Genomic DNA, 72,089 nt, shown 5'->3' on the forward strand with positions numbered 1-72,089 from the left:
TTAAAATAAGTATAAGTAATATATTACAAATTGATATTCTGATGTTAATAATAAAAATTGAGATGATGAGAAATTAAAAGAGAGGTCTACATATATTAAGCATTATATATTATCCTAATGATCATTATATATAATTAAGAGAGGTCTATATATCTTAAGCCATATATTAGTTAGATTGAAGTTGAAACTGAGTATTTACCGATAGGCAGAGAAAAGGAGGAAGATGAAAAGGTGTTTCATTTTGGAGGCTAGATCTGTTAATTGGAAAACCCTACCACAATGTACGAAACACACACATATATATAGTCATGTGAAAAGGTGAAAAACCCTAATATCCAGAATCTTCTTTATTTTATATTTATATATTTTTTTTTTTACAAATTATATTTTATATCTAGTTACAAATTATACTTAGCAACTTAAGAATAAATGGTACTGCTTCTCTTTTTAGACTGTACATGGTATTATTAAATGTACAAATCTAAACATTTATAATTTCTGCATAAATTTTTAATAAAAAACTTGAATACAAAGTTTATTAAATTATAAATCTATTAAACTAAAATTATTATTAAAAATTCAGATCGGGCCAGGCTGGGCCTGCGTTTTGAGATAAATCCCAGGCCCAACCCACTATATGTCCGGGTCTAAGCGGGCTTGGGCCGGACTGAGCTTATTAAGAAATATATATGTCCAAGCCCAGTCTTTAACGTGCGGGCCTGGGCGGGTTGAGCGGGCTTTTGAACAGGTCTAATTTGAAGTAACAAAGGCATTTTTACAGATTTAATATAGCTCAAACTTCCAACGTTCTTGCAACTCAAAGCATCAGCTACAACATTAGCTTTACCAGGATGATATTCAATCGTCAGATCATAATCTTTCAGTAGCTCAATCCATCTTCTTTGCCTCAAATTTAATTCCTTCTGACTCATTATGCACTTCAAACTCTTGTGATTAGTGAAAATGCGACATTTCTCACCATAAAGATAGTGTCTCCAAATCTTCAAAGCGAACACAACAGCAGCTAATTCAAGATCATGTGTTGGGTAATTCAATTCAGTGGTCTTAACTGTCGTGATGCATAAGCAATTACTTTATCATTCTGCATCAACACAATTCCAAGACATTGCCTTGAAACATCACTATATATTGTATACCCTTCACCCACTACAGGTAGTGTCAACACTGGAGCACTAATCAGTCTTGACTTCAAAGTATCAAAACTGTTGTGACACTCGGGTGTCCACTTGAATTTTACTCCCTTTTTCAACAACTGCGTCATCGGAGAAGCTATAAGTGAGAATCCATTCACAAACCTTTTGTAATACCCTACTAACCCAAGAAAACTACACACTTCATGTACATTCGATGGTGATTTCCAGTTAGCTACAACCTCAACTTTCTTAGGATCCACCAGAATTCCCTTAGTTGATACAACATGCCCCAAGAACATAATTTCATCAAGCCAAAACTCACATTTACTAAATTTGGCATACAACCGCTTCTCTCTCAAAATCTGCATAATTGTCCTCAAATGCTTACTGTGGTCTTCCTTACTCTTAGAATACACAAGAATATCATCAATAAACACAATTACAAATGTATCTAAATAGGGTTTAAATATTCGGTTCATCAGATCCATACATGCAGCAGGTGCATTAGTTAACCCGAATGGCATTACCAAAAACTCATAATGCCCATATCGAGTTTTGAAAGCTGTTTTCTGAACATCTCCTTCTCTGATCTTCAACTGATGATATCCGGTTCTCAGATCAATTTTTGAAAATATTATTGCCCATTGCAGCTGATCAAACAAATCATCGATTCTAGGCAACAAATACTTGTTACGGATTGTAACCTTATTCAACTGACGGTAATCTATACACAACCGCATTGTTCCATCCTTTTTCTTCACAAACAACACTGGAGCTCCCCAGGGTGATAAACTAGGTCGTATATATCCCTTATCTAACAACTCTTGCAACTGTAATTTTGATTCTTTCATTTCCTTCGGTGCCATTCTGTATGGTGCTAGGGATATAGGAGCAGTACCTGGTTGTAAGTCAATTGCAAACTCTACTTCTCTTTCTGGTGGTAACCCTGGTATATCATATGGGAACACATCTGGATGTTCATTCACAATTGGCACATCTTCTAATTTAGGAGGTTTTCCCCTGCTGTCTATCACATATGCCAAGAAAGATTCACGCCCCTTCCTTAACATTTTTAAAGCTATCATAACAGAGACTATATTTCTATGTACACCTCTCTCGCCTTGAAACACATATTTTTCCCCATTAGCTAATAACAGATTAACTTTCTTTCTACAACAGTCTACCAAGGCTTGACACTTAGATAATGAATCCATGTCTAATATCACATCAAATGTTTGAACCATTAAAGGTACCAAATCAGCATGTATAAAGGACTTTCCTAACTTTACTTCACAATCAGGATATACATGTGTACATACTAAAGAGTCTCCTATAGGCATGCTAACAATTAAACATTCAGGCATCAATTTCGACTCCCACATTACATCAGACATAAATAAAGGCGACACAAAGGAATGCATAGCACCAGGATCAATAAGCACATAAACATCTTTTCCAAATAAAGAAATCGTACCAGTGATAACTTCTGCAGATGCAACAGCTTCTTGTGGAGTCATAGCAAAAACTCGAGGTTGAGTTGCAACTCTATCCGACTGAGTACCCTGATTTCTAGCTCCCTGAGAAGTATTACCAGCTCCTCTAGCCATATTGGTACCTCTACCATTACCACGACCATTTCCTCTTCCAACTGAATTACCTCCACTTGTTCTGTCACCTTGTGATCCTCGACCTCTCCCAACTGTGTTCAATTTATGACAATTAGTACGTACGTGCCCTTCTTCACCACACTCGTAACATGAAATTCTTCTTTTAGATTCTGTTATCCTCCCTGATGACGGGCAATCCTTTTTCAAATGACCCCTTCCTCCACACTGATAACATCCCAGAGATCTTTTCCTGCATTCTCCAGAATGAAATTTCTCACACTGAACACATTTTGGACCATTACCACTACGAACAATGGAAGGACTATACGAAGCTTGGCTAATAGTATCAGATGCTCGGAAATTAGTACGGCTCACAGGTGCTCCTCTTGTGTTCTGACTCTGAGTTTGACCACCTCGAAACTGAGATGATCCCCATTTCACAAACTTGGATCTCCCAATATACCCTGACTGCTTCTGACTATTCTTAGATTCTAACTTGCCTTTCAACTTTTCTTTCTGCAATGCTTTTTCCACCCAGTCTCGGTAATGTGTACCTTCATACAAACTCAGTTCATTCTGATAAAATGCACTCAGACCATCTTTGAACCTTTCACATTTAACTTCCTCAGTAGGAAACCACTGACTTGCATAATGGTATAAATCATCGAACTTGTCCACATACTCCCTCCCAGTCATAGTTACCCCTAACTCTAGTTAACCATGTATCTGCTGACACATGTAATAAACCAAACACGGTTTTTACTTTATATTCATTACTTAACTGCATAGTACCAAAGACTTTTTCTGTAGCCTTTAACCAATTATCAGCTTCCTCAGGTTCAATTGTACCCCTAAAATTAAATGCCCCACAATTTTTGGCATCCTCAATTAACTCACTAGGCCTTCGACGTGCCTCACATGTTTATTTTTTTAAAGAGATAAAGAAGATTTATTTGATTTTTATTTTTTATTTTAGAGTTTGTTTGTGATAATTAGATAATAAGAGAGTCAATTTATAAAAATAAATAAATATAAAGACCAAATTAACTCTTTTCCCTTTGACTTTTAACACGTCAATTTAGTATGTGTTTGCTAACGAAACGAAGCACATGGTACCACTTTGCAAACTTTTAAATCACATGAACGTTGTTCAAAAATGGGTGTAACCACAAGGATTATTTTTATACTTTTTTCTTATTTTAATTCTCTCTAAATATACTTTCATTCTGATTCAATTATAGACGATTATAAAAGTGTTATTTTTAGTATCAATGACATTTTATAGATCGTTCCGCGAATAAAGTATCTCATACTTTAACTAGATCTTCTTATTCCTTATAAGAACTGTGAAGTTAGGTACTGTTGTTCCAAATTTTATTTTATATTCCTTATATATGATTCCGTTTAATAAAACTTATTTTTTTTTAAAAATAAAATAAAATAGGACAATTTTTATATAATAGTAACTAGTCACAACCATTTTGTAGTACAACCACGAGACCTCCAGGGATGCTCTTACTTAGATTCAAAATTGTTAATCATTATCTAATAAGTTGAAATTGCACCAAATTAAAATCAATTTTTTTAACAAAATTTTATTATTTCTTATATTAAAAGTGTAGTTGTACTTCTCCATAAACATTAGGGGAAAATATGCTGATATAAATGATGTTATTCATTTTGGTAATTGGCGACGAACAATATCAAGGATAATCCAGACTATGGTAATCCAGCTAATACCAAATATGGAGTTTACTCACAAGGATGCGGACTAAACAATGTTATGCTCAACCCTAATTTGGACATGATGACTATATGAACACACTACCGCTTAATTTGCATGCTGAAAATCAAACATTAAAAAGAACCAAACACAATAATTATATTCCTTCAACAAGACATTAAAAAGAACCAAACACTAATTATATTCCTTCAACAAGGAAATGCAGCTTAATACATCCTGAATTTGTAAAAAAAAAAAAAAAAAATTTCATTGGCTCTCTAAACTTTCAAAGTGTCCCGATTGCCCCCTCAATTTACATAAAATGTTCATTTAACCCACTGAACTTGTACAAAATGTAATAAATTGATCACTCGGATGCAAAAAAATAAGTTAAACATGAAAGATATATTGCACGTGTCTTAAAAGAAATAAAACGACCAAAATCGGGGTATACAGTTTTAATATTAACGAAGACAAATTTTATAGTTAAACAAGTAATAACTTCATTTTTAATCTATTTTTGAATTATATAATAATATTCTAAGATGCGTAGAATGTCTTTGGCGTTTAATTTACTTTTTTAGAACAGAATGATCAATTGATTACATTTTATGCAAGTTCAAGAGGCATATTTTATACAAGTTGAGGGGGCTATTGAGACACTTTAAAAATTCAGAGGGCCAATGAAGTTTTTTGGACAAGTTCAAGGGGCAAATGATGTATTAAGCCAGGAAAGCAGAAGATATTCAAGAACAAATAAGCATTGAACATAGTAGTTTCACTTCAAAGTTCATAGCAAAGAGCAAACCGTTTATTCATTGAAAAAACCATAATAATAATAATACGATAAAAAAAACAATGCAATAATCGGATCTCAGCGTCTCACTGTTCATCTTCAATTTGTATAATTTGCAGATAGATAACGCAGAATACAAGTAACATCATTGATCCAAAATAGGGGATGGAAAATAATCAACTGAATGGAACACAAACTAAAGGTAGAATACTATGAAATAATTCCTTTAATGCACATACATAAAACATGAATCAGATATCAAGACATTTTTCCAACCTGTAGTCAAAAGTTTGAGATTACTGACCATATCAGCATGCAAAACTGAAAAGATCTAAATAGGCTGGATTTTTTTTTTGAGATACTTGAAATGAAATTGTTTAACTGATAGAATTTTCTTCATTATCCTCTCTCATGCAACATTAACCTGTTGGCATTTCTTCCCAAATTGGAATATTCATTTATAATTTGATATTGATAAAGGGGGAAATAATTCGAAGTTAATGAGGACACTGACAGGATCTCAGTATTTTCAGTTATCTTCAATTTGCACTTTGCAGATAGATAACGCAGATTACAAATAACATCATTGATCCAGAAGAAAATGGGTAGCACATATTAGGCAATAAAAGGAGCCAAAACAAGAATAAGACATGAATCAGAAATAAGAACATTTTTTCTTCTCAATTTAGCAAGGAGTTTGAGGTTGTTGACCCTTCCTTCAGGCAACATGAGAGCAAAGGCAAACATAAGAAAATGATGAAGGTAAGGATACTAGATGGCTGGATCTCAGCATCTTAGCTTACAGAGCATAATAGCTTATAGAGCATCTCAGAGTGATAAATCCCCATGTCTTTCTTCACTGATAATCAAAGTGCAAGGATAACAATATTTAGTGAACTCATCACTGATGCTCATAAGGAGAATGTAGAACCCTAGTTGGTCAAGTAGAACACTGAAACAAATGAATGCTCCCACAGTATTAACATTCTAGGAAACCAACAGTTTTTTCCTCGCATGCACAAAACCAAAGTGCTAATCTGTTAATTTAGAACCAATAACCAAACAAGGAAGACTCTGAGATTGAATCAGAATCCAAAGACTAAAATTTGACACAAACCCAACAAAATACCAAATTAAGATATCAGAACTAAAACGAAGATCAACATCAGAGATTAAAAATAAGAATTGAAACAAAAACAATAACAAAAAGGAAATCAAAATCATTGGAGATAAGATCCTCATCAATTCACACCCAATATGAATCAGTAAGGTCTAAATATTTAAAAGAAAATAAAATAATTAGGAATCACAATCACCAAAAGGAAAAAAGGAATGCAAATTAACCAGAAAAGATATCAAAATCAAGGATAATTTGAATCATCGGCAAAACTAAGTACACAGAAAATAAAGCAGGTGGATGCGGCGGCATTAATCATTAACGGAAGCAGAGGATATAACAATATATATAGTATAGTAACAGAGAGAGAGACCTGGTCGTTGCGGCTTATGAAGGAGAGATCAAAAAAAGCATTCGGTGCCCTACATTAAAACAACGTCGTTTTCATGGAATTAAAATCAGCATGATTCTACTATCTTCGTTTACGTTGAGGGCTTAGTCCGGGCCTGCACGTGGTCTGGGCTGGCTGGCTAACATAGCCCATACCTGAACAGACCAGCTCTAAAAAGGAGCAAATTATGTGAAAAAGTCACGGATGTTTGTTTCATTTTTAACAACAAATATTTTAGTGCTAAGTATAAATAGAAAAGAGCCGCCACTTTTTGTTTTAATAGAAACTAGTAAGTCTCTCCTGTTGTAGTGGTTCTAGTCTTCTCGGGTGAGAAGGAGTCTTCCTAGGGTTTATCCTTGTCGATCATCGACGCCGGCAATTTGGTGCAACTTGCGATAAAACAAAACCTAATCACCAGGCCAAGATCGAAGCGTAATAATGGACAGAAATAAGGGATTGCTCGACGCCTATGCAAAGATGAGACTGGAGGAAGATGGGGAGGATGGTATTATGATTCCGACAGAAGAAGTTCCAGTCCTCGATTCGCAACCGTCTTTGTTCATCGTCGGGCAGTTCCTGATAGCTAAATCTATCCACCTGGACAACATGAAGTGTACGTTAGCATCCATATGGAAACCGGTGAAGGGTGTCACGATCATGGAGACAGATCGAGAAGGGCAGTATTTATTTCAGTTCTATCATGAGCTGGATGTAGTTCGAGTGCTGAATGATGGACCATGGACATTCAACCAGAATGTTCTAATTATCAAAAGGCTGGATTTAATGGAACAAGCAATGCAGGTGGAGCTATACAGACTGGTCATATGGGTTCAGATTGCAGACCTACCCGTGGGATTCCAAACAGAGAATATATGCAAAATTCTAGGAGACTTCCTAGGTTCATTCATAGAAGTAGATGATAGGAATTTTACAGGGCTCAGACATAGTTACTTGCGCATCAAGGTAGCTATAGATGTCTGATTACCCTTTAAAATGGGGCAGAAGATATGACTACCCAGTTTTTGCTTCTACTGTGGTATTATAGGCCACTCAGACAAGTTCTGTGCAAATGTTTTTGATAATCCTGCTGCACCAGTAGAAAGGCAGTATGGAAGCTTTCTTAGAGCAACAATACGCTGAAACGGTAGCCATGCGGGGAGGGAGTGGCTACGAGAGTCAGGTGGGGAAGGAAGTAACAGCAACAACGAGGGTAATATCACTTAAGTTGGATCAATCATAAGATCCTTCGGTTCCTATATCCCTGGAATTGCATTACAGCCAAATATCAGCAATATCATTCAAGGCATTACGCATGATCCCAAGAGACCGAGATGGGAGGAGAGCGAAATGGATATGGATGAATCAGATAACTCAAAAAACGAAGAAACGACAAGACCTAGAGGACAGGCCCGCCAGTATCAATGAGTCTATTCAGCTGGAACTGTCGTGGGCTGGGCAACTCACGAACAGTTCAGGTTCTATTGGACTAAATCTGAGTCCATAAGCCCATTGTAATGTTTTTAATGGAGACAATGATCAATCAAGAGAGAGTCCAGGCTGTCAGTAGGAAGCTGGGTTTTGGGAAAGCTTTTGTGGTGGATAGTATTGGACATGGAGGAGGGCTGGCCCTTCTTTGGAAGGAAAATATTGTGGAAATTATCTCATCTTCTCTAAATTTTATTAATGCAATTATTTCTCTACCAAATATAATGCCATTTCGAGTTACTGGTTTCTATGGATACCCGAAGAGAAATAGAAGGCGAGGATCCTGGGACTTGCTGCGATCCCTCAAGGAACATGATGGCTTAGCCTGGTGCTATATTGGTGATTTTAATGACTTGATGCGTTCTAGTGAGAAGAGAGGAGGACGAACGCATCCGAATGGTTTAATTGAAGGTTTAAAAGAGCCATTGAAGATAGTGAATTATACGAGGTGGTAATGGAGGGATATAAGTTCACATGGGAGGCGGGGGGAGGGTCAGAAAGATGGGTGGAGGAGAAGCCCGATAGAGCGCTCGTTAATAAGCAATGGAACAAAATGTTTGCAGAATCAAGGCTTAAAAACCTGATTACGGTTGCATCAGACCACACGGCACTACTGTTAGAACTGCATGTCTGGATCCGTCGGCCACCGGGAAAGCATTTTCGCTTCAAGAACATGTGGTTCCAGGAGGAGCAGTGTGAAGTGATAGTAACTGCAGCATGGAGAGCGGAAGCAGATAAACCAATAAGCGCCAAAATAACTAGCTGTCGGGCGGCCTTAGAAGGGTGGAGTTTGAACCTTGATACCAATTTCAAGAGATCGTTGAATCGTCTATAGGTTCAGTTACAGTGATACAAGGGCAGAAAGGATAGATTTAGGGCGGATCAGTTCAGTACAGCTTCTCAAGCTTATTCTAAAACTTTGAGACGGCAAGAGGAATTTCAGAAACAAATGGCGAAGTTGTTCTGGCTTCGGGATGGCGATTCCAATACAAAATACTTTCATGCTTATGCTTCGGAGAGGAAACGCCACAACGGGTTCAGTGAGTTACAGAATGAGGTAGGGGACAGCTGCACATGGGGTCAGGGCTAGAGGAGCTACTGACCGACTATTTCAGGAACATTTTTTCCAGCGCAGGCATTGTGGATGCACCTGTTCTTGAATGTGTTAGAACTAAGCTATCACACCAACACAAAGTTGTTTTAGCTAGACCGTTCACAACCAGCGATGTGAAGAGAGCTTGCTTTGAAATGCATCCAGATAAAAGCCCGGGTCCTGATGGATTCAATCCTGCATTTTATCAGAGATTCTGGAAGATTGTGGGTTCAGACATTAGTACAACATGCTTATCATATCTCAGTCAGTTTCAACTCCCTCAACACCTGAATGATTCGCTGATTATCCTCATTTCGAAGAAGCAGAATGTGAAATTGGTCTCAGAATTACGGTCGATAGCGCTATGTAATGCCCTCCTTAAAATCCTAACAAAGATGTTGGCCAATCAGATCAAACAAGTTCTTAAAGAGGTAATTTCAGTCAATCAAAGTGCGTTTCTTTCTGATAGACTGATCTCTGACAACATTCTGGTAGCCTATGAAATCATACATAAGTTAAAAGGCTAAAGACACGGTAAGAGAGGCACAACGACATTAAAACTCGATATGAGTAAAGCATACGACCGTGTTGAATGGGGATTCATAGAACACATGCTCTAAAAGTTAGAGTTCCCAACCAACTGGATAAGATGGATTCTGATGTGTGTAACGACAGTGTCATATAAAATCTATCAAGATGTAAGAGAATTGGGACCCATCATTCCGTAGAGGGGGCTCCAGTAGGGTGATCCCCTATCACCCTTTCTTTTTCTTATATGCGCAGAAGGTTTGTCAGTGAGCCTAAAAGCTAGAGAAAGGGAAGACAGAATCCATGGAATCCATGGTGCTAGACAAGCTCCTCAGATATCACATCTATTCTTCGCAGATGACAACCTACTATTCTTTAGAGCTAACAGAGATGAAGCTCAGTGTATTCAACAATGCCGTTCTGATTATGCAAATGCCTCGGGGTAGTGTATCAATTTCCGAAAGTCATCCCTATTCTTCAGCGCTAATACTATTCCTGCATCAAGAGCAGATGTCACTGACGTGCTCCAAGTAGCAAAGGTCGAGACACTAGATTCGTATTTGGGAGCACCGATTGATATAGAAAGAAGCAAAATGAGTGTATTCAAACCCTTAAAAGACAGAATATGGAACATAATCAACAACTGGAAAGAGAAGTTTTTGACTAGAGCGGGAAAGGAGGTGTTGATAAAGTCGGTTTTGCAAGCTATACCAATATATTTGATGAGTTTATTTTTACTACCCAAAGAATTCTGTGAGGAAATCAACAAATTACTTAATCAATTTTGGTGGAAGTCTGCAGGTTCAAATGTGTCGGGTGTATATTGGAAGAGATGGGAGAAGATGAGTATACCAAAGGCTAAAGGAGGGATGGGGTTTCGTGATATCCATATGTTCAATACAACGCTTCTTGCTAAACAAGATTGGAGAATATTGCAGAACGCGAAATCTTTAGTGGCAAGAATTATGAAGGCACGCTACTATCCCCACATCGATTTTCTCCAAGCCCTCTTGGGCCACAACTCGTCCTATACTTGGAGAAGTATACTCGCTGGTCGAGAACTACTGCGTTCAGGGATTTGAAGGAAAATTGGAGATGGGTTATCGACTGATATCTGGAGAGGGCCTTGGCTTCCAGATGCTGCAAATCCATACATCAGCAGCGCACAGCCGAACGGAGAAGCAGTTGAGCTGGTGGGGGATTTAATGGACGACACGGGATGCTGGATCCGACAGCAGGTCTTGCGAGTATTCAATGCAAGAGACAACCGACTAATCTTGTTAATTTCGCGAGGCAGACCAGGAATTCAATACTCGTGGTTATGGCAACATAATCCGAATGGAATGTATTCAGTGAAGAGTGGATATCTACTGATGGTTAACTCATCAGGAGATGAGCCTGTGACGAAAGATGAGGATGCTTGGAAAAGAATGTGGAAATTAAACGTGGCTCCTAAGATAAAGAATTTCCTTTGGCGTGTATGTTCTCACTGTCTACCGTCTCTATCCAACCTCAATTTAAGACACAGTTCATTGGTTAATCAATGTACCATTTGTGGTGACACGGAAGAAGACGAAAGCCATATATTCTTGACATGTTTTTTCGCAAAGCAAGTCTGGGAGAAGTTCTTTTCGGATAATAGAATGGAGGGGTCTACGATTTTTTCAGTTGGTATACACAACTGTTGGAGGTAAATTATCCTTCTATAGAAATTATCTCAGTTATCCTATATATGGCAATTGTGGAAGAATCGGAACCGTAAGGTTTGGTAGAAGAAATTCAACATCGCGAAATCGGTATTAGCAGCATCACAAATTGAATCGCAAAATTGGAAGGCGGGTTCAAGGGCGGAAGCGGGAAAACCATCAACACCAGCAGCGGAGAGAGCGAGATGGAAAAAGCCGCAGCAAGGTTTCCTCACTTGCAACATAGATGCATGTATGAACAAGGAGGAGGCTTTCAGTTCCGCGGGGATGCTGATTCGGGATTACACATGCAGTTGCTTATATGAACGGAAAATGGGTTTTGCAGATTTCATCAACCCGACGATTGCTGAAGCAGTAGCTGTGAAGGAGGCGTTGAGTTGGATCAAGTCTCTGAACCTGTCTAACGTAGAAATCCAATTAGATTGCTACGAAGTTGTGAAGGCTATTCAACATCAAAATTTTAATCTCTCATATCTTTCTGATGTTGTAAAGGACTATTGTTTACTATTACGAGATTTGAACTTACTTTCGATCTCATTTATTAGAAGATCAGCGAACCTAACAGCTGGCGAAAGTTGTTAGTTCTAGTTCTGATTTTGGTGAGTGGGCATGTCCACCACCAATTATTTCCGATATTATCTTTTCCGATTTATATTAATTCATTCATTCTTTAAAAAAAAACTAGTAATATTTTACTAGTATTATTTAAAAATGGTAAAAATGATTTTATAGTTTAGTTACATATTCGAGAATTATATTTTACTATATTTAAAACAATATCGAAATGTTCTTTAAAAAATAATACCTAAATGCTAGTATTTTTTTTGAACCAACCTAAATGCTATTATTTAAAAAAAATAATCATATACCATAAAAAAATTCATATGAAATTTATGATACAGAGTAGTCATGGTATTGATGATTTCAATCTTAAATTTTAAAAAAAAAAATCTTAAATCAACAAAAAAAAAAAACTTCTTTCACTCCTAACTAGTAGGAGTTAATCTTAAAAGTTAGAAAACCTTGCTTCCAAAGAGGAAAAATATATTTATTCATAAAAGCTGTTCATATTTACAAAGATTTGAGCTTAAATACCTCATAAACTAGCTAGTCAAAAGACCCAAAGGCCCTTAGAAGGGTTATAACATTAACCTACAACATAGGAGTGAAATAGGAGACATAAGACTTAATGACACAACTAAGTAAATAAGGTGAAATGATTAAACAATAAATATGTTGAAGCTGGATGGTGGCCGAACTGTGGCAGGGTTGTCTTCCTTGGTCACTAAGTAGGGTCATACAACGTGTGGCCTATCCTACACGTCGTGTGGCTATTCCTTTCGGCGAGTTGCGCGAACCTCTGGCCACTCTTTTGGGCTGCCTTTTATGTGTCTCACACGATGTGTGGCTGATATCACACACCGTGTGAATTATGCTTGAATTACCCTCTGACACACCGTGTGGTGCTGTGTCAATGAATTCCTCTCTTCGCTAACTTGCTCACACATGTGACACGCCGTGTGAGCTCTCACTCATACTTGGCTAAGTGTGTTAAAGAAAATGCCCTCATCAATTTGGAATCAAAATATTTGGTTTTATTTCAATCTCATGTATCTATATTAATGTAAAGTCACTTTCTAATTTCCACGACCGTGAACTTTTATCTCAACTTCATTCATATTACCTGTCTCTACCTTCAAACTCTTTATATGTTAGCAATATTAACCCCAAAAGACAAAGAAACATAAATTAAGTTATAGAAAAAGGATAATAATGTTAATTTGAAATTACAAGAAACCAAATAAAATTATAAAATTTCTGTAACCTTTAGCCGAACTGAATATCAAACGGGGTAATTTAAGACTTGATAATATTAGTTTCTTTAAGATATGTTTAGTTGCAATTGACTATCGACTCCTAAAATACAATAGAAATATGGGCAAACTCGAACCGTGTGTAAAAGTTATCACCGAAATAAAGACATAAATTGAATAGAGAATTAAAAACCGAAAATTGTAAGGACTTTGTTAGAGCATCCCTAATGGGAGATAACAACTTGGGGGTGACACCTAAGTTACAAGCAAAAATTATAACCATTAGAATACTTGTTACTTTACAATTTTTGAAGGGTAAAAAAATTTGGAAAAATTAACAGGAAGGACTTGACATGAAATTAACCAACCAAAAATATATTTTTCTGATGATGCCTTTTGAGGAAAGTGGTGGCCACTCTCCCATTCTTTGTGACTTTATAGGAAAGTGATGGTCACTCTCCCATTATTTGTGTTTTTATGCTAAGGCAAAAACTTGTTACTTTTTTTTTTTAAGTAACAAACTAAATTAAGTTACAATCACTCTAATGGTTGTAAACAAATAACTCCCTACAAGTGACAATGAAGTAACATCCATTAAGGATGCTCTTATGAAGCCACTGCCCACAGGAATCTAAGGAAACCTGTAAATATTAAATTAAGGGACTTTGCAATAGCAGAGTACCTGTAATTTTTCTCCATTACGGTGGATTGTCCACCATAATGGTACTTTTCTTTACTTTGGGTTTAAAAACAGTCCATTGTAAAGAAATATTTTTTTAACTAATACTATATTAATAATATTTTTTTAAAAGCCCTAAATTGGTGTTTAACCCGAAAATACCCTAATATTTGTTAAAAATTTAATATTACCCATAATTTTTAAAATGTTGACCACATCACTTAATATATTATTTATTCCCTAAATTTGTTTTAAAAAAATACCTCTATATTTATTCAAAATTTAATTTTATCCTCATTTTTAAAATGTTACCACATCAGTTAATATATTATTTGCTCCCTAAATTTTTAAAATATCTTAATAGCCCATCAACTTACATAGCGTAAAATATAGTCAATTAATCATTCGGTTAAAAAAAGTAAGTTACATGCAGAAAATGTGTTGTGTGCATCTCAGAAAAGTAAAACGATCAAGATCAGAGTATGATATTCTAATATAAAAAATGACAAGTTTTAGAGATAAAAACTTCATTTTTAGTATGCTTTAATTTATTATATGAATTATGCAATAACATTTTAAGGTGCGTGCAACAAACCTTTTGCATGAAGATTACTTTTTTACAACCGAGTGATTCATTTATTATATTTTAAGTAAGTTGAAGAGGGTTATCAAAATATTTTAAGCAAGTTAAGAAGGTTATTGGAATATTTTAAATTTTTTTTTATTCATTTAAAAGTTCAAAAGTCAATTAATTTTTTTGGACAAGCTTAGATAAAAAAAATGATATATTAAACCTAATATATAATTACACATCTAAATTTATACTTTATACTTTAACCTATCATATACCAGATTCTACTTATTACATACCTATAAGATATGGCAATTTTAGACCCCTAATACTCTTATTTGCTTATAAAATAGGTCAATTTATAAAAGAGTAATCTATATATAATATAAAACAGTAACGATGGAACTGAGGTGTCACTTCCTCCTTTTTTAGTGATAAAAAATTTAATATATTAATTTTAATTTTATTATATATATTTATCTATAAAAAGATTTTTTATCCATACTATATCAAAGAGTTCTACAGAATTTAAATTAATCCCTAAAATCTCTCTAATTCTCTACACATCTATCTATATATAATATAAAACCGTAACGATGGAGCTGAGGTGTCACTTCCTCCTTTTTTACTGATAAAAAATATAATAAAAAATATAATATATTAATTAATCCCTAAAATCTCTCTAATTCTCTACACATCTATATCTAAAAGTTCTACATAATTTAAATTAATCCCTAAAATCTCTCTAATTCTCTACATATCTATATATCTATATATAATATAAAACAGTAACGATGGAGCTGAGGTGCCACTTCCTCCTTTTTTACTGATAAAAAATATAATATAAAATATAATATATTAACTTTAGTTATATTATTATATTTATTTAATTATAAAAAGAGTATTTTATCCGTATTATATCTAAGAGTTCAACAGAATTTAAATTAATCCCTAAAATCTCTCTAATTCTCTACATATCTATATCTAAAAGTTCTACAGAATTTAAATTAATCCCTAAAATCTCTCTAATTCTCTACATATCTATATATCTATATATAATATAAAACAGTAACGATGGAGCTGAGGTGTCACTTCCTCCTTTTTTACTGATAAAAAATATAATATAAAATATAATATATTAACTTTAGTTATATTATTATATTTATTTAATTATAAAAAGAGTATTTTATCCGTATTATATCTAAGAGTTCTACAGAATTTAAATTAATCCCTAAAATCTCTCTAATTCTCTACATATCTATATCTAAAAGTTCTACAGAATCTATAGATAATATAAAACAGTAACGATGGAACTGAGGTGTCACTTCCTCATTTTTTAGTGATAAAAAATTTAATATATTAATTTTAATTTTATTATGTATATTTATCTATAAAAAGATTATTTTATCCCATATATTTAAGAGTACTACAGAATTTAAATTAATCCCTAAAATCTCTCTAATTTTCTATATCTATATATAATATAAAACAGTAACGATGGAACTGAGGTGTCACTTCCTCCTTTTTTACTGATAAAAAATATAATATAATATATAATATATTAGTTTTTATTTTATTATTATATTTATCTATAAAAATATTATTTAAAGTAAATGTGAAAATCAAATAATAATATTTAATTTATATAACACATTTATGTCATTAATTGTAATTATTAGATTGTATTTTTATTAATATTTATATATTAAGATGAATCCGTGCATCGCACGGGCCAAAAACTAATATAAGAGTATTAGAGGTCTATAAAATAGGTCAATTTTAGACATCTAATACTCTTAACATGTAATATATATATATATATATATATATATATATATATATATATATATATATATATTTAAATGAGCTGCCAATTTATACGTTTAACTAATTTTGTCTTATTGGTTTAACAAGAGGATTAGTTAAGTATAATTAACGTATATAGACGTGAAAATTGAATAGGTTAGTAGTTGATGAGATACTTAACTGTAATTGATCAACAAAACTTGCTTAGTCAAACCTATATCCTAACTAAATAGTGCGGTCTCGTGGTTGAGCTAATGCTTAGCCTTAGTTTTTTTTTTTTTTTTTTTTTTTATAGAACTTCATATTTTGCGATTTATTTAGAGATGTCATCTAACCAAGTAATAATCGAGATAAATTGGAAATAGAAGCAACAACTCTTGGTTAGATTAGATTTATTTAATACGAAAAATCACAATCTCTTGTTACACAATATAAAACACAACGTTTTCTTATATTTATGAATTTATAAAAGTTAAATAAGGAATCTAAAGTCCTAGTTTACATTTATTCTTGTTTATCAAAGCATAATTCTTCTTAGTTTATCTTGTTTTATTACTTCTAGTTAAAAACCAACCTCAAAGTTATTAATTGCTTAGATAATAAAGAACTTAATTATAACGGGTACTCGAATTATCAGATTTTGTGGGGATCGAATTGTACTTACATACTTTATTACTTGTTTGTGATAGAGTACATTTTTCCTTGTTATCCATATCACATGTATCATAAGGCAAAAGTCACTAGCCGAGTAGGGAACTCAATACTAAAAGAACAATTAGGTAAAACCTTGTAGGAAGATCGAATTATCTAAACATAAGGTAAAAAAGCGCTAGCCAAAGCTTGTCATTATAAGAACGATTTGGTAGATCCTAAAGAAAGGTCAAATTGTCACAAAAAAACTTTGCACTACGACTAAAGAAAGTCCACCAGAACTAAAGATCATGTAAAGGCATAAGATCCAGAAATAAGCCTTAATAAAATAAGGTCAGATATAGAAAAGAAATGTCTAAAAACTACACGCCAATTATATCCATAGTATCTAAAATACGAAGTTTCTAGATAGAATTTAAAGGAACCACCCAAGATCCCTCTTTTACAAAATTTCGAGTTTCCACATAGAGTTCTTTGAAAGCAGCGAGGGTTATTAAGTGAAAAAATTGTAGGAATAGAACCCTATATATGGTTTGAACTAAGACTCTTGCATAATTACAAGTTTGTGTTATCACTATTTTATATAGTATCTTAAGTCATTATTTTATGTTGTTTTTGAGAGTTTTGTGAGTGTTTCTTCATAGTTTTAAATGTATTCTTCTTTGTTCTTGTCTTGAATGGAATTATGAGTAATTTCAAGTGTTTTGGAATTAAAATGAAGAAATGGGAGAAAGCTATCTAGAGTTGTGATTCAGAAGTCAACAAATACACTAAAAGTCAAAACATATGATGTCGACTTTAAGTGATAGCTCCGCCAGCTGGGCAGAGCTACATGTGATTCAAGAATTAAAAAGAAAGCACAAATCTATTTAAAAATACTCCAAAACCTTCCTTGCTCAATTCTAAATTAATTAGTTCAAGAAAAAGAAGCATTCCTGAAGATTAGGGAGATACATATTTTAAAAAGACTCCAAAACATTCCTTACTCAATTCCAAATCAACTATGGCAAGATAAGGCAACAATATTAAAGACTATAAAGATGTTTTAGGTATTTTTTTTTTTTTATAAATAGGAGTCTCAAAACTCCTATAAATATGGACTTTTCCTAGTTAGTTCCATACATCGTTTTACACATCGTGTTTAGATCGTTTTCATTATTGTTATATTTCAGTTTTAGTTTCGCTTTGAATTTAATTTTAGCATTTAATTTTTAGCTTTTTCTTAGTGTAACAAGGTCTAAACTAATCCATAGTTTAAACCTTGAAAAACTATACTTTGATTTGTATTCACCTTGTGTTCTCAAAAGTGGTGAATACAAGATTGGTTGGTTGGGGAGTCGGTTTTGCATGTACGTGCGTAATTTTTTTTTGTTAAATCAAACTTGCTCAATTTTTTTTGTATATATAATACGTGTTATAATCTGAGTGGTCAATAACCAATTTTTAAGTATCAATGTAAGACTTCTCAAAAATTAAGTTAGATTCTTAACATGTAAAAAAAATGTGTTCAATAAAAAATTTTGGGTTTAGAGAGGACCTAACAGGCAAAACAAATTTAAAAATTTGGATTTGAGAGAGCCTTAAGGCCAAAAAAAAAAATTAGAAATTTGGTTTTAAGGGGGGGGGGGGGGGGGCTAACCGGAAAAAAAATAGAAATTTGGATTTGAGAGAGTCTAACGGCACAAAAAAAAATAGAAATTTGGATTTAAACCAGCATGCCATTAATATTTCTTGGTGACAGGGGGTCGGAACTGCTCCTAGCCAGGCCGATTTATCAATACTCAATCAAAGTTCTACGTCAAATGCCTAGTTTATCAAATACTTAATCACAGTTTAATCAAATCACCAATTTAGCACCCTAATCCTTAAATTTTGTGGAGACATGAGGGGTCAAAACTACCCTGGTCATGGTGGTTCCGACGGCCGGAGGAGCCCGGGCCCCCTCGGGCCCCTGCCTATATATGCCCTTAGTTCTCAAGTATTATTATATGAAAGTTCTTAGTTTCTTTCATCTCCATATTCTTCCATTTCTAATCTTTCAATTTTAATATTATTTGGGCATGAGTCTCTTAATTCCATTTCCATAATGCTTACATGTTTTAGCTATCATGAGCTAAATCTACATGGACTAGGATGGAGGTGAACTTAGCCTAATTAAATATGAATCTGTAATGAGCTTTATATTGTGTTATAAGAAGTTAGCAAATGAATTAATTAAAACCATTGTTTTATCTCTATTTGAGAAACCTAATCAAGTAAACAATTCAATCAAGCATTTTAGTTAATTCTATTCCCTAACCGGATAGTGCGGTTTAGTGGTTTAGACTACGACTTAACCTTGATTTTCATAGTCTTTAAAGCCTTTAATTATAATTAGGGATGTTGAAACACCTTTCCACATAATTTTGATTTGACAAAATTATTTAAGTATAATTAAAAACATATTCTAAACACTATAAGTTTAAATGCTTTGATTTATTCTACTAATGTGTTTGTTCAATGTTGAGTTAAATTGTTTATAAGATACAAAGTTTAAAAGGCCCAAAGCCCAATACGGAAGTCAAAGCCCAAGTCAAACAGTTTATGGCAACTCGGTCCGCGTATGTCAAAACGCTGTCGTTATGTACAAAACGCAACTCAGCGGAAGAAGGATCTAGAAGACCTTCGTGGAACAACTTCGGGATGAAGCTGCTGAGTTGATTCGATAAAGAGTACAAGACAACAGCTGGCTAAGAACAACTTCCAGACAAAGTGTTTCCACTTTGGGTAAAGTTTAGACGACACAGTATGCTGTCTAGTTGACCTTACCATAAATGGAGAGACATTCTGCCGAGCTGACCAAAAGCTGACCGAGGACAGAAGATACTCTAATCTGATTGGCCGAGAGCTCTGAGCAAGACAGGATGACAACGACAAGAAGCTGTTTCCCTCCAACGGTTATTTCGAAATTCGAAATGACCGATGCCTCAGACGTCTCTATAAATAGAGCCCTTCAGTTACTTCATTCAATACAGAACTTGATCAAGCCATTACGCTGACCAAATCTCTAAGCAAAGTTATGCAAGAAAAAGCAAAGCAATCTTACACTAAATTTCATATCTTTTGTGTAAAAGTCTAGAGTGATTATTCAATCATCTAAGGTGTCTTAGCAATCATTGTTTAAGATAAACACTTATCATTTCTAGAGATTAGAAAGGAGAGGCTGAGTACTCGGTTATAGTACTCAGCGAGAGATTAGGATTGAGTAGAGGTATAAAGGAAGGTACTCTTGTTATACTCAGTTGCTAAGATTGTAAAAGGTTTGATGCTCTACCGTTAAAGAGCTCAGTAGAGAATTCGAAATCTCGGAACGTGTTCCGGGGACAGGACGTAGGCTTGGAGGCCGAACCTGGATAAATCTGCTGAGTAACATATTTCTAACCTTAAACTCCTTTATATATTTATTGCTTGCTTAAACAAAAAACTGACCAAGTAAAGAGGTCAAGCTGAGTTGTGCGCATTGAATATCTGAGCTCAGGAATAGACTCTAAGTGCTATCTCTTGACTCAAGTAAAGAAACTGACCTAGTCACTAGTTGACTAAGCCAGTATCTTGCTATTCACTCAGCGCCACCGTTAAAACCTTTTTCTCACGAAAAAGAAGTCTGCCCTAACTTAAAATTTTTAAATAGTTCCTAACCCCCCCCCCTTGGAACTATACTTGTAACGTTATAAGGGACCAACAAGTGGTATCAGAGCTTAAAAGCTCACTGTAAAAGGTTTAACAACCTTGAGCTGATCCCCACTATGGGCGAAAATAGTACTCGGTTTCTCCTAGGAAACCAAACAACTCAGATCTTACCTGAGGGGCTGTCCATTACTCGGCCTCCCCTATTCTTCGGGTCTAACTATACCTTCTGGAAGAATAGGATGAAAAATTTCATTCAGGCTACAAATATGAGTGTCTGGCTATCCATAGTCCAAGGTCCATTTGTACCTGTCGAAGTTGTGGCTGGCCTAACAGTTGTTAAAGCTGAGGCCAAATGGACAGAGGATGATCTCAAGAAGCTGCAAAATCATGCTTCGGCTATAAATATGCTTCACTGTGCGCTCGATGCTGCAGAATATAATAAAATCTCAGGTTGTGAGTCGGCGCAAGAGATCTGGAAGAAGCTGGAGGTCACCTACGAAGGAACCAATAAAGTAAAGGAGTCCAAGATGAACCAGCAGATGAGACTGTACGAGCTGTTCGAAATGAACAATGATGAGGGAATATCTGACATGAATGCAAGGTTTACCAACATCATCAATGAGCTCAAGAGACTTGGGAAGATCTTCACTAAGGAAGAACAAGTCAAAAAGATACTCAGGAGTCTTCCTAAAGACTGGCAAGCAAAGAAGACCGCTGTTGAGGAAGCTCAGGACTTAACCACCTACAAATATGACGAACTCACCGGCTCGCTGCTGACCCATGAGATATCAATGAAAAACTTCGAGGTGAAGGAAAAGTCTGAAGACAAGAAGCAGAAGTCTCTTGTCATGAAAGCTGAATCCACTGATGGGAGCTCAACAGATGATGAAGAGATGGCTATGTTCACAAGGAAGATGAAAAGGCTATTCAAAAAGAATGACAAATATTCTAAGAAGCCTTACAGAAAGTTTGATAAGTATAAAGCTGACTCCAGCGACAGCAAATACAAGAAGGACAACTCAAAGCCTATTACATGCTTTGAATGTCATCAAACTGGCCATATCAAGTCAATCTGCCCCACGCTGAGGAAAGATAAGAAGAACGGCAAAAAGGCAATGGTGGCAACATGGGGCGACAGTGATGAGTCTTCATCAACAGAAGCTGAGGCCACCGAGTCAGCAAAGATATGCTTCATGGCTGACGAACTTGCTGAGCCGTGCGTCTCTGAGCATGCTGACCCCTCCATTGTATCTGACGATGAGGAGCAATCAAATGAGGTAATATCACTTTCTCAGCTCAGAAACGAAATGGGTAATGCCCTGAGTGACCTCTATACACTTGTCAAAAAGTGTAATAAAAAAATTAGAGCACTCAGCAGGCGCTGTGACGAGGTTGAAGAGGTCAAGCTAAGTGACCTCAGATACCTTCTTCAGGACAACTCAACTTTGCATGATAACATGGAGATCATACATAAGTCTGTCTCTGAAGTCCAATCAGATTCAAAGAAACTGAGAAAGGACGTCACAAATATCCAGAACCAACTAAAGGTTCAAAACAAAAGGAATATTCCTCTGAATGCTCAGTACCGAAGTACTGGTCAGCAGAGATGGAATCCCCAGTGGAATGTCCAGTGTGACTTCTGTGGGAAGAAAGGATACACCATAAAGGTGTGATGGCACGCTCAACACTGGGGTGCTGACCAGTCAGTAAAAAATCCTAAACGGAAGGTCAGCTGTGACTTCTGTGGAAAGAATGGCCATACTGTCCAAGTATGCCGCCATAAAATAAAATATGATGCTTTACCTGTTGAACCTAACAAGCAAGGACCCAAAAAGAATTGGGTACCTAAAAGTAACTAGTTACAATGCAGGTAAGCCTGAGGTGTGCTGAGAAGTCAAAGATGTGGTATATTGACAGCGCATGCTCGAGGCACATGACTGGTGATGAAACTCAGTTCATCACATTTGAGCGTAAACGAGGAGGAAGCGTAAGTTTTGGAGACAACAAAAAGGGTAAGATAGTAGGATCAGGAACCATCGGAGGTAATCCTACTATTGAGTCAGTCTCCCTAGTCAGCGGACTCAAATATAACTTACTCAGCGTAGCTCAGCTATGTGACAATGGGAGAAAAGTTATATTTGATGCTACTGGATGCAAAATATACGAGGAAAAAACAAATGAGTTAATTTTAACTGCCCCTCGGATTGATAATGTCTTTATGATAGACTTAGAGAAAAAGTTTTCAAAAACTGTATGCTTAGTTTCAAAGGAAGAAAATTCCTGGCTATGGCACAGGAGACTTGGTCATGTAAGCATGGACCTCCTGGCCAAATTAGCAAGAAAGCAATTGGTTGAGGGACTGCCTGAACTTAGATTTGAAAAAGATCAATTATGCCACGCTTGCCAAGCTGGAAAACAAACCAAACAATCTTTTCATAACAAAAACATTGTCTCAACTAAGCGTCCGTTAGAATTACTACACTTGGATCTCTTCGGTCCAGTCCAGCCGCTGAGTCTGGGTGGAAGAAGATTTTCCTTGGTCATTGTAGATGACTTCTCTCGGTACACTTGGGTCATCTTGCTGAGTAGCAAGGATGAGACCTTTGAGACATTTTCAAATTTGGTTAGAAAACTTGAAAATGATAAAGACCTAAAACTGGCTCACATCCGAAGTGATAATGGTGGAGAATTCAAAAACCAACAGTTTGTTGAATTCTGTGAAGCCAGCGGCATTGACCATAACTTTTCTGCTCCTAGGATGCCTCAACAAAATGGGGTTGTTGAAAGGAAGAACAAAACATTGGTTGAAATAGCCAGGACAATGCTGAGTGAGCATAGGCTTCCAAAGTATTTTTGGGGAGAGGCTGTTAACACAGCGTGCTATATTCTTAATAGGGCTCTTGTTAGACCTATACTAAAGAAAACCCCCTACGAACTTTGGAAAGGACAAAAGCCCAACATTGGATACTTTCGTGCCTTTGGCTATAAATGTTTTATTTTAAACACCAGAGATAGCCTAGCTAAGTTTGACTCAAAAGCTGATGAAGCTATCTTTTTAGGCTACTCAACAAACAGCAAAGCATACAGAGTTTTCAATAAACGAATTCAAATTTTAGAAGAGTCAGTACATGTTGAGTTCGACGAAACTAACCCTGCAGGAAGATATATGCCGCTGACCGAGGATGATCCACACTCAGCACCCGCTGATCAAGATACAGCCGCTGAGTCATTCAAATTATATGGAAAGGTGTTTCAACAAACTCCCCCATTTTGATGTTGGCAAAACTATTCAGCGAAGAACTCAGTATTGAGCTCCCCCATGATAGTTGACCTAATATAACTTAGCAAACTCCCCCGTCAGGGTTGAGCTACTGACTTAGTTTTACTCTAAACATTTGAGGGTTTAATCGAGTAAGTCTAAGGTCAGTTTTCAGATATAGGTCAGCTCATGGAACATATTCTATTTTACTCAGTGTTTAAGCGGAAGTTATATCATTCAGAGGGCGCTGAGTAATTTGTTGTTCAATGAGTCTTATAAGACAATGTTATATAAACATACAAGTCAATGTCAAACATGTTATCAGCATTAGGTTCAATCAATAAGTTTTATAAGCATTAACCATAGCTGATGTAATTGAAGATACATAATAACTTAATACTCAGCATCATAGATAATAACTCATAACTCAGTTTTTGGATAAAAAGATGCAAGTATTGATATTACTAGAAATAATCAGCATGTACAACAAAAGATAAGCATAAACATATAGACTACAAACTTAGCATAACTGAGCTAGCCTAATTTCTATTTCTTTTTCTTTTGCTTAGACTGACTATTATCATGCTGTGTTCTAGCTTGTTCTTTCTCCCCCGTTTTATCATCATCGGGAGGAGGAATCCTAAAGGCGTCGGTTAAGATGGCTCGGGTCAGTTCTGTGGACAGCTCCTTAAGTCTATCAGCGCTTTCATTGACACCATCAAAAATAGCAACTCCATCATCTGAGACCTCAGCGGGTATATTAAGTTCAGCAGCGCTAATCATGCTGACTATGAAAGCTTGAGATTTACCTATCCAGGTAAGTGCTTCGGATAGGCCAGCAACGACTTGATGGAATGTCTTTAGTAAGGATGTGTCGTAGTATTGACGCTGAATATTGTTGTGACGTACATGATTGAAGGTTTGTCTGGTGACAGACAGTATTTCATTTTGCTTCATGGCGTCAGTGTCCATCTCTTGTTTGTTCAAGTTCAACAGTCGAACAGCCTCACCAATTTGTTCCACTGAGCATTGAGAATAGGAGACCATTTGCTCGTTGGTCTTGATTTGCTCGGTGTGAAGCTGAGCAAAGAGCATTTTAACTTCATCAGCGAGAGATTAGGATTGATTAGAGGTATAGAGGAAGGTACTCTTGTTATACTCAGTTGCTAAGATTGCAAAAGGTTTGATGCTCTACCGTTAAAGAGCTCAATAGAGAATTTTAAATCTCGAAACGTGTTCTGGGGACAAGACGTAGGCTTGGAGGCCGAACCTGGATAAATCTGCTGAGTAACATATTTCTAACCTTAAACTCCTTTATATATTTATTGCTTTCTTAAACAAAAAATTGACCAAGTAAAGAGGTCAAGCTGAGTTGTGCGCATTGAATATCTGAGCTCAGGAATAGACTCTAAGTGCTATCTTCTGACTCAAGTAAAGAAACTGACATAGTCACTAGTTGACTAAGCCAGTATCTTGCTATTCACTCAGCGCCGCTGTTAAAACATTTTTCTCACGAAAAAGAAGTCTGCCTAACTTAAAATTTTTAAATAGTTCCTAACCCCCCCCCCCCCCTTGGAACTATACTTGTAACGTTATAAGGGACCAACAAGGGATTTTGCCTAACCAAGCATCAGCCTAATTATACTACTTTATTAAGAAAAATCACCGGCTTATGTTAATTTTCACTATACACAATGTTTTACTCAATGGTTCATACGACATAGCTAAGGTATTCAAAATCCTAGTTCTCCAATAATTCTTAAACAAATAAAATGTTTAAGCTTTGTAATTTTATTATTAAAGTTATTTACAACCACATTTTTCATGGAACTACTATTTTAAATTTTTCAAAACACTTCTTTTCTGAGTTTTCTCTATCTAAACAACTATTTTATCTCTTGTAAACATACAACCAAAAAAACCCTCAAAACCAAAATTTCAAGAATTAAAATTACTTAGATTAACATTTTCATTAGATCTAAAATTGAGGGTTACATGCTTTTAGAATGATTCTTCTGATCAACCGTAAAAAAAGTTCATTACATCAATAAAAAAAAGTTCATTATATGGAGAATGACGCAAATATATATAGGAATGTGTGTAATATCATTATTCATCCACTACCAGCATTAATAAACACATATGCCTGCTTTGTTTCAAAACTATGAAACCCATGTCTACCAAAAAATAGCAAAGCATTCACGCCTCAAAAACAGGCATTTGCTTATCAAAAAACAGTTAGCTGGTAATATCCTATCTTCAAAAACTGTTCATAGAAAGGAGCAACTACAAAAAAGGCTCCGCCACTAGATCAGCAGTAAAACATAACGTCTTTCACATTGTCATTTGACAAAATTGTTTAAGTATAATTAAAAAATATTCTAAACACACTAAGTTTAAATGCTTTGATTTATTTTACTAATGTGTTTGTTCAATGTTGAGTTAAATTGTTTATAAGATACAAAGTTTAAAAGGCCCAAAGCCCAATACGAAAGTCAAAGCCCAAGTCAAACAGTTTATGGCAACTCGGCCCGCGTATGTCAAAACGCTGTCGTTATGTACAAAACGCAACTCAGCGGAAGAATGATCTAGAAGACCTTCGTGGAACAACTTCGGGATGAAGCTGCTGAGTTGATTCGACAAAGAGTACAAGACAGCAGCTGGCTAAGAACAACTTCCAGAAAAAGTGTTTCCACTTTGGGTAAAGTTCAGACGATACAGTATGCTGCCTAGTTGACCTTACCATAAATGGAGAGACATTCTGCCGAGCTGACCAAAAGCTGACCGAGGACAGAAGATACTCTAATCTGATCGGCCGAGAGCTCTGAGCAAGACAGGATGACAACGACAGGAAGCCGTTTCCCTCTAATGGTTATTTCGAAATTCGAAATGACCGATGCCTCAGACGTCTCTATAAATAGAGCCCTTCAGTTACTTCATTCAATACAGAACTTGATCAAGCCATTACGCTGACCAAATCTCTACACAAAGTTCTGCAAAAAAAAGCAAAGCAATCTTACACTAAATTTCATATCTTTTGTGTAAAAGTCTAGAGTGATTATTCAATCATCTAAGGTGTCTTAGCAATCATTGTTTAGGACAAACACTTATCATTTCTTTAATCGCAGGTAGAGGCCTAATCTCCCTGTTCCTCCCAGCTCCACCTGCAGCACGTGCGCCACTTGAACTCCCATCTGATGTTTCACCCTCGATGTAATAACGGGCGCAAAAAGCCGCTAGATGGGCATAGTACGCAGGAGGTACTGCATAGAAATTTAACAATGATCATCGGTTCTGTTCAAGAAGCAAATCAAAAGGGGGGAAAGGAGAAAGAAGCATGATTCAGTCATACCTATGGAAACAGAGCGAGTGCACCTTGCATAGCTGGAAGATATGCCAACAATCAATTAAAACCAATTAAGTAGTGAGAATGTGCTTAAATAATATGAGAGGAGAAGACATGGAAACATGACTATCCAGAGAAAGAATATTACGTATAACAGAGACTATTGGTTAGCATTTGCAGTAAATCAGCACTGAAGTTGTTCTCATCAAACAGAACATGGTAATGCGCAGGCCTACTTGTCCCCTGCACCCATAATTCATAGAGCATTATTCTATTTGTCTAACGAGGAAACTGTAACACTGGAGATCCAATTACCTTAATTGACGCGTGACTGTTCAGGTAGAAATCAAACCCTCTCTGGTGACATATCTTTGTGTCAACCACAGTACTTGAGAAATAGACATAAATGCTCGATTTCACCAAAAAATACAATGAAAAGTCATTAGAAATTGCCAGTTCAAAAACCTGGCAGGATATTCCTATTCCTGTCTGCAGCCGAACGATCAGCAGGGAAAAGGCGTGTATGATGCCTCTTTTGCACCACAACAAATGTAATTGGGGGACAATATCCCTCCTCTAGTGATGCACAAGCCTGAAACTAGAGCATTAATTCATAATAAAACATGAGAATGCTTCAATACACAACAAAAAGAAAATTCTTGTACAATAGCATGGAGATAAATAGTGTTCCAGTAGTGCTATCAAGCATGCAAAAGTGAGAAAAAAAAAGAGACAGTAACTCCCAAAACAATAAAAGAGTACCTTTCGTATTGCATCCATCTCGTAAAGAAGAACTTGGTTAAATTGTCCCTCGCTAATGAATGAAAATAGGCTAACATATAACAGCGGAAATATAAAATTTTTAACCTATTTCCATTAACCCCAAGATCCGTTAATCATTATTTCATACAAAGAGGGATAAGAAGAAATACCTTTTAGATGTTCTATCAACCGTTGCAAACGAAGTGCCCACAACTCTTAGGAAGGAAGCGGTGAAATCTCGTCCTCGGCTAAGGGGGTTCGAATTCTCTCTCCTGGAATCAATAGTGAATTTCGAAAATCACATAGGGGAGTATTTATAATCTCTCTTGTATCTAATCCCTAGTTAGATAGAATTAGGTTACTGAATAGGAATTCAATTCGGAATAGAATTCTTAACTATTATCTATTAATATATCTAAATATAAAAGATAATAATAATAACCTTATTGGATAATAATGGGAGTAATTTAATCTAATTAAAACTCCTAACTTATTTATCCTTTAATTAATTTAATTCACAATCTCAATCTAATTAGAATTGATAAAATCAAATTAATTATTTATGTATCTAATATACATAAATTTCGACCCCCCCTTGGTAATCGGGCCTTATTGGGCTCAATTGGGCTTCCGTCAATTAATTAGCATCTGTCTCTCTTTTGGGTTCCAAGTCTTATGTGTGACCCATTAGGTTCTTATTGCTTCTAGCCGTATGCAACTTTATTAATTAATTTTCAAAGAATTATATTTAATCTTTGCATAACGGAATGATGTACAAAGTATGTGATTAGCAAGTCTGTAATCATTCCTCTAGAGCTATAAGAAGACAGGTTGATTCTGCCGTTGACCTTTTCGTATTAGTTACGGTATAATTCGATCCTTTATCAACTACGTCCTTGAACTGAATCTTATGACTATGGATAATGTCAAGTCACATATAGCGAGACGTTCGTTTTTCTTGTTCTGGCCGAGTCAACTCCAATTAGATAGGTTAAGAGAAATCCGTATTTCAATCTTAAGCTATCACCTTGCAAGGATTTAGAGTCAAGTCTTCCACAAGCGATCCATGGAAATATCTCCCATTTGTCGGGAGTGATAAATGCTCAATCCAATGTATAACGATCCCTCAATCACTTCCTGTGATACCCAACGTCTGCTGTTCACACCCCAGAGTCATCTCTGTTAAGGATCGTGTTACAACAGAGTCAAAGCGTCACATTCCGTAATCCAGAATACCAATTAACATTCCTTTGAGTCTGAGGATTATTTATACCTATTAATACCAATGAGATGAACAGGTGACAAGGACGAATCTACCCATCCTGTTATCTCAAGTCGGGTCCCCAATCCTAATGAACTACTTTTCATTGGATCCATGTAACTGTCCAGATATCTATATATATATGAAGCTTGTGAGATCAGCTTTCTGTCGGACAGAAGACATTGTTACATGCAAGTCTCAACCGCGATATGTCAATCCTAAACATATTGCTTGACTTGGGGTGGTTTTAAGTTTATTAGTTTATTATAAAGTTTCGTCTCACTTCATGCTTGTATGAACACTTTATAATCACTTTTAAACTAACTTACGGATTTCCTTTTATTAGACTTTATTTAGTGCTTAAAAGAGATTGCCTTTATATAGTTATAAAACATATATCTCATTAAAACAAATGACATAAAAGAACACTTCATTTATATTAAGTTTGTATCCTTTCGCTACTAACCTAGCTTTGTAGGTGCTAACCTTTCCATCCATGTCAGTCTTCTTTTTGAAGATCCACCTGCACCCAATGGGTTTTATCCCTTCGGGTGGATCAACCAAAGTCCACACTTGGTTGGTATACATGGAATCCATCTTAGAATCCATGGCTTCAAGCCATGCTTTAGAATCTGGACTGTTAAGAGCCTCTTCGTAGTTTTCGAGTTCGTCGTCTAACACGGGAACCTCATCATCATCTCCTACTAGAAAACCATATCTAATAGGGAGTTGACGAACTCTTTGTGATCTACGAAGGGGTGGCACTTGAGTCTCATCTAATGGGACTGCATCGGGTTCCTTAACCGCTTCTGTTGTTTCAGTTGGTGTTTCTTGTTCTTGAACTTCATCAAGTTCAATCATGCTTCCCTTTTCTGTGTCTTCGAGAAACTCTTTCTCTAAGAAGGTTGCGTGCTTGGATACTATTACTTTCTGATCATCTGGATGATAGAAGTAATATCCCATAGTTTCCTTAGGGTATCCAACAAAGAAACATTTATCAGATTTAGAATCTAGTTTATCGGACGCAATGCGTTTGACATATGTTGAACAACCCCATACTCTTATGAATGAGAACACGGGTTTCCTACCAACGAACAATTCATATGGTGTGGAACTAGCGGATTTAGTTGGTACTCGATTTAGGGTGAAGAGGGCGGTTTCCAAGGCATAGCCCCAGAATGTGTTTGGAAGTAATGCTATGCTCATCATGGATCGTACCATATCTAATAGGGTACAGTTCCTCCTCTCGGATACACCATTGTGTTGTGGTGTATAGGGAGGTGTCCATTGTGAGCATATTTCACATTCAGTTAGATAATTCAGAAAATCATCTGAAAGATATTCGCCACCTCAATCAGATCGAAGTGTCTTTATTTTCTTTCCTAATTGATTTTCTACTTCATTCTTGAAGCATTTGAATTCTCAAAAGCTTCTGACTTGTGCTTCATCAAATAGATATAACCATATCTGGTATGGTCGTCTATGAAGCTTATGAAGTATCTGAATCCTCATCTTGCTTGGACTAACATAGGACTGCATACATCTGAATGAATGAGTCCTAGAGTGTCTGATACACGCTCACCTTTATTGCTAAAGGGTATCTTTGTCATTTTACCTTTTAAACATGCTTCGCACATTTCCAATGATTCAGGATCAATTGAATTTATAAGCCCATCTTGATGTAGCTTAAGCATGCGTCTTTTGTTTATATGGCCTAAACGACAATGCCACAAGTAAGTTGAATTATCTAGCTTATGTCTGTTGGTATCAATTGCGAAAATAGAAATTTTGTCATCTAACACATAAATCCCATTTTGTGATATTCCTGAGAAATAGAAGATCGAATCTCTATAAAAATCGCAACGTTTGTCTTTTATTGAAATATGAAAACCGTCGTCAACAAGACGGCTAATAGAAATAATGTTACGAGACATTTGTGGAACGTATAAACAGTTCCTTAATTCTATTACAAGCCTAGAGGGCAAATTTAAACATAATCTCTAATTGCGAGGGCGGCAACTCTTGCTCCATTTCCCACTCGCAAGTTTATGCTTCCTTTCTTTAATTCCCTAGTCCGATTTAGTTCCTGCATATTTGTACAAATATGAGATCCGCATCCGGTATCAAGTACCCAAGATTCAGACTGTGAAATTGTATTTATTTCAATATAAAACATACCAGATGTTGAAGTCCCGGCTTCTCCCTTCTTGAGGGGTAGCTAGGTACAGCAAACAATTTCTCCTCCAATGCCCCACTTCACCACAATAGTGGCACTTGCCTTTGGGCTTCTTTAATTCCTTTCCCCTCGTTTCGGTGAGCATTGCCTCTTTGCCTTTCTTAGGATGATTCAGATCGGGAGATATCCCTTTCCTTTTCTTTGATCCTTCAAGGCTTGGTATCTCCTCGTTTTCTATTATATCGGGCTCGACTGTCTCGAGCATATTTGCAAGCTCTTCAAGAGAGGTTTGCAAGCCACTCGTTTGGTAGTTCATGATGAACTCCGAGTAACTCTCAGGGAGGGACTGAAGAAGTAAGTTCTCACTTAGTTCACGGTCCATCGCATCTCCAATACTAGAAAACTTGGTGATAAGGCTGATCATCTTGGCATAATGTGCCATTATAGATGTGCCCATCTGCATCTTGCATCTATATAACTGCTTTGTTATTTCGAAGCGTTCGCACCGGGTTTGATTCACAAATAACTCTTTTAGGTGCTTGACCATGGAATATGCATCCATATCTGCATGTAGTTGCCTTTTTACTTCCGGTGTCATAGATGCAAGTATGATGTCTCCCGCTTGATCGTCATCAGCCTTATGCTTCAAGTAAGCATAAAATTCTTGGTACGGAGCATCATCCGTTGGATAAGGGGGTATCCGTGTATCAAGTACATACCCTTTCCTTTCGAACTTCAAAACAATTTTGAGGTTACGAAACCAGTCGGTGAAGTTTGAACCGTTCAACTTGTTATCGGTAAGTATGTTTTGCAGATTGGTGTTAGTCATGATTTTAAGAGTGTTTAATTAAACCTGAGAGTGAGAAAGAGTAAACGTATGTTATTCATTTGTTTTAAAGTATATCAATCTAAAATTATAGGTCTTTTAGTTTATTTCAGATTCCTCCCACTATTTTGCCAAATTAATAGCCCTCCACATTAATTCGAAGAATTTCACAAATCCTTTAGTGAGCTAGGATTCTAACTCCTAAGATTTCGCCTTGAGTTTACTTAACAAGCTAGTCTCATTCGTTAGGTAGATTCATGTAATCAATCACATCTTTAATGTGATTCCTAGGTTATTGGGTTACTAACCACATTAGTAACTACTAATATGCTATTCATATTAATCTCAACCGTATTGCCCATTAGTTTATGAAAACATGAGTTTACTCATCCAATTATCATAATCTAATTTAAGTATTACCCCATATTCATGAAAAATGATTTTCGATAATTCAGGTGTTACCATAAGACCCCGAGCTTGAGTTTACTCAACAACCCAAAGACCCTCAGTACTGTCGGCTGAATTATAATATTAGGGAGGTGCAACCGATTTTAATAACTTGCTTATTTACTTAACTTTTTAAAAAAGACAGTAACTCCCAAAACAATAAAAAAGTACCTTTCGTATTGCATCCATCTCGTAAAGAAGAACTTGGTTAAATTGTCCCTCGCTAACGCCATCCCTAACACGAGTTAAAACAACATCAACATCTTGCATGGAAATGGAACCATACAATCATCCAATATATTACCTGTAAAAGATAATCCTGTGAGGCTTTTGACCGGTACTTCTTCGAAACGCAATGAACAATCCCCTATATGGAAGCAAAACATATTAGGAAGAAAATCTCACAACAGCAGGACATAGCTGGAAATACACAAGTTAAAAAGTACCTGATCATTCCAGAGTGGACTAAGCCCCTGCCTTTATCTTGATGTGTCTTGCACAGATCTTGAATGATTTCTTCACGGTGAGCTGGGCAGAGACAATTCCTCTATACTTGGTTATTTCGGGCCAGTCCATTGATGCCACAACCTGAACCATCAATCAAATTATCATCACAATGAGCCAATACAATAACAATAACAGATTCCTTCACATACCGCTGCTATTGAAGGACTAGAATCTTCCCCTGGAGATGGATGAGTTACATCAGCGCCCAGAATTATTGTTGGACGATCAGAAACAAGAGGAATCCTCCTTTGTATAGCATCACTTAACACATTGTTACGGCCTCCAACCTAGCAGAAGATTAACTCTCAGAAATTAAAGCAAGAAAAAATTAAGCAGACACCAAAGGAAACATTCATGTTGGTTATACCTTAACATTGATTTTGAGGGCAATATTTTCAAAATATTGTTTGTCTAGCCTTAAAGCTTGCTTTGGTTGACAGCATTGTGAAACAATTCCGAGCTCCGTTTCACATATTCGTTTAATTGTCCCTACAAAACAAATAACACACAGGTTGTATGCAGCTTCTAGTGCTAAATCTTACAACATCTTGATTTATTACTTACCATATGAGCCTGTGAAATCGGGTAGAATAATTATCAACAACTGAAGCCTTGCTTTTTCTTGGTTTGCCAGTTTAGCTTCACACTGCTTGTGAAGCTCAACAAGAGTCTTCTCAATTTGGGCAGGATGAGCTGCTTGAATTGGAATGAGAGCATTTGTGTTGAATTCCTAGCATCATGTACGGTAAGATAAAAATGGTTAGTCTACAGGAATAAGGATTCACTATTACAGTTCTGAACAAAGAGGTAAACAGATTTACTATATCATACCATGCCTTTGCTAATACACATTTGTATCAACTGTCTACAGAATTCTGTTGGTAAATCTCGATTGATTTGTGAAGAGAAGTTCACACATGTCCAAAAATCCACTCTCCCTCCGTTAACCATTTTCTGCAAAATTGGGATATCAATATGCCAATTAACAATTTCGTTTTGTAATTTTATGTTATCACTACAAACATTTGAAAACAAAAGTTCACCTTGTTAATCATATTCCACTGCCCAAGAGAGGGATTGACCCTTGCTTCACCCCCGGTGGCATGATAATTCAGCTGCATCAACCACAGAACAGAATCGTACTGAGATATACAGAAACAGGTAGACAGCAGTATAAGACATTTATAATTTCCAATTGGGGGAGGCAAAACCCGTGCTTCAACAAATGTAAGTTGCTCCTTCACTCGAATCCCAAACTCATCATTTGCAAGCTTTTCTTTGTGGAATTTGTTCGCTTCAACCATCTACATGATGAAAAAGAAAAAATAATAGCAGATAAACTCATAATCACCAAAAATGAAACAAAAAATAGGTCAAGAAAGTCAATTACTTTCTTAATGTTCGCTTCCCGGTCAATAGGGCGTTCACAGGTTGCTCTTAACAGTGAATTTACTTGCCTTCCATTTAACTTCTTTGTATATCTCTGTCCTTCCACTATCTTACACAGCTATAAGCCAAAGACAAGCATATAAGCACAAGTAAAAACTTCAACATAGCTAAAAAATTAACAAAAAAAAAAAAAAAAAAACCTCCATTGAATTTAATAAATCATTATATTGTACAACTTTTCCGCATTAAATTGAACTGTAAAAATTTAGTGCTAATAGTATAAATAATCCCCAAACACCCTTCCTGTTTCAGAAGGGAGTGTGTTAGGGAAGAATTATTTTGTGATGTGTTATTTAGGAAGCTACAATTCTAGTAAGAAACAAGAGTTTAATTTTAGAAAAGTTATTTGATCCAAAGTTCTTTATGATAAACTATTATCTACATCTGCCAGAAATTTAATGTTATTGTGCAAAAACAAATTAGAAAAAAGTGCAATATTATGCTGAAAATACAAAGAACAGAAATAATTACTTGGCAGAACCAGAGGACCCAGCTTTTTGGTCCTTTTCAGGGAGTTTAACAACAAATTCCTTGGATTAGAAAGGCAAAGGCCCAGCAGTGTATAAACTTTTTCTTCCATCATAGGCTGCAATTCTGTTACACAAGTGCGACTGGCGATACTGAGTGATAAGCTGTGAAATCACTAGTTGGTTTATCGTTTTTGATAGTACTTCAGGAGTTATTGTCACCTAAAATAATTCTAGCGGCCGGAGGGGCTCGGGCCTCCCCTGTCTCCACCCCTGGGTTTAGTGGGGAGCCATGGGGTGTTGGTGGGCCATTTTTTAGCTAACGGGCTGAGGGTATATAAGTCTTTCACCAAAAAAGTAAAAAGAATACTAGTGAGAAAAAACAGTCATTTTCTATAAAAGATAAAAAGACATTCATTTGGTTTCGGTCGATAACAGAAATCCGTACTATTCACACATCACCACTCTGGCGATTCTTCATGCCGAGAAAGTTACACTAAAAACTGGATGACGAAAATATCCCAATATTTGTTGAAAATTTAATTGGGGTGGCACAAATTCGGCCACCTCATGCCTTGGGCCAACAAGAACAATTAAATGTTCTTGTTGACTCTCATCCCTTGGCACTATAAAATGACAAGGGGTGGTGGATGTTTAGTTGTATCAAAAAGTGGAAAAAATAAGAAGAGAAGGGGAGTTAGGGTGAATGAAAAATATAGTGAGAGGAGGCACAATTGTGCCTTGTGAATTTTGATAGTTTATTTAAAGAGTAGTCTAATTATTTTTGGAGAGAGATAAAAATAGTAAAGATAATTATTTTGGGTATTTTTGGGAAACACCCGAGTGCTACTATTTTTGTTTTATCTCATTGTAACTCTAGAAAGTTTTTAGAGAACAACCTCATAAATTCAATAAAAGTTTTGTACTTTGAGATTTATCGCTTGCGCTAAATTGTCGCAATCAAGAAAAATTCCCAACAGTGGTATCAGAGCTATGGTTCAATGTTGGAGCTCCTGTTGATGTTAGCGTCACGCACCAAATGAATTGGGCGTGAGAAAATGGAGAAAATGAGCAAGCAGTTGAGGGAAGGACTGCTGGCAAAGAGAAGCCTCAAATGTTTCGTGTAAGAAGTTTGGGCGCGTGCAATGGAATTGCATGAACAAGAGGAAAGAAAGTGTCAATGTGACAAATCATATTGACGAAGAAGAATTTACTTAATTTGGAGAGAAGTGCTCCAATAGTTGAAGGTTGATGAGAAGTGCATCAACAAATCGATTCGGTGAGAAGTGCTCCGAAAAGTTTGCGGAGAGAAGTGCTCCGGTGTGAAAAAAAAATGAAAGTTTTAAATTAATAGTTAAGGGGAAGATTGTTGAGAAAATTAACTATTAATTTAAAACGATTAAATAAAAAAGGGAAATTGTAGTGAAGTTCCAATTAATGAGAGACTATTTTTATAATTTGTTATTAATGAGGGATTATTTTTATAATTTATAATTAATTAAAAAAAATGGTCAAATATATTAATTGGGGTGACACAAATTCGGCCACCCCATGCCTTGGGCCAACAAGAACAATTAAATGTTCTTCTTGACTCTCATCTCTTGGCACTATAAAATGCCAAGGGGTGGTGGATGTTTAGTTGTATCAAAAAGTGGGAAAAATAAGAAGAGAAAGGGAGTTAGGGTGGAAGAAAAATGTAGTGAGATGAGGCACAATTGTGCCTTGTGAATTTTGAGAGTTTATTTAGAAGGTAGTCTAATTATTTTTGGAGAGAGATAAAATAGTAAGGATAATTATTTTGGGTATTTTTGGAAAACACCTGAGTGCTACTATTTTTGTTTTATCTCATTGTAACTCTAGAAAGTTTCTAGAGAACAACCTCATAAATTCAATAAAATTTTTGTACTTTGAGATTTATCGCTTGCGCTAAATTGTCGCAATAAAAAAAAATTCCCAACATAGCCTTCAGCATACATTTCTTTCCCAGGGTACCAAAACCAGGCCTAGAAGGAAAGCGAACAGACTTCGAGGACTCCGGTATAGCTTTTTGGTGAATTAGAAAGATGAAAAAAAGACCGGAGGTGAAAAAACGGTTTGAGAAATTAATAGAATTTAATAAATCATTATATTCAATTCCTTTTTAAACCAAAATTAATTAACGTATGATTTTCTTTTAATGGAAACTATATAATATTTTTTTAATAAAGACTCGTAATTTAAATTACTACGGTATTGTATAAATTTATTTAGTTCCAAATTACTATAAATTTTCAAATACAGTTATATTAAAAATCTTAAACTAATTTAACGATTAAACAATTACTCTCAACGCTCTCAAAACGGAATGACTAAAATGGTAACGCAAACCTCTGCGCGAAAGGGAAAGCTTAAAGAGTGTGCAAGCAATAAGGGAGGATAATTGGAATCGACATATTCTCTCAAAATTAAATATAAACGAAATTACATATAAACGAAATTACATATAAAGAGGGTAGAGAGAGAGATACTTACCATTGAGGAAGACGCCGGTGCCGGAGGAAGATGAGAGGGAGAGCCGCCGCACGAGATGGAGAAAACGAGTAGAGATACGATAGGGTTCTTCTTTTTATCAAGATTTCTGTCATACGAAAGCTAAAAATGTGTTTGGCACATACGAATTATTAACCTAAAATAAAGTAAAGTTTCTTTCCTTATTATATTATATTATTTTTATATTTTCTGAAAGTAACAAAGTGCTAAAATCTTCTCTCTCGTCCCACCAAATTAATAACTGGATCAGAGTCAATTAATTCAATCAATTTATTAGTTTAGTTAAACCAAATGACACATATTAGAAATAATATGTGTATATATATAATAAAATTTCTTTCAATTAAATATAAATATAATATATAAATTTATCTTATTGGTAACCGTTATAAGTTGAAAGTCAGTTTAGTAATGGCCAAATTCTTGGGTGGCGCCTCGACTTTCCTCAAGTCTTGATAACCAATTCCTATCGAAGGGGTCTACCCCCTTTAAGGGACTCATATGCCCGACTCTCATATCCTTAGTGGACGAGTGTGGATCGCTTAAGCCAGTTTCGACTACTGGCCCAAGGAGTGGCGGAGATCAACGTCAGGATTTAAAGTGGAATGTACATATCATCTATCAATAAGGACTAAAATTTGATGGAATGAGGAATCGAACCTCAAACCTGATAAATAGAGATTCAACTCTTTACTACTCGGACCAATCCTTATTGGCTCCTTCAACTTATATTGATATGTCCCATTCGTCACTCCATACCGAAGTTTTCTCGTAACTTTGCCAATGATATATAACCCTTATCTCTACATGTAATTTTTTTTAATTAAATATGGTTAAATTAACTAGACTGAACCATTCAACCAAACTGATTTGAAATTAACTCAACCAAGCAGTTTGGTCCGATTTGATCAAATTCAAAAATCCAATAATGATCGAACCGGCGGATCCAATTTTCTCAACAGTGCAAAAACCAACAATCAGCAAAACAGTTGTGGTGAGAAATTGTGTGGGGTCCATGAGGTGTTGGTGGACCATCTTTTTGCTGACAGACTGAGGGTATATAAGTCTTTCGTGAAAAAAGCAAAAAGAATACTAGCGAGAAAAAACAGTCATTTTCTTATTTTTTTATTTTAAAATAATCATTTTCTATAAAAGAGAAAAAGACATTCACTTAGTTTCGGTCGATAATAGAAATCCGTACTATTTACACGTCGCCACTATGGCGATTCTCCTTACCGAGAAAGTTACATTAAAACTGGATGACAAAAATACCAGATTAAACACAAATATGGAGCTTTTAAAAAAAAATATTATTAATAAATTATTAGTTAAAAAATATTTCTATGGGAGGGGTTGTTTTTAAACCAAGTTTAAAAAAATACCATTATGGTGGATAATCCACCGTAAATGGTTAAAAAGTGATATTTGCAGGGCTCCTTGGATTCCTGCGGTAAAGCCACTGCCCAAACTTTCCTCCTTTTTAAAAGGGAGGAGAAAATAATTTATTTTTATTAAAATATTAAAAAATGTATAATTTTTTTAAATTAAATATAAATAAAAATATTATATAATTTTTTTAGCAATAATAATAATAGTTATTGGGATAAAAGTCAAATTTGATTCTAATGTTTTCGGTACAGATTTAACTTTAATGTATAAAATGTTTTAAGTTTAATCCAAAATTTTCAAGCAAGATCAATTTTAGCCTTATGTTACTGAAATTTTGAAAATGTTGGTTTGACTGTTCTTTAACTAATATTTTAAGTTGAAATTATGACTATTTGATATGACTGTAATAATTTATGTGTTGGTTCAAAATGGATTTGTGGAATAGAATTGAAACTGTTCAACCAAATTATTTTCAATGAGGTCTCAATTGATGATTTTTGTTAGAATATGAACTTAATTGATGACTTTTGGTTAGTTTAGGGACCTAATTGATGATTTTGATAGTTTAAGTTTCTAATTAGCTTTGAAGACTTAATTTAGGGAGCCAAATCAGTATTAGCCTAAAATAAAATAAAGTTTCTTTCCTTATTATATTAGATTATTTTTATATTTTCTAAAAGTTACACATGTCAATAATTATTGGTGCTAAAATCTTCTCTCTCGTCCCACCAATTGAAATTAGGACTGGCATACATGTGATTGAAATCAAGCTAACTTCGTGGAAAGGGTTGAGTTTGGAATATTATTTGAATTTTTATAAATAACTTAACTTCGCAGACAGTGTTCATTAAAAAAAACTTCACAGACTGGGGATTGTAAATTTGCCCAACATTGTGCTCTACACGGTTACTTTGAACCGATTATTGCCGAGGCAATGGCCGTTAAAGAAGCACTATCGTGGCTGAAGGATAATGGTTATAGAAATGTTGAAGTCCGGTCTGATTGCCTATCCATAGTTCAAGCTATCAACAACAACTCCCAGATCTTGTCCTATTTATCTGATATTATTTCTATTTGTGTTTCTTTGTTAAATGAGCTAGATAATGTGTCTATCTCTTTCGTTAAGCGTGTTGAAACACCTTTCCACATAATTTTGATTTGACAAAATTGTTTAAGTAAAATATTCTAAACACACTAAGTTTAAATGCTTTGATTTATTCTACTAATGTGTTTGTTCAATGTTGAGTTAAAACTGTTTATAAGACACAAGATCAAAAGGCCCAAGCCCAATACGGAAGTCAAAGCCCAAGTCAAACAACTCAGTACAACTCGGTCCGCGTTTGTCAAAACGTTGTCGCTTTGGACAAAACGCAACTCAGCGAAAGAAGGATCTAGAAGACCTTCGGGAACAACTTCAAGATGAAGCTGCTGAGTAGATTCGACAAAGCGTACAAGGCAGCAGCTGGCTACGGAAAACTTCCAGACAAAGTATTTCCACTTTGGGTAAAGTTCAGACGACACAGTATGCTGTCTAGTTGACTTTACCATAAAAGGAGAGACATTCTACTGAGCTGACCAAAAGCTGACCGAGGACAGAAGATACTCAAATCTGATTGGCCGAGAGCTCTGAGCAAGTCATGATGACAACGACAGGAAGCAGTTTCCCTCCAACGGTTATTTCGAAATTCGAAATGACCGATGCCTCAAGACGTCTCTATAAATAGTGCCATCAGAAGCTTCATTCAACACAGAACTTGATCAAGCCATTACGCTGACCAAATCTCTACGCAAAGTTCTGCAAGCAAAAAGCAAAGCAATCTTACACTACATTCAATATCTTTTGTGTAAAAGTCTAGAGTGATTATTCAATCATCTAAGGTGTCTTAGCAATCATTTTTTAGGACAAACACTTATCATTTCTAGAGATTAGAAAGGAGAGGCTGAGTACTCGGTTATAGTACTCAGCGAGAGATTAGGATTGAGTAGAGGTATAGAGGAAGGTACTCTTGTTATACTCAGTTGCTAAGATTGTAAAAGGTTTGAGGCTCTACCTTTAAAGAGCTCAGTAGAGGATTCGAAATCTCGAAACTTGTTCCGGGGACAGGACGTAGGCTTAGAAGAAGCCGAACCTGGATAAATCTGCTGAGTAACGTATTTCTTACCTTAAACTCCTTATATATATTGCTTGCTTAAATAACCAAAAACTGACCAAGTAAAGAGGTCAAGTTGAGTTGTGCGCATCAAACATCTGAGCTCAGGAATAGACTTTAAGTGCTATTTCCTGACTCAAGTCAAGAAACTGACCTAGTCACCAGTTGACTAAGCCAGTATCTTACTGATCACTCAGCGCCGCTGTTAAATCCTTTTCTCTTAAGAAAAGAAGTTTGCCCAAACTTAGTAAAAAGTTTAAATAGTTCCTAACCCCCCCTTGGAACTATACTTGCAACGTTATAAGGGACCAACAAGTGGTATCAGAGCCTAAAAGCTCTCTGTAAAAGGTCTAACAACCTTAAGCTGATCCCTACCATGGGCAAAAACAGTACTCGGTTTCTCCCAGGAAACCAAACAACTCAGATACTGCTTGAGGGGCTGTCCATCACTCGACCTCCCCTATTCTTCGGGTCTAACTATACCTTCTGGAAGAATAGGATGAAAAATTTCATTCAGGCTACAAATATGAGTGTCTGGCTATCTATAGTTCAAAGCCCATTTGTACCTGTCGAAGTTGTGGCTGGCCTAACAGTTGTAAAAGCTGAGGCCAAATGGACAGAGGATGATCTTAAGAAGCTTCAAAATCACGCTTCGGCTATCAATATGCTTCACTGTGCACTCGATGCTGCAGAATATAATAAAATCTCAGGTTGTGAGTCAGCACAAGAGATCTGGAAAAAGCTGGAAGTCACCTACGAGGGAACCAATAAAGTAAATGAGTCCAAGGTGAATCAGCAGATGAGACTGTACGAGCTGTTCGAGATGAACAATGATGAGGGCATTTCAGACATGAATGCAAGGTTTACCAACATCATTAATGAGCTCAAGAGACTTGGGAAAATCTTCACTGAGGAAGAACAAGTCAAAAAGATACTCAGGAGTCTTCCTAAAGACTGGCAAGCAAAGAAGACAGCTGTTGAGGAAGCTCAGGATTTAACCACCTACAAATATGACGAACTCATTGGCTCGTTGCTGACCCATGAGATATCTATGAAAAACTTCGAGGTGAAGGAAAAATCTGAAGACAAGAAGCAGAAATCTCTTGTCATGAAAGCTGACTCCACTGACGGGAGCTCAACTGATGATGAGGAGATGGCCATGTTCACAAGGAAGATGAAAAGACTATTCAGGAAGAATGACAAATATTCTAAGAAGCCTTATAGAAAGTTTGATAAGTATAAAGCTGACTCAAGTGACAGCAAATACAAAAAGGACAGCTCAAAGCCCATTACATGCTTTGAGTGCCATCAAACCGGCCATATTAAGTCAAGCTGCCCCACACTGAGGAAAGACAAGAAGAGCGGCAAAAAGGCAATGGTGGCTACATGGAGCAACAGTGATGAGTCTTCATCTACAGAAGCTGAGGCCACCGAGTCAGCGAAGATATGCTTCATGGCTGACGAACTTGCTGAGCCGTGCGTCTCTGAGCATGCTGACCTATCTGTCGCATCAGATGATGAGGAGCAATCAAATGAGGTAATTACTCTTCCCCAGCTCAGAAACGATATGGTTAATGCCCTGAGTGATCTCTACACACTTGTCAAGAATTGTAATAAGAAAGTTAGAGCACTCAGCAGGCGCTGTGACGAAGTGGAAGAGGTCAAACTGAGTGACCTCAGATTCCTTCTTCAGGACAATTCAACTCTGCATGATAACATGAAGATCATACATGAGTCTGTCTCTGAAGTCCAATCAGTTTCAAAGAAACTGAGAAAGGACGTCACAACTATCCAAAACCAACTAAAGGTTCCAAATAAAAGAAACATTCCTCTGAGAACTCAGTACCAACGTACTCAGCAGAGATGGAATTATTGGTCTCTTGTAAGGTTGCAAGTATAGTTCCAAGGGGGGGTTAGGAACTATTTAAACTTTTCGATAATTAGGGCAGACTTCTTTTTCTAAGGAAAAAGGTTTTAACAGCGGCGCTGAGTAAACAACAAGATACTGGCTTAGTCAACTGGTGACTAGGTCAGTTTCTTAGCTTGAGTCAGGAGATAACACTTAGAGTCTATTCCTGAGCTCAGATGTTCAACGCGCACAACTCTACTTGACCTCTTTACTTGGTCAGTTTTTGGTTATTTTAAGCAAGCAATATATATAAGGAGTTAAAGGTAAGAAATACTTCACTCAGCAGATTTATCCAGGTTCGGCTTCTTCTAAGCCTACGTCCTGTCCCCGAAACACGTTCTGAGATTTCGAATCCTCTACTGAGCTCTTTAAAGGTAGAGCCTCAAACCTTTTACAATCTTAGCAACTGAGTATAACAAGATTACCTTCCTCTATACCTCTACTCAATCCTAATCTCTTGCTGAGTACTATAACCGAGTACTCAGCCTCTCCTTTCTATCTCTAGAAATGATAAGTGTTTTGTCCTATACAATGATTTGCTAAGACACTTTAGACGATTGAAATAATCACTCTAGACTTTTACACAAATGTATGAATTGTAGTGTAAGATTTGCTTTGCTTCTTTGCTTGCAGAACTTGTGTAGGAATTTGGTCAGCGTAATGGCTTGATCAAGTTCTGTTTTTAATGAAGCTTCTGATGGCACTATTTATAGAGACGTCTGGGCATCGGTCATTTCGAATTTTGAAATATTTTCCTCCATTGTTGTCGCATTTGTGACGAAATTTATGGCATTTCATCACAAATGTGACAACACTTGTCGCAGATGCGACAACTCTTGTCGCATTTGCGACGAAATAAAATCTTACCATATTATGTTATGTTATTTTCATTTTAATTTGAACAATATGTGTTATTAATACTTTATTATTATTTGGTTCAAGAAAGGTACTTTATTATTATTATTATTATGTCCATTTAAATTTATGAATGTTTGTTTATGAATCATTTTGAAACATTATTTATAGTTCAAACCAAACATGTTGTCTTCACCATTCAATTTTTTAGGCGTTTTTTAATCTTTTATTCATCATATTCATCATGTTCATTAGCTTATATCATTTATTATTTCAATATTTATTTATTAATGGTTAAAACCCAAAATAAAAGGTTAACTAACGGAATAATTGGTTAACCGATTAGTGGTTAATCGAATTTAATGGACTAGTGTATGGTTAGTATATTTAAAAAAACCGAAAAAATGGTTAATCGGCTGAATTAACCTTAACATACTAGTTAACCGACCACGTGCACCTCTACACCTCACCAATATGACCAGAAATTTGATAAAAATTTATAATTCTTTTATGCAATATTTTCCAATCATTATCAATAAAATGAAGAGTGAGACACATATAACATAAATTTTGATTGGAATTCCATAAATCGGCAGTAAGACAAACCCTTGAAGACAAATTCTTTAAATATCATTTCAGTTTTAGTTTTTCTCTCTGATAGAATTTGTAAACATCTCTGGCTATTGTTGTGCGCAAAGGGACAACAAAAAAAGTGGTTGCATTACAAGAAAAAAATCTTTAAACCCCTGATGTTCAATAAACCTAAAAGGTAACTCATCAAGCATGATCATCAAGACAGTGTATTTTCTACATTTATCTTGACCAAATCTCCAAGGTACAAGTGAACTAACATCAACACTTGATTCCGGGTTAAAAGCTAATGTTCCTTAATTATTCGGGTAAATTTCATCAATGGTATATACCATTTCTCACTTTAGTATACAACCTTCATTTTGTCTCACTAATATATACGACCTTATGGGTCACCTCCCAATATAGTGTACAACAGGTAAAAATGCCCGGTCAACACGCCACTTCAGCAGTTTGACCGGTCAGAAAGTCAAAAAATGACATACCACATGTACAATTACTTTTATACCATTTTCTTTTCCACTAATTAAAAACTCATACTTTCTTCTTTCTCAATCTAACTCGTCGCACTCTCCTTTTCATTTTCTGCTACTCAACACACCATTTCTTCTCTTCACTATCAATTACTTGATTTCTGTCCCTTCAAATATTTTTAATTTAAGCTCCAATGGCTCGTACAAAGCAAACATTTCCACGTCAATTCAATCTTCAAAGCATTCGCTAGAAAGGAACCTGATCAATCATCCTTGTGACAGTTGCTAATTCAAATCAAATTGAATTAGTTAGCTAGTAGAAATAATGATTACATTAAACAAGAGGAAAAAACTAATTAAAACTTTTCACAAACACGTGGAGTTCACTGTTTAAATTTGAAAAATCGATGAATTTTCCATTGAATTTTCCATCCAAGATAATTGACATACAATACTAATTATTAACCATATAGTATCCAACCAATTAAAAACTAACTAGAATCTCAGATTTTTTTGAAATCCAGTGCAATTTCACTCACCAATCTCTGGAATGGAAGTTTCCTGATTAAGAGCTTAGTACTCTTCTGATATTTCCTAATTTCGCTCAGGGCCACAGTTCCAGGCTTGAACCCGTGTGGCTTCTTTACCCCACCGACTGCTGGAGCTGAAATTAAAACTGTTTGAAGGGACAAAAAGCAAGTAATTGAGAGTGAAGAGACGAATTGGTGTGTTCAGAAGAAGGTGTTGATCTTGCCAACGAGTCTGTTGCCTCCATAGTCATTTCTGTGTGTCAAGTGAAAATCTTTCTCTCTCTTTTTACAATGAAAGAGGGCGTTGTGTAACGTGTTAGTCTAAAGCTTTTGTAGAGAGAGAGAGAGAGAGGTGTTAGAGATAGAGAGGACTTAGAGAGAGAAATGGTGGATTTATGGAAAGAGAGAAAAGTAATTTTAAGAAGAAACCCCAAATGAGGGTATAAAAGTAATTATATATATATATATGGTGGGTCATTTTTTGACTTTATGACAGGTCAAACTGCTGACGTGGTGCGTTGATCGGTCATATTTACCTGATGTATACCATATTGGGAGGTCGTGCGTTGATCGGTCATATTTACCTGATGTATACCATATTGGGAGGTCGCCCATAGGGTCATATATATTAGTGAGACAAAATGAAGGTTGTACACCAAAGTGTGAAATGGTACAAAGGTTGTACACCATCGATGAAATTTACCCTTGATTATTCTTATTCGTATTGGGCGGATATTTCTTGCATTTACTCAAATGGTTACTTAAACAACTTGTACCACTAGAAGTTGAACATGAAACATATCTCTTACATTAGTTACATGTGGCCCTTTGATCTTTAGGAACTGAACAATGAAGTTTGTTAAAATATGGCCAAACCCATGATCTTCCCTTCCGCACTTTTTCTTCTGGATGTGGTGGTTTTGATGCATTATTAGTATTATTCGCCACATCAGTAGAAGGTATATGAGATTTAGTTTGTTCCTCTCCCGCTTCTGGCTCTGCACTAGTGCGTTCATTGGTATTAGTATATGTACTTGAATTATCTCCAATACTTGACATCTTAAGATAAAAAAATAAATTATCAGAAGGCACCTAGTTAAACTATTTCAAAACAAGTTCTTTACCGATTAATTCCTAATTAAACTAGTTAAACTATTTCAAAACAAGTTATATACCTAATTAAGATGAACTAAAATAGTTATAATCGTTTCTAATTAAAAGCAATGAATCTTTGGAAGATAAATTAGTACATACAAAACCAACTAAAGATAAGAAAATTAAAATGTTACCTAAGCACACTAATAATTTTATAGTTTGCAACTTGGGATAATTACTAATCTGATCCAATCAAGGACCCCAATTTACATATCTAACCCACATTGCTTCCATTTTACCAAATTAGACATTTAAACCCATTTTGGACAAAACTACCCTTATTTTAGTTTGAAGGTTCATCTCATACCTCCCACTGCTTCCACTTCGACTTCCTCACCTGACCTTTCCCATTCAACTTCATTGTGGTTCATCTTCTTCAGTTTTAGTGTGTTTCAACTGCATTTTACGTTTTGAATTCATCGCTATATATAATCCGGGTCGTTCTTCTCTGCATTTTCATTTTGATTTTCATCTCCTACCTCGCGGCCCGTTTTCATTTGCTGCGCACGGCGAGGATGGCGAGAAAACGGAAGGCGACGGCGGCGGCAAGCGAAGAGGAAGGACGGACGAAGCATAAGGTAAGCATGCATCATCTTCTTCCCTGTTGTTACCGCCATTAATGAAGATTAAATGCGCTCGAATGCGCTCGAATGTTAATTGTATGTAAATATGGTCGCATTTGTTACCTAAATGCGACAAATGCGACAAGGAATTATATGTGAACTTGGTGTCGCATTTGTTACCTAAATGCGACAAATGCGACAAGGAATTATATGTGAACTTGGTGTCGCATTTGTTACCTAAATGCGCTCAAATGCGACAAGCTACACCCTTAAACATTGTCGCATTTGAGCGCATTTAGGGACGAATGCGACAAAATTGTAAGTGAGACAAGGAATTATACATAGAATATGTCAGATTTGTTAGTGAATTTAATATGTGTATGTTTAAAATTGTTACAGCATGATCCCAGGGAATCCAAAAAGCGCAGAGATAGTTCCATTTTCAAATATCCCAAGGCGGTTCATTCGGATGCTCAAGTAACAGTGAGGTTTAATGTGGATTCTGGGGTCATGATAAAGAAGTATTTGAGTGAAAAGCAGTTAGAAATGTATAGGAAAACATGTTTTGGTCAATATTTGGATATGAAGGTTGCAGGTTTCTCTTCTGGAATAGTTCATCATGTCCTATCGCGGGAGATTAAACATAAAGAAAGTAAACACAGGGAGATGTGGTTCAGGGTGAGGGGAGTTGATATGCGGTTTGGAGATTGGGAGTTTGGCCTGATAAGTGGTTTAAGGTTTGGGGTAAACATGGGAGAATTCATGGAAAGAATGTATGAATTATAGATGTCGCATAGGTTGCGACATAAGTACTTCAAGAAATACGAGACAATAACGACCATTAACTTCTTGGAAGTTTTGCAAAGTATACAATGGAAGAAGAAGGATGTGACTGGCAGATTTAACCAAGATGCTGTTATGATTGCCATGTTGTACTTTGTGCATGGCAATGTACTGGATAATGCTAACGATGGGCATGCAAAGGATTGGGTTTTGGATCTTACAGATTATCCAAGACTGTTTAATGAGTTTCCATGGGGGACGTTGGCTTGGGAGGAGACATATAGGTTCTTGGACTGGGCCATTAGCAAAAGATTGACGAAATTAGAGGCAAATACAGCGGGAAAGAGGAAACGTGTTCTATATCAACTGATCGGATTTGCACACGTATTCTAGGTATGATTTGTGTTGTGTATATATGTTTGGTGTATGAATGCGCCCGAATGCGATCACCAAACTTACATCTGTGTCGCATTTAGTGTTGAATGCGCTCAAATGCGACAAGATTGGGTTGCTAACCTTGTCGCATTCGAGCGCATTCAAATATAATGCGACAAGGTTGGGTTGCTAACCTTGTCGCATTCGAGCGCATTCAAATGGAATGCGACAAGGTTGGGTTGCTAACCTTGTCGCATTCGAGCGCATTCAAATGGAATGCGACAAGGTTATAATTCTTATCAAGGGATACCTCTTATTTGCAGAGTTGGATTCTTGAGTTGTGGAATGTGACTCATGCATATTACACAAGGAGAAGTGGCAACCCACTTCCATGTTTGCTAAGATGGACCCAGAGAATAGTCCCCTCAAACAAAGTAGTTAGAGAAACGTTTTCTGTAAGTGGAATGAGATTTGTATGTTTAAATTTATTTTGTATTTGTTTACCAATACATTGCTATTTTTTTGCAATGTAAGGTTGTTGATCCTCCAGACGCGCGTCTTGTGGTCGAGAAGGAAGAGAAAGAGTTCGATTGGTACACGTATTTGGTGGACCATGTTGAAGGATGGGAAGCTGATATAGATGCAATATTTGCCCAAATAAAGAAAGGTAAGGAGAAGGTTGAAGATGAGGAGGAGGAAAGTGATGAGGAGGAGGGGGATGATGAGGAGGGTGATGGTGAGAAGAGACATGTTGAAGAGAGAGGTGATGATGAAGAGGGAGGTGATGATGAAGATGATGAGGAAGGGGATGATGAAGTTGATAGATATATCATTGCATCACGGTCACAAACGACCGAGATAAATCAACTTCAGAAAGTTCTAACGGATGTGCTTGATAGGCATCATAGGTGGTGCAAGGGAGAATTTAGCAAGGTCGGTAGTAGGTTGGGCAGCCTAGAGGACCGAGTATCATTGATTGAGGGGGATATAAAAGACTTAAAGGCGATGGGTCGACCCAATACCAATCGGGAGAATGAGGAGGCTGAGCCTAGTATTGTTCGGGAGGAGGTAGGCATGGTCCAAGAGGAGCCAAGTAAAGATGGAAAGGAGCAAGAGGCAGCTGTTATGGTTCATGAGGAGTCTAGTAAAGATGGAAAGGAGCAGGAGGCAGCTGTTATGGTTCAGGAGGAGTCAAGTAAAGATGGAAACGTTCAGAAGGAGGGCGATGAGGTTATTGTCGTATTAGATGATTCTGTGCCCAATGAAGTTGTCCATCTTGATGATTCTGTTCCTGAGGAAGTTGCCCAAGTAGGGGAGGTTGTCCATGAAGTGCCAAAAGAGGTTAAACCAAAGTTGCAGCAAGTCCAAGAAGTCCAAAAGGTAGAAGTTGGTTGAATTTATATATGAAATCGTATCTCTGGGTCGCATTTTGTTATGGAATACGCTCAAATGCGACAAGCTATTACATGAAAGCTTGTCGCATTGGAGCGCATTCAAATGGAATGTGACAAGCTATTACCTGAATGCTTGTCGCATTAGAGCGCATTCACCTCCAATGCGACATGCTATTACCTGAATGTTTATCGCATTGGAGCGCATTCACCTCCAATGCGACAGGCTATTACCTGAAACTTCAAGGAGATAAGCTCATTACCATGTTTTTCCTTTTGTAGGTGGTTGCCATAAAAGGTGAAGATAAGGGTCCAACCCGAGGAGGTAAAGTTCCAACCTGGGGTGGAGGCAGAGTTAGAAGTAGAGGGAGAGCAGGTGGAAAAGGTAAATGGGTTCCTAAGATGAGCAAGTATTTGAATTCACCGTTCACCGATCCATTACAGTACACCGATCCATTAGCCTTATATGGTGGCCAATACATTGGCGGGTTTGAGGAAAGACCAGTTATTTGTAATGTTGATGATCAGCGCCACCGAATAGATGCATGTTTGATAGAGGAGCTAGATGCGTGGCTCAACGGGCCTGAATCAACTGAGGGAATACGTTTGGGTGGTTTAGATATGTACTTGCTTGATGCAAAGTTTTTCAATACCCTTCAGGCCGTTGGGACGTATATATGCAACGAGGTAACATTCATCTATCCAATATTCCCTTTTCATTTGTAATTAGGTGTCCTTTACTATAGTATTAAAGGTTTACATAATCAATGTTGCAGCATATCACTGGTTGGTTCTATTTACTGAGACGACAGTCAGTACAAACTGAGGTGGATGCAAAATGGACTACAGTTGATACAGATTTTGTTGGATTAATGGGCCAAGCCATGTATGTGAAGGGGTTTAATGAGCCAAACTGGGATAGTGAAGACTATTTCGTACAAAGAGTAAAAGGTGATACAAATAATTTTGTTCACCCTTGGCACACAGTGAAAAGAGTGTTCATTCCGATCAACTACAAGCAAGAGCACTGGATCCTAGGAGTGTTAGAGTTGCGGTCTATGCACCTGCACATATATGACAGCCTTATCTCAAACATGTCGGAGCAACCTTTGGATGTGTTCCTCCAAACACCCTTACAAGTCATTGTTAGAGTCATGGAATTGAGCGGCTATTTTGTAGATGGACGTGAAAATGTGAGACGGATGATCACTTGGAGTAGAGTTCCAGGGGTGCCACAACAAATGTCCGGCTCAAATGACTGTGGTGTTTGGACTTGCATAAACGCACAAGTCTTAAGTGGATTACATGATCTCCCGCACGATGACTCATATGTATATCCATACAACTTTACGGATGGCACTTTCTTCCGTTTGCGCCTTGCAGTTGAGTTGTTTCATGGACGATTGTTAGATTTCAAATGATAGTGTAATAGCATGTTTTTTGTTGTATATTATGTTTTATTTATGTAAGTCTATTGTGTTCTATGGTCTCATTTAAAAACCTTGTCGCATTTGACTGGAATGCGCTCAAATGCGACAAGTAATATTCATAAAGGAATTTTCTGAACCGCATTTGAGCGCATTCAACACTCAAATGCGATGAGGTTTGTTGCTAACCTTGTCGCATTTGACTGGAATGCGCTCAAATGCGACAGTAATATTCCAAAAGGGAATTTTCTGAACCGCATTTGAGCGCATTCAACACTCAAATGCGACGATTTTTCTGAAAAACAAGGTAAAGTTGGCTGCCCCATAGAATCATAAAGTCTTAAAACAAGCACAATGTTAATGACAAATGATATTAATCAACTGGGTCATAGATGCTTTGAGGTAGTAGTGTTAGAACAACTTGCTGAACTTGAGATTACACTAGGAAGCCGTGTAGTATTTGGAAGCATGGATGGACAATTCAAACGATTATGACCGATGCTCCCGCATCTGCTACACCTTGTGCGAATTACATCTTCACCCACGGATGGCCTTCTTTTCTGACCTTTTGGTCGACCAGCAGACCGCCCCTCCTTCTTAGGAGGAAGCACCTTCAAAGGATTCTCGTTCACTTTCCATTCCGATTGGTGACCAAGTGGATATATCGAGTCACCCCATGCCAACTTAAGTGACTCGTTGGTGTAGTAACGATGCACCCACCTATAGGCGTTGTCCATCCTATGTTTGGAAGCAACTTTGCATACGTGTTCACATGGAAATTGTGCTAGTTGCCATTTCCTGCATGTACATGTTCCTGCATTTAAATCAACAAGTCCCCCCTTTACCCGATCACCGATTTGAAAGGTGTGATTATCCACAGGGAAATACGAACAACGTACTGCTGCCCCTACACACTTTATCATCTTTTTTTCCGGCAACTTGGCCAAATACCCCACACGTTCTTCTGCAGAAACATATTAATCTCATAAATAGTTATGTATGATAAAAATAAAATAAAATAAAAGACACGTTTATAACCTGCTTCTGTACGCCTCTCGTAAAACCATTTCTGTAGTGTCATGCGTATGAACTCAACCAACATTGTTATTGGTAGATGTCTAGCCTCCACCATTAACGCGTTGAATGATTTTGCAACATTCGTGGTGATAATGTTATACCGACGACCACAGAAGAATGCACGTGACCATTTCTCTTTTCCAGCTTGCAGTAAATAGTCGGCAGCACCAGAATGTAGTGAACGAAGTGTCGCAAAGTTTTCCTCAAAATCAGATACCCGATAGGATTTTGCACATTTCCAAAACGCCTCATCTATCTTACGAATTCCACGAAATTTGGCCTTCACATTTTGTTGCAGGTGACGAGCGCATGCCCCATGTACAACATTAGGAAAAACCAAATTAACTGCATGTATAATGCTCTGATTTCGATCTGATATAATGGCTAGATCTTCAACATCGTGTAGACACTCTTTCAATTTATTCATAAACCAAAGCCATGATTCATTACTTTCTTTCGGGCCAACACCAAATGCAATAGGAAAGATCATTTTGTTCCCATCAATGGCAACTGCAATGTATAATATGTCGGGATATTTACCTTTTAGAAAAGTTCCATCAACGGCTAAGACAGGTCGAATATGTTGTTTAAAACCTCTCAATGAAGCACCCATAGCCATAAAGAAAAATTTAAATTGATCATCATCATCTGTCTCTATATGTGTCACGGTTCCCGGATTTGTACTCTTCAACATCTCACAGTAGTCCGGTAACAACATGAACGATTCTTCCGGCGAACCACTCTGCGCTTCCAATGCCCAGTGTCTTGCTCTCCAAGCTTGCATATAAGAGAGATTATCAGAAAAATCTCGTTCAAAATCAAAAACAATATCCTTTGGTCGATGCACCCGATTTTCCAATTCAAACCTATTTCGGAGTAGTATCCCTGCAACACGTTTCCCCGCTTGCCTATGGTGCGGACATATCTGATCTCTCCCACAAGTGTGCATGTCCATACCATCCATTCTTGAAAGCCTGAACAAATTGGAACCTGGAATGACGATCCCTCTAGCCCTCCATTTACATTTGTCCACATCCTTACATTTCACCTCAAACAAAGACTTGTTTGATTTGTAAACCTTCCATTCAAACGAATTTTCAATTGCATATTTTCCAAGTGAATCTTGCAATTCAACTTTGTTTGAAAATATATCATTGACCCTCAAAGTAGTCCCTCCGTTTGATTGCTTAGGTGCAATCATATTCACGGGCGCATCACATGGCTTTGGACACCATCGAAATGGATCAGTCATCTTTTTCATTCTATCTTCATCACCATCCTCATATGGGATATGTTGGACGCATGCAGATTGCTTAGCTGTTTCATGAACACTTTTAACGGGAATTTCATTCAGAGTGATATCTTCATTCTCCACATTGTCACCATTATCGTAACAATAATCATTATCATAATGCTCATCATAATGATCATGATTATCATTATTCAGATAATCATCATTATTGTAGTTCTGATAATCGATACCATTTCCACCATCGTTGTCATCCTTATCATGTATAGGAGCATCTAGTTCGATGGTGGGATCATTACTTACTACTTCCGTTGGTTTGCTTTGACCAACATGTCCATCCTTGTTAACATGTCCATCCTTGTTAGGTCGCAATGCTGAAGCTTCTGTTGTTCGCATGTTTAGAGTAACATACAATGGAATCAAATCGGTCGGATTCATTCGGCAATACTCTATGAATCCCATGACATCTTCATCGTCATCAATATGTGCTATCCCACCACGCAGTTTATTTGGACCATATATCGCCTGCATGGACATTTGGAGATCATACGAATTTGAATCAACGCGAAGTGCACCATAAACTTTCTCTTTCAACTTTTGCAAGTCAATATCTGTTGGCAAAACCAACAACTTTGCTTTACCACCCACGTATGTCATCACAGTTCCTTCTGTGGTCCACAGTCCGTTCCAAGATAAAAAAACACGTACACCTCTCTTTGGTTGACATACTTATACATTTAGTAAAATGGACACGTGATCAAAACATAATAAAGCCAATTCATATGTAAATGATGCTTAAATGCGACATGATACACCAAAATGCGACGCAAATGCGACAAGCTATACCAAAATACGACCACCAAATGCGACATGCTACATCAAATGCGACCGCAAATGCGACATGGCTATGAATGCGACAAGCTATATGTTAGTCCTTGTCGCATTTGATTCTCTGTGTCGCATTTGAGCACCAGAATGCGACACATCGGGCGACAATGGCGGAATCGAAAAATGTCAAGATTCAAACAGATGCATTCGAATACCAACTGTGTATTTCTAGTAATGTGTATGAAAAATGAAGAAATAATACTTACATGAACTTGAATGGGGTATGGATGTGCTTAAATCTTGGGTTGAGTTGATGAATTTTGCTGTGAGAATGTGAAAGTAAATGAAAGGGAAGGAGGAGATGGTTGTTATATAAGAATAAGGGTAGTTTTGTCCAAAATGGGTTTAAATGTCTAATTTGGTAAAATGGAAGCAAAGTGGATTAGATATGTAAATTGGGGTCCTTGATTGGGTCAGATTAGCAATTATCCCTTGAAACTTTGAAATCATATATAGCTAATGTGACAATTTTAAGGGAATCACGGCCAATAAAATAACAATTTCTTTTTTTCAAAATAGCCAAAATAATAATTTAATATTTGCATTCATTAACAAAACGCTAGAGTTGTAGAAATACAATATTCTAAAGTCTTAGGCCATTTCTAATCCTAGCAAATTAATTACGTAAGAAAAACATTAGGAAGAAAGAATATATATATATATATATATATATATATATATATATATATATATATATATATATATATATATATATATATATAGTGATGTTTGATTATTGTAGTGTAATCGGAATATTGTCCCTATGAGGTGTCATTGAGATCAGTCGAGGAAACTCTAATACCAAAGTCAGTATAGTATTTATGAATAATAAGAATAATCACAAGGGTGTTTAGGACTTAGTTCGTGTACCTTAGGTTCCATAGAGTTGGAGTATTTATACATTTTTTGAAACCTTTTGGCATTTATTGGGGGTAAATTACATACATGGTGTACAACATTTGTCATATTTCACACTTTGGTGTACAACCTTTTATTTTGCACACAAAACTGTACAATATTTTGATGACCTTCTACTAAAGTATACAGCCGGTAATTATGACAGGTCAACGTGAAGTCAAGGCGCCACATTAGCAATTTGACCTCTATAAAAGTCAAAATTGTGACGTGGTATGTTGACTTTATGTTGACCGGTCAACTTTTGACTTTTATAGATGTCAAATTATTGTTGTGGAACGTTGACTTCATGTTGACCAGTCACAATTATAGGTTGTATACTTTAGTGGGACGTCACCAAAAGATTGTACACTTTTGTGTGCAAAATTGAAGGTTGTACACCAAAATGTGAAATATGACAAAGATTGTTTGTAATTTACCCCATTTAATGGACGTATAGCTGAACAGTTATGCCTTCAATGCTTATTTAATGATTATTTAATGATTATTGGTTATCATGTAACCGTTCTCAGTATCAAGGACGTTTGTTCAGTTTAATCATTTGGTGTTCTTATAACAGTCTAGGGATACAATGGCGGATCCTAACTCATATAAGATGGAGGATCTTTGGATGTATCTCCCTTTATGGATATTGGCGTATCTCCTTCTATGGTGTGTCCTTACTTCACTGCACGTGGTTGGTTATGATGCTGGCAGCTCCTCATTTCCTTATCTTTTTACACTTCTACCCCATGGGTTATATTCGAATGTTATTAGAGGCCCCCCTAAAAGGTCAGAAAAGCCCTTTAGGGATGTTCATATACTTAGCATGTTGAAGGCATTTATTAGCCTATCAGGCGCAACTTTCCATACCAATCAGGTGTAGCCACATCGTTAATGGTTCTCGATTTTTGAGTTTTGGCGCCTCTGTTGGTCCCTTATAAGGTTGCAAGTATAGTTCCAAGGGGGGGTTAGGAACTATTTAAACTTTTTCGCAATTAGGGCAGACTTCTTTTTCTAAGGAAAAAGGTTTTAACAGCGGCGCTGAGTAAACAGCAAGATACTGGCTTAGTCAACTGGTGACTAGGTCAGTTTCTTAGCTTGAGTCAGGAGATAGCACTTAGAGTCTATTCCTGAGCTCAGACGTTCAACGCGCACAACTCAACTTGATCTCTTTACTTGGTCAGTTTTTGGTTATTTTAAGCAAGCAATATAAATAAGGAGTTAAAGGTAAGAAATACTTCACTCAGCAGATTTATCCAGGTTCGGCTTCTTCTAAGCCTACGTCCTGTCCCCGGAACACGTTCCGAGATTTCGAATCCTCTACTGAGCTCTTTAAAGGTAGAGCCTTAAACCTTTTACAATATCAGCAACTGAGTATGACAAGAGTACCTTCCTCTATACCTCTACTCAATCCTAATCTCTCGCTGAGTACTAAAACCGAGTACTCAGCCTCTCCTTTCTATCTCTAGAAATGATAAGTGTTTTGTCCTATACAAAGATTTGCTAAGACACTTTAGACGATTGAAACAATCACTCTAGACTTTTACACAGATATAAGAATTGTAGTGTAAGATTTTGCTTTGCTTCTTTGCTTGCAGAACTTGTAGAAATTTGGTCAGCGTAATGGCTTGATCAAGTTCTGTGTTGAGTGAAGCTTCTGATGGCACTATTTATAGAGACGTCTGGGCATCGGTCATTTCGAATTTCGAAATAACCGTTGGAGGGAAATGGCTACATGTCGTTGTCATCCTGACTTGCTCAGAGCTCTCGGCCAATCAGAATTGTGTATTTTCTGTCCTCGGTCAGCTCAGCAGACTGTCTCTCCTTTTATGGTAAAGTCAACTGGACAGCATACTGTGTCGTCTGAACTTTGCCCAAAGGGGAAATACTTTGTCTGGAAGTTTTGCTTTGCCAGCTGCTGTCTTGTACGCTTTATCGAGACTACTCAGCAGCTTCATCTTGAAGTTGTTCCCGAAGGTCTTCTAGATCCTTCCTTTTGCTGAGTTGCGTTTTGTTCAAAACGGCAACGTCTTGACATACGCGGGCCGAGTTGTACTGAGTTGTTTGACTTGGGCCTTGGCTTCCGTATTGGGCTTGAGCCTTTTGATTCTTATGTCTTATAACAGTTTTAACTCAACATTGAACAAACACATTAGTAGAATAAATCAAAGCATTTAAACTTAGTGTGTTTGGAATATGTATTTTAAATTATACTTAAACAATTTTGTCAAATCAAAATTATGTGGAAAGGTGTTTCAACAAACTCCCCCATTTTGATGTTGGCAAAACTATTCAGCGAGGAACTCAGTATGAGCTCCCCCATGATAGTTGACCTAGTATAATTTAGCAAACTCCCCCGTAAGGGTTGAGCTACTGACTTAGTTTTACTCAAAACATTTAAAGGTTTAAATGAGTAAGTCTAAGGTCAGTTTTCAGATATAGGTCAGCTATATCAACATATTCTATTTACTCAGTATTAAGCGGAAGGTTTAGTCATATAGAGCGCGCTGAGTAATTTGTTGTTCAATGAGTTCTTATCAGAATGTTTTATAAACACATAGGTCAATGTCAAACATGTTATCAGCATATCATTTAGTCAATAAATGTTACAAGTATTAAACATAGCTGATTTAATTGAAGATACATAATGACTCAGTACTTAATAACATATATCATAACTCAGGATTTGAATAAGAGATGCAAATATGATATATAGATAGAAGTCAGTAATTACACAGCAAAAATTTTATAGATAAGGCAAATAGAATTAGATTACAAGTGACTCAGTCTAAAACTGGGCTAGCCTATCTATTTCTTTTTCTTGTGTTGCGATGACTGACTTCGCTCATGCTGAGCTCTAGCTGCATGTTCTTTCTCCCCCGTTTTGTCAACTTCAGGGAGTCTGAAAGCATCAGTTAATACAGCGCGAGTCAGTTCTTGGGATAGCTCCTTAAGCTTCTCAGCGCTTTCATTTACGCCATCAAAAATGGCAACTCCATCAGCTGATACCTCGTCGGGTACTTTGAGATCAGCAGCACTGAGCATATTTACACTGAACGCTTGAGCTTTGCCTTGCCAGATAAGAGCTTCAGTAAGGCCAGCAAATATTTGGTGGAAGGTTTTTAAGAGAGCTGTGTCGTAATACTGACGTTGAATGTTGTTATGACGAATATGGTTGAAGGTTTGTTGGGCGAGAGTCATCATCTCGTTCTGCTTCATTGCGTCAGTATCCATCTCTTGCTTATTCAGATTAAGCAACCTTATAGCCTCACCAATTTGCTCTACTGAGCATTGACTGTACGACACCATTTGCTCGTTGGTCTTAAGTTGCTCAGTATGAAGCTGAGCAAATAGCATTTTGATTTCAGATGAAGTGGCATAGTCAGTGTTCACAGCTGACAATTTCTGGACTTGTTGATGGAGAGAGTTCAGGTGTTGCACGGTTGTCAGCTGGATCTCAGCCAACTTGGCAATTGAATCCTGCTTAGCTTGCTGTGCTTGGTAGGATAAGACGACGTTCAGCAGATCCTTGAGTCCCTTAACTTCGTTGAGAAGCTGAGTGACCTGGGAGAGCTGGGTGGTCTCAAGAATTGAAGATCCAGCAGCAGGAGAAGTGGAATGTTGAAGGTCTCTGATTAATGCTTGCACTGAGTCAATGATCTTTTTACCGGACTCAGTGGCATTCAGATGGCTTTGTGAACCTTCAGGGACATCAGTATGACCGGAAGGAAGAGGAGTGAAAGGAGTAACCTGGTCAGTGACTGGAATAGTATTCTCAATCTGCACTTGAGTTGTAGGAATAGTTGATTAATCGGCAGAGAGTTGAGTTGGAGAAGTTGTAATGCGAATACTGTGTGTGCTGACGGCAGAGGTGTGTGGAGTCAGCACCATGCTTGAGGAAATAGCATGAACATTAGACGGCTCAACCTGACTGGTTGATGTTGCAGAGGCATTGGGGTCGGCATGTTCCTGTTGAGAAGAAACAGAGGCTTGTTTTTCTAATGGCGCCGATGTAGTGGAAGTGGATTGGCGTTTGAAAAACTTAAGTTTGATGGTAGAAGGGTCCTTAGTTGTCTTTGAGACGACAAAGTCAGGAAGAGTTGGTAGTTGCACAGAAGGTTCACTGACTAGCTTCTCACTGGCCTTGACCAACTTTCGCCTTCTACGAGGTGGAGTGACAGTATGATCAGGTTCTCCTGAGTGAGAAGGGGAAGATTCTTGTTGCTCAGTATGAGGCTGGTCAGCTTGCTCTTCAGCTGGATCAACAGTGTGTTGTTCGAGTACTTGCTCAACTCCAGCAGCCAACTCAGTATCGGCATGCTCAACCTCAATCTCACTGGCCGTTTCCTCAGAGTCCTCAGCATCATCCTGACCGCTGGCTTCTTCTTCTTCTTCTTCGGTACTGTCACCGTCAAGTTCTTCCTCAACTTGAGAGATGAAGTGATCATCTAGTTGTACCTCATGTTCATCATGCTCAGCTTCTGTACTTTGACACTGGGTGAAGTGAGAGTCACCCGGTACAACGAAGTCTGTAGGTATGGCATTCAGTGGAGTCAGTGTTGAAGACTTCTGCTTCTTCTGAGGTTGCTCCATAGCTTCCTCAGTTCCAGGCTCACCTTGCCTGCTTCTTTTCTCAGCTGACTTACCAGCTGACTTCTACCTCTTTGCTGGAGACTCAACATTTTTGGAAGGAGTCTCAGCAGTTTTCCTCTTGTGGGAAGCTGGGGCCTTAGTCCTTCGCCCTTTCTTTGGCTCAGCAGTTTCCTCAGCTTGGCCAGCAGCAGCTTTACCTTTCTTTAAGGGCTGTCCAAACTTTAAGGCTCTCAGCGAGGAAGCTGTGATCTCAGTTCCTCGAGTCTTCTCCTCACCTTCGAGATCAACCTTAAGGTCAATGAGGATTCTAGTGATGAGTAATCCAAGCCGCATCGTGCCAGTGCTTCGGAGGAAACCAGCAACAAGAAAGACTGGCATGTTGATGGGGGTGTATGTCAGCATATGCCAGATAAAGCATTGCTCGAAATTGGTTGCTGATGTAGTGCAGTTGATCTTGGGGTATATGAAATAGGTCAGCAAGTAGTGAGCCATCTTCTGGTGCTGACCCATTGATGAAGCTGAGACTTCTCCTGAGTGACCCTCAGGTTTGCAGAAGTTGTGTGCATAGTCAGTTTTATCCTAATCTCCCGATCTTCTCAGCCTTGCTCCCTCAGTTTTTAGCTTGAGAAGATTTCCTATGTAGAGAGGGTTGATGAAGATGGTTTTGTTTTTCACCTCAGTGCACAGGTAGTCAGTGTTGTCATTTGCAACTTTGAGGTTGTGGTAAAACTCCCTCACTAGGTCAGGATAGGTTTCATCCCTAACCGAAAACAGCCCAGTCCATCCATTCTGTGAAATCCACTCGCAGAACGGTTGTTCATTTTGCACGAAGTTTTCAGAGACCCATCTTGAGGGCTCAACTTTCCATTCACGGACATTCTCAAAGACCTTGGAGTAGGTCCTGACCCTAACGGGTTTTCCTTGACCAGAGGTTTGGCCAGCTTGTCCTTTGCTCGGTGTAGGAGAATTTCCAGTAGGTTCATCGGAGCTAGTCTTTTGGTGGCCGGCACCGGAGACGTTGTAGGATACCTTAGTCATTTTCAAGGATGGGGAAGGTTTAGAAGGATCTTGAGAGAGAAAGAGTTTCTTTGCCTTAGGATTTGATTAAGCGTAAAGAATAAAAAATGGGGAATTACCCATTATTTATAGATGGAATGAGCGGTGTGGATTTAATCGAATCCATGTGTCAGTTTTGCCTTGGGATTGTGTACCGACAAAGATCCTAGCATTTATGACACATACGGCGAATACGTCATCCTAGGGCTATACGTGTGCTATTGTATTCATTCTAACGGATCTAACACTCAGCGTGTAGAATACTAAGCGTTTGATATTCTGAGTGGTCAGCATTGCATAAAAGGATGATTTTTAAGTTTAAGTTTAAACTAATTTACTCAGTGTGCAAGTTTACTCAGTATTTGATGTTCAGTCAGTTTCGATGAGTTACTCAGCAAACAATCAATCATTCAGCATAGTAATTCACTCAGCATTCATATTCATTTAGCACAGGAATTTACTGAAGAGGATTAAACATACCAATTGCTTCTCTCAGTATGCTGAACTGCTCACGGGCCAGTGGCTTCGTGAAGATATCCGCAAGCTGTTCATCCGTTGGGACAAAGGTCAGCTTGATCTCACCCTTGAGTACATGGTCTCTAATGAAGTGATGTCTGATGCTGACATGCTTCATTCTACTGTGTTGAATTGGGTTCTTTGAAAGATCAATTGCACTTTTGTTGTCACACTTGACTTCAATTGTCTTCGTTTGAACACCATAGTCTTCAAGCTGTTGCTTAATCCATAGGACTTGAGCAACACAATGACCAGCAGCAATGTACTCAGCTTCAGTGGTAGACAAGGCTACTGACGCCTGCTTTTTGCTGAACCAGGATACAAGACAGCTTCCTAAGAAGTGACATCCTCTAGAGGTGCTTTTACGTTCTAGCTTATCCCGTCCATAGTCAGCGTCAGTGTATCCGATGAGTATAAAATCATGAGTATTTGGATACCACAGACCTGCGTTCACTGAGCTTTGCAAATATCTAAGGATTCTTTTTACAGCAATGTAATGAGATTCCTTAGGGTTAGATTGATATCTAGCACAGTAGCATACTGAAAACTGAATGTCCGGTCTACTGGCTGTTAAGTAAAGTAGAGAGCCTATCATACCTCGATATAATTTGCTGTCTACTGACTTACCATTCTCATCAACGTAGAGGACAGTGTCAGTGCCCATAGGAGTGGATATTGGCTTGCAATTTTCCAAGTCATATTTCTTTAATATCTCCTTGGCATATTTGGCTTGACTGATGAAGATGCCATTCTTTCCTTGTTTAATTTGAAGACCGAGGAAGAAGTTGAGTTCTCCCATCATGGACATTTCAAACTCAGTCTGCATTTGTTGGCTAAACTCCTTGCACATTGATTCGTTAGTTGCACCAAATATTATATCATCAACATAAATTTGGGCCAGCAGGGTATCTTTACCCTTTTTCTTAATGAATAAGGTTGTATCAGCTTTGCCCCTGACGTAATTTCTAGTCAGCAAGAAACTGGTCAGCCTCTCATACCAAGCACGTGGTGCTTGCTTGAGGCCGTACAGAGCCTTTTTGAGTTTGTAAACATGGTTTGGGAACTTAGGGTCCTCAAAACCTGGAGGTTGATTTACATAAACCTCCTCGTTTATAACTCCATTAAGAAATGCACTTTTGACATCCATTTGGAATAATTTAAAGTTCATGTAAGCTGCATATGCACATAGAATTCTAATTGCCTCTAGCCTTGCCACTGGGGCAAAGGTCTCACCGTAGTCAATACCTTCTTGCTGACTGTAGCCCTGAGCTACAAGCCTTGCTTTGTTCCTGACTACGTTTCCTTGTTCATCCATCTTGTTCCTGAAGACCCATCTTGTTCCGATGGTCTTTTGACTCTTTAGATGAGGCACTAACTCCCATACATCATTTCTTCTAAATTGATCAAGCTCCTCTTGCATTGCGATCATCCAGAATTCATCGTACTCAGCTTCAGCGAAATTCTTCGGTTCTTGTACTGAGACGAAGGCAACATTGCTGAGGTACTTCCTGAGTTGATTCCTCGTCATCAGGGTATTCCCAGCAGAATCAAGGATTGCACTTTCTGAGTGCCCTCTTGGGATCCTTATCTCTTTAGGTAGATTTATGTCTTGTGCTGTCTGTGTTTCAACAATCTCTGCAGAAGTAGATGGGTCAGTAAAAGTAATCTTAGGTTCACTCTTACTCTTGGTCAGCCTTTTCGTGAATGACTCAGTAGCTGGTTCTGGGTCAGCGGTGGTTACTGAGTGTGGATCATCTTCGGTCAGCGGCTGGTATCTACCTGCAGGGTCAGTTTCGTCGAACTCTACATGTACTGACTCTTCTAAAACTTGAGTTCGCTTATTAAAAACTCTGTATGCTTTGATGTTTGTTGAGTAGCCCAAAAAGATAGCCTCATCAGCTTTTGAATCAAACTTTGCTAAGCTATCTTTGGTATTTAAAATAAAACATCTACAGCCAAAGGCACGAAAGTATCCAATATTGGGCTTTCGTCCTTTCCAAAGTTCATAGGGGGTTTTCTTTAATATAGGTCTAACTAGAGCCCTATTAAGAATATAGCATGCTGTGTTAACAGCCTCTCCCCAAAAATACTTTGGAAGCCTATGCTCATCCAGCATTGTCCTGGCTATTTCAACCAGAGTTCTGTTCTTCCTTTCTACAACCCCATTTTGCTGAGGTGTTCTAGGAGCAGAAAAATTGTGGTCAATGCCGCTGGCTTCACAGAATTCAACAAACTTTTGGTTTTTGAATTCTCCACCGTTATCACTACGGATGTGAGCTAATTTTAGGTCTTTTTCATTTTCAATTTTTCTAACCAAATTTGAAAATGTCTCAAAAGTCTCATCCTTGCTGGTCAGCAAGATAACCCACGTATACCGAGAGAAGTCATCTACAATGACCAAGGAAAATCTTCTTCCACCCAGACTCAGCGGCTGGACTGGACCAAAGAGATCCAAGTGTAGCAACTCTAACAGACGTTTAGTTGAGACAATATTTTTGCTGTGAAAAGATTGTTTAGTTTGTTTTCCAGCTTGGCAAGCGTGGCATAATTGATCTTTTTAAAATTTAAGTTCAGGCAGTCCCTTAACCAATTGCTTTCTTGCTAATTTGGCCAGGAGGTCCATGCTTACATGACCAAGTCTCCTGTGCCATAGCCAGGAATTTTCTTCCTTTGATACTAAGCACACAGTTTTTGAAAACTTTTTCTCTAAGTCTAGCATAAAGACATTATCTATCCGAGGGGCAGTTAAAATTAACTCATTTGTTTTACCTTCGTATATTTTACATCCAGTAGCATCAAATATAACTTTTCTCCCATTGTCACATAGCTGAGCTACGCTGAGTAAGTTATATTTGAGTCCGCTGACTAGGGAGACAGATTCAATAGTAGGATTACCTCCGATGGTTCCTGACCCTACTATCTTACCCTTCTTGTTATCTCCAAAACTTACGCTCCCTCCTCGTTTACGCTCAAATATGATGAACTGAGTTTCATCACCCGTCATATGCCTTGAGCATGCGCTGTCAATATACCACATCTTTGACTTCTCGGCACATCTCAGGCTTACCTGCATTGTAACTAGTTATTTTTAGGTACCCAATTCTTTTTGGGTCCTAACTTGTTAGGTGTAACAGGTATAGCATCATATTTTATTTTATGGCGACATACATGGACAGTATGCCCATTCTTTCCTCAGAAGTCACAACTGACCTTCTGTTTAGGATGTTTCACTGACTTGTCAGCACCCCAGTGCTGAGCGTGCCAGCACACCTTAGTGGTGTGTCCTAACTTCCCACAAAAGTCACACTGGACTTTTCGCTGGGGATTCCATCTCTGATCAGTACCTTGGTACTGAGTTCTCAGAGGACTGTTTCTTTTATTTGGAACCTTTAGTTGGTTCTGGATAGTTGTGACGTCCTTACTCAGTTTCTTTGAAACTGACTGGACTTCAGAGACAGACTCATGTATGATCTTCATGTTATCATGCAGAGTTGTATTGTCCTAAAGAAGGTATCTGAAGGTCACTCAGTTTGACCTCTTCCACTTCGTCACAGCGCCTGCTGAGTGCTCTAACTTTCTTATTACACTTCTTGACAAGTGTATAGAGATCACTCAGGGCATTAACCATATCGTTTCTGAGCTGGGGAAGAGAAATTACCTCATTTGATTGCTCCTCGTCGTCTGATAGGTCAGCATGCTCAGAGACGCATGGGTCAGCAAGTTCGTCAGCCATGAAGCATATCTTCGCTAACTCGGTGGCCTCAGTTTCTGTAGATGAAGACTCATCACTGTCGCTCCAAGTAGCCACCATTGCCTTCTTCCCACTCTTCTTGTCTTTCCTCAGCGTGGGGCAGTTTGACTTAATATGGCCAGTTTGATGGCACTCAAAGCATGTAATGGGCTTTGAGCTGTCCTTTTTGTATTTGCTGTCACTTGAGTCAGCCTTATACTTATCAAACTTTCTGTAAGGCTTTTTAGAGTATTTGTCACTCTTCCTGAATAGCTTTTTCATCTTCCTTGTGAACATAGCCATCTCCTCATCGTCAGTTGAACTCCCGTCAGTGGAGTCAGCTTTCATGACAAGGGATTTCTGCTTCTTGTCTTCAGATTTTTCCTTCACCTCAAAGTTTTTCATGGATATCTCATGGGTCAGCAATGAACCGATGAGTTCGTCATATTTGTAGGTGGTTAAATCCTGAGCTTCCTCAACTGCTGTCTTCTTTGCTTGCCAATCTTTAGAAAGACTCCTGAGTATCTTTTTGACTTGTTCTTCCTTAGTGAAGATTTTCCCAAGTCTCTTGATCTCATTAATGATGTTGGTAAACCTTGCATTCATGTCTGAAATGCCCTCATCATTGTTCATCTCGAACAGCTGGTACAGTCTCATCTGCTGATTCACCTTGGACTCCTTTACTTTATTTGTTCCCTCGTATGTGACTTCCAGCTTTCTCCAGATCTCTTGTGCCGACTCACAACCTGAGATTTTATTATATTCTACAGCATCGAGCGCACAGTGAAGCATATTGATATCCGAAGCGTGATTTTAAAGCTTCTTAAGATCATCCTCTGTCCATTTGGCCTCAGCTTTTACAACTGTTTGGCTAGCCACAACCTCGACAGGTACAAATGGGCCTTGGACTATAGATAGCCAGGCACTCATGTTTGTAGCCTGAATGAAGTTTTTCATCCTATTCTTCCAGAAGGTATAGTTTGACCCGAAGAATAGGGGAGGCCTAGTAATGGACATCCCCTCAGGTAGTATTTGAGTTGTTTGGTTTCCAGGGAGAAACCGAGTGCTGTTTTCGCCCATGGTAGGGATCAGCTCAAGGTTGTTAGACCTTTTAAAGTGAGCTTTTAAGCTCTGATACCACTTGTTGGTCCCTTGTAAGGTTGCAAGTATAGTTCCAAGGGGGGGTTAGGAACTATTTAAACTTTTTCGCAATTAGGGCAGACTTCTTTTTCTAAGGAAAAAGGTTTTAACAGCGGCGCTGAGTAAACAGCAAGATACTGGCTTAGTCAACTGGTGACTAGGTCAGTTTCTTAGCTTGAGTTAGGAGATAGCACTTAGAGTCTATTCCTGAGCTCAGACGTTCAACGCGCACAACTCAACTTGACCTCTTTACTTGGTCAGTTTTTGGTTATTTTAAGCAAGCAATATAAATAAGGAGTTAAAGGTAAGAAATACTTCACTCAGCAGATTTATCCAGGTTCGGCTTCTTCTAAGCCTACGTCCTGTCCCCGGAACACGTTCCGAGATTTCGAATCCTCTACTGAGCTCTTTAAAGGTAGAGCCTCAAACCTTTTACAATATCAGCAACTGAGTATGACAAGAGTACCTTCCTCTATACCTCTACTCAATCCTAATCTCTCGCTGAGTACTAAAACCGAGTACTCAGCCTCTCCTTTCTATCTCTAGAAATGATAAGTGTTTTGTCCTATACAAAGATTTGCTAAGACACTTTAGACGATTGAAACAATCACTCTAGACTTTTACACAGATATAAGAATTGTAGTGTAAGATTTTGCTTTGCTTCTTTGCTTGCAGAACTTGTAGAAATTTGGTCAGCGTAATGGCTTGATCAAGTTCTGTGTTGAGTGAAGCTTCTGATGGCACTATTTATAGAGACGTCTGGGCATCGGTCATTTCGAATTTCGAAATAACCATTGGAGGGAAACGGCTACATGTCGTTGTCATCCTGACTTGCTCAGAGCTCTCGGCCAATCAGAATTGTGTATCTTTTGTCCTCGGTCAGCTCAGTAGACTGTCTCTCCTTTTATGGTAAAGTCAACTGGACAGCATACTGTGTCGTCTGAACTTTGCCCAAAGGGGAAATACTTTGTCTGGAAGTTTTGCTTTGCCAGCTGCTGTCTTGTACGCTTTGTCGAGACTACTCAGCAGCTTCATCTTGAAGTTGTTCCTGAAGGTCTTCTAGATCCTTCCTTTTGCTGAGTTGCGTTTTGTTCAAAACGGCAACGTCTTGACATACGCGGGCCGAGTTGTACTGAGTTGTTTGACTTGGGCCTTGGCTTCCGTATTGGGCTTGGGCCTTTTGATTCTTATGTCTTATAACAGTTTTAACTCAACATTGAACAAACACATTAGTAGAATAAATCAAAGCATTTAAACTTAGTGTGTTTGGAATATGTATTTTAAATTATACTTAAACAATTTTGTCAAATCAAAATTATGTGGAAAGGTGTTTCAACAGCCTCTTCCTCATAAAATGTGGTCCTTTCATTTCTGCTCACTTTTTCTTGCCATTCTCTCTCTTTTCTTTGTGCTTTTTCTGGAGATTTTGCTTCGGTGGGTTTCTGCTATTCATTTGGGTTTCATCTTCATCACCTTCTTCTGTTTTTCGTACCATGTAGGTTCCTTTCAACCCCATATTTCTTTTTTTGTGCTTTTAATTTCTTTTTTGCATGTTTAGTTTATTCTTTCTAGGTTTATTGTTTATGGGTTTTTGGTATGAGTAAGGAAGTCACCCATGAGTTGACGGGGATGGAGTCTGAGGACACTTAGTCTGAACCTTAAATTCTTAATGTCCCTATTTTAAACCTTATTTTTGTGAGGGCAAACTAGTTGATCTGCATCTAAGAAGAAAGGGGGAAAAGCCTAAAAAATGGAGCCCATGCAACCATAGGGATTTTGAAGAATTTATACCCCTGGCTGTGAGATTTGGAATGTGTAGTCCTTAAGCCTAAGCACCGTCCAACACAAACCGTCACGAGGCTGTTTCACCATCTATATCAGCCAATATTGATGTGGGTTTTGAATACCCTATCCCAGAGGTAATAAGGGATATTTTTTTTATCGTTCAACATCCCTATTGGCCAACTTCATCCCAATGGATGGATGGATGGATGTCCTCCACGATTCTTATTTGGCGAATTGTTTGGGCGTACCTTTCAATCCTCGGATCTTTCCCCCATTACATTCGTTGACCTAACAGCAGTCGAATTATCATGTAACATTTTTAAAGAATAAAGGATATGGCCCCTTTCATTCAAAGGTGTCCAACATCCATGGTTGGGGGTAACGCCTTCTTTTTTTTATCAGGGAAGTAGAAGGCGTACCTCTTCGATTCGTCAATTCTTGGAATTACAATCAAAAGCCAAAATATAAGCTAAATTTTCAGCCGAATCTTGAGGAGACGAAGGTTGTGCGATTGCTTAAGTTTGTTGCTAAGGATTGTGGTCCTATAGCGAAGCCCTAGAGTTCATTATGGTGAATGTTCCTTTAGCGGAGATGTGGGATAAAGTCATCCATTATAATAGCTATAATGTTTGTGTTGAAGGTAATAACTTTTATTTCATGACTCCTGACGAATGTTTCCTTATCCATTGGCAGGGGGGAAGCTAATGCAACCTCTATATATTCAGAGTGCAAGAATGTGTTGAAGGCTAAGAGGGTGTAAGAGAAGCGCCCAATGGAGGAGGAAGAGGGAGATACGCCTCTCACTAAGAAGTCTAGATCCACTTCTTTGGTCATTGCAGGTGAATGGACTGGCGGATCTGCCATATGATCTCCCAGTCTTTTAGGCAAAACTAGGATTCCTCCAATTCTCACACCCATCCTAGTAAGATCCTTTTATCTTTACCATTTTGAGGTTCTTTCTTACTTTGTGCTTCTCAGAATATTTTTGTTACTTTACGCTTTTTTGAATATTTTTGCGATGGTAAAAAAAGTATTTTCATGTTAGATGGGGTAAACTTTTGAGTTTTAGAAATATCAAACTGATGATGTGTCGCATTTAACAGGGTTGATCGGTCATTTTCTGATTCTATACACTATAGTAGGAGGTCACCCATAAAGTCGTACATTTTAGTGTGTATAATTAAAGGTTGTATATCAAAACGTGATACGAATGAAATGGTGTACATGTATGTAATCTATTCGACTTTAACTTGTATTTGTGTGGGATTTTATCTGTCGCTTTTATGTATATTTTTTTTCTTTTAATGAAAATATATTAAAAACAAATAACATATTCCTTTAAAACAAAATAAATCTTCATTTTGTCACTCATGGAATAGCCAACCAAAGATCACAACATAGAACATGTAAATGATACATTAATGTCAAACTCGTAAAAAAAAGTAATTATATTTCATATTCTTTTATTTTTTAAAACTTTCTTTTAGTTTAAAAAATAAAAATTATCATAAAAAATAAGTGTCTCAATCAATTACAAACATTAACAAAATATGAATATAACCATATCTTATTTTATTTTATTTTTTTGAAAAAACCCTACCCGTCTATTTTTATTTTTGAATCAAATACTTAACCTTTATTACTGTAAATCAAATGAAAGAATGTTGGTTAGGAAAAGTGGTGGACAACCCCACTCACCCTGAACAGACACAGAATTGACCGCCTTTGCAATAGCATCAGCTGCCGAATTCGCTGAACGATTTATGAACGAGAGTGAGCATAGCTCAAGATCTCTTAATAAAAGAATGCAATCTAAAATAACATCTACTAAGTAAGATGGTCCCGATAGACCGTCCCGGATGGCATTTACTGCTGTTAAACAGTCTGATTGGATTTGAATCCTTGTTCTGGGTTTGTTTGACTTGATCCAGCTTAATGCTTCCTTTATAGCCAACGCCTCCGCCATTTCCGGATTGTGATTTCCAGGAACTGCTCCCATCTTAGCTGAAATGCACCGGCCCGAGGAATCCCGAATCAGGAACCCATACGAGCTGTATTCGGCAGTTGGGAAATTACCAGCATCCACATTGCAGAGAAGGATGCCCTTTAGCGGTCTTGTCCACTTCGAGTTTTGCTGGTTTGGGGATGAAATCATCCCGAGTTTCAGGTTCCTTGCCTCTTTCCACGCGATTACTTCAGATAGGGCGTTACCCAAGATAGTTTAAGGATGTGCAGTAGAGTTGTCCCATACTTTGTCGTTTCTGTGTCTCCAGATACCCCATAGGATATAGGCAATCTCACCTGTTAATTCGTTGTTTGCTGTCGTGATCATCATTTGAAACCACTGCTCGAAATTATTAATATTCTGCATTCTGTCGTCCCTGAAGTAGAGCGCCCATACCTGCGAGGCTCCCGTACACTGAATAAGAGCATGAAGGGTGTCTTCATTATAAACCTGACAAAAAGGGCAGATGTTAGGGAGAGAGCTGTGTCTGCTGGCTAGGTTTGATAAGGTTGGTAAACAACGGGTTGCAATCCTCCATAAAAAATTTTTTAACTTCGGTGCGACCTGAAGGCTCCAAATGTGTTGCCATTGAGGATCAGAATGAGCCACCGCAAATGTGTTTGAGGCCTAGTGATATCCGCTTTTTACAGAATAGGAACCCGATCTCTCTAGTGACCAGTAGTACAAATCCTCAAGCGCCAGGTTATGTCGAGGGATAGAATAAATAAGAGCTCGATCACATGCATTGAAAATTTGATCGATCCGTTCCTTTATCCAGCGTCCGTCGGAATCAAGAAGGTTGCAAACCAAGTTATTGGTACCTATTTGGATGGAGGAGCTGCTTGGAGTTGGAGAAGAGGTGGCTGGCAGCCACGGGCTACTCCAAATGTGTGTAGAGCATCCGTTTCCGATCTTCCTGATCAACCTTTTCTTCAATACTTCTCTACCCGCCAATATACTGCGCCAGATATAAGAGGGGTTATGCCCTGCAGTAGCTTGAAGGAACTGACCATTGGGGAAGTAACGGGCCTTTAGTACTTATGAGGCAAGTGATTCCGGATTTGTTAATATTCTCCAACTCTGCTTCGCCAGTAGTGCTAGATTGAAAAGGCGGAGGTTTCTGAAACCAATACCACCCTTAGACTTTGGTGTGCATAAATCCTCCCATCTCCTCCAATGGATACCTGAATCAGAGCTAGACATTATTGTTGACCACCAGAATCTGTTGAGTGATTTGTGTAATTCATTACATAACGAGATTGGTATCACAAAGATACCCATGACAAAGGTAGGAATTGCTTGAAGGATGGCTTTTATCAGAACTTCTTTGTCGGCCCGAGATAGGAACTTTTCTTTCCAGTTATTTATCCGAGACCAGATACGATCTTTGATAAAATTAAACGTACGCATCTTGCTCCTTCCAACAGATAGTGGGGCACCGAGATAGCTTCCGAGATCCTCAACTTCCCCTATTTGGAGGACCTGACATATTTCTGATTTACTGTTATCATAGGTGTTCTTACTGAATAGGATCGCTGATTTTTGAACATTGATGCGTTGCCCCGAGGCTTTTGTATAGCTGTCTAAGCAGTTTTGGATTACCCTTGCCTCTTGTAGAGTAGCTCGGAAGAAGAACAAAGAGTCATCGACAAAGAAGAGATGAGAAACACTAGGTGCATTACTGGCTATGCGTATCCCATGGATGTGGCCCGACCGTTCCTGTGCAGAAATTGCTGACGACAA

At 37.5% G+C, this 72,089-nt stretch overlaps 3 non-coding genes and 1 pseudogene across 3 annotated transcripts; all 4 read right to left on the bottom strand.

The window, feature by feature from the left end:
- Positions 1–5,350: 5,350 nt before the first annotated feature.
- Positions 5,351–5,438, bottom strand: LOC136225300 (small nucleolar RNA snoR27). Its single transcript, XR_010687022.1, has one exon. It is a non-coding gene; the product is annotated as a small nucleolar RNA snoR27 (small nucleolar RNA).
- A 354-nt stretch (positions 5,439–5,792) lies between these two features.
- On the bottom strand, positions 5,793–5,876 carry LOC136225299 (small nucleolar RNA snoR27). Its single transcript, XR_010687021.1, has one exon. It is a non-coding gene; the product is annotated as a small nucleolar RNA snoR27 (small nucleolar RNA).
- Positions 5,877–6,101: 225 nt separating this feature from the next.
- Positions 6,102–6,194, bottom strand: LOC136225298 (small nucleolar RNA snoR26). Its single transcript, XR_010687020.1, has one exon. It is a non-coding gene; the product is annotated as a small nucleolar RNA snoR26 (small nucleolar RNA).
- A 20,285-nt stretch (positions 6,195–26,479) lies between these two features.
- LOC136222665 (protein argonaute 5-like) lies at positions 26,480–35,771 on the bottom strand (annotated as a pseudogene).
- Positions 35,772–72,089: the final 36,318 nt, after the last annotated feature.

Source organism: Euphorbia lathyris, chromosome 3 (assembly GCF_963576675.1).
Source record: "Euphorbia lathyris chromosome 3, ddEupLath1.1, whole genome shotgun sequence".
Taxonomy (NCBI): domain Eukaryota; kingdom Viridiplantae; phylum Streptophyta; class Magnoliopsida; order Malpighiales; family Euphorbiaceae; genus Euphorbia; species Euphorbia lathyris.